This window comes from Pipistrellus hanaki (genome assembly GCF_964339955.1).
Source record: "Pipistrellus hanaki genome assembly, chromosome: 17".
Lineage (NCBI taxonomy): Eukaryota > Metazoa > Chordata > Mammalia > Chiroptera > Vespertilionidae > Pipistrellus > Pipistrellus hanaki.
This window is the reverse complement of record NC_140519.1, coordinates 39,102,466-39,174,554: the sequence shown is the minus strand read 5'-3', so window position 1 is coordinate 39,174,554 and position 72,089 is coordinate 39,102,466. Positions and strand designations below refer to the sequence as shown.

At 42.9% G+C, this 72,089-nt stretch overlaps 1 protein-coding gene across 2 annotated transcripts; it reads left to right on the top strand.

Moving 5' to 3' along the window:
* Nucleotides 1-41,441: 41,441 nt before the first annotated feature.
* On the top strand, nucleotides 41,442-65,080 carry YWHAZ (tyrosine 3-monooxygenase/tryptophan 5-monooxygenase activation protein zeta). 2 transcript variants are annotated; one of them, XM_084864598.1, is made up of 6 exons: nucleotides 41,442-41,908; nucleotides 44,394-44,698; nucleotides 60,634-60,757; nucleotides 61,677-61,840; nucleotides 61,919-62,014; nucleotides 63,046-65,080. In XM_084864598.1, the coding sequence occupies exons 2-6, from the start codon at nucleotides 44,405-44,407 to the stop codon at nucleotides 63,103-63,105; spliced, it is 738 nt and encodes a 245-aa protein (XP_084720724.1). In that variant the 5' UTR covers nucleotides 41,442-41,908; nucleotides 44,394-44,404; the 3' UTR covers nucleotides 63,106-65,080. The 2 variants fall into 2 exon arrangements, with proteins under 2 accessions (XP_084720724.1, XP_084720725.1); XM_084864599.1 differs by lacking the exon at nucleotides 41,442-41,908 and adding an exon at nucleotides 42,226-42,362.
* Nucleotides 65,081-72,089: the final 7,009 nt, after the last annotated feature.

The following is a 72,089-nucleotide window of genomic DNA, read 5'->3' as shown; positions in this document are numbered from 1 at the left end:
AAAAGAATGTGTAATGGCATCAAGATTATATTAATTTTTTTTATTTTTAATTCTCATTTCTTTTCAGAGTTCCTGAGCTTTCTCTGCAGACTCCCAGGATGGCACAGACCACTGGTTCTCCGTCTCAGGTATGCACCATAATCAGCCAGGAAACCCTAACCCACCAATGGGCACTTGAATCAGCCGACAAGCATGTCAGCGAGTGCTCGTGCCACCTGCGAGGGCTCCCGTCTTTGTACGGTTTTCCCGTGGACGCACGCTCCTCCCAGGGACTCACATCTCAAAATGATATTCCCATGATAAGTGCCAGAATGGGGGCTGCTTGACAGTTTTTAAATATTTTATACCCCCAGGCCCGTTCTCTCGCCACCAAACCTACACAGCCTCAATTTACATAGAAGCAGCTGTGCCTCGCTGTTCAGGGCATTGCTTTCTTACAAAGTTGGGGGCACAGTGAGTCTTTATAAAGCAAGTCATATTTTACATGTGCTAGATGACCTTGCAATTACCATAGTTCTTTATTACTGCTTAACAAATTATCCCCCAAACAGCGGATAATACCATAATAAATACTTACTATCTTTGCCGTAGCCGGCTTGGCTCAGTGGATAGAGCGTCAGTCTGCGGACTAAAGGGTCCCAGGTTCGATTCCGGCCAAGGCCACATGCCTGGGTTGTGGACTCAATCCCCAGTGTGTGTGTGTGTGTGTGGGGGGGGGGGGGGGGGGGGGGGGGAGGGAGGGGTGTGCAGGAGGCAGTCGATCAATGATTCTCTCTCATCATTGATGTTTCTATCTCGCTCTCCTTCTCCCTCTCTGAAATCAATAAAGAAATATATTTTGAAAAAAATATTTATTATCCTCTCAATAGCTACAGTTAGGGATTTGGATCCACCTTAGCTGAGTTCTGGATTGGCATCTCTCATGGCGTTACAGTCACAGTGGCAGGGAGGGCTGCCATCGCCTGGAGGGCCTGCTTCCAAGATGCTCCTCACACGGCTAGCGGGTGGGTGCTGTCGGTGGTAGAGGCCTCCCTTCCTCCCACATGGGCGTCCTGGGCCAAGTGAATGTCCTCACAGTAAGGCCGCCGAGTTCCCCAGAGCGACTGACCCCGAGAGAGCCCGGGGAAAGCTGTTCTTTTCATCAAAGGCACATTCCGTTTAGTGGGAGGGCACCAGTCACCCTGGGGAGGCAATCAGCTCCACTTCTGAAGGGAACAGCCTCGCAGAATCAGTGAGTCTGTGTGAAAACTATCACAGACATTTAAGGGTGGGGATGCTCATTCACTTAACAAATATTTATTGAGGACCTACAGTGTGCCCACGGTGTTTTAATTCTTGTTGTTGTTAATCCTCACCTGAGGGTATTTTGTCCATTGCTTTTCAGAGAGAGAGTTGAAGGGAAGGGGGAGAGAGAGAGATAGAGACATCGACTGGTTACCTCCCGCAGGGGCAGGGAGTGAACCTGCAACCCAGGAATATGCCCTTGACCAGGAATCGAACCTATGATCCTCCAATGAGTAGGCCAACATTCTAACCACGGAGGAACACCAGACAGGGAAGGATCCACACTGTTTCAGATCCTGGACAAAACAGACCAGAATCCCTGCCTATCCTTGTTGAGTTAAATTCTGGTGGAGAGAGACAAAAAATAACAATAAGCATAATAAGTACATTTTGTAGTAGGCTACAGGGTTAAGGGCAGGGCGGGGGGAGGGGTGGAGAGAAGGGGTACAGGGAAACAGCATTTGGGGAAGAGGGCTCCAGAATCCTGGTGTCAGGTTACATATTAATGGGGTCCTAGACCTGACCTCCCCGAGAAGGTGGAGTGGGGCAGGCCATGGCTCAGCGAAGCCAGCATGTGACCACGGAGCCCAGTCCCCTGTGAGCCCTGGCTGTTCTGTCCATGCTCCTTCCTGGGTGCAGATGGGAAGAGAAGTTTCTCTGCAGCCATGAGAGCTGCCAGGACCCCCACCCCTCGACTTCCCTGTGGTCCTCCGGCTGGACGTGACCTCCGGGACTGCCTGGAGGGGTGTGCTGCCCCGGAAACGCTGCAGGCAGCCTGTGTGAACAACACAGAGTGCCCAAGGGGAGGACGGTGAGTCATTCCGTCCTGAAGACATCGCATCTGAGGGAGCAGCACTTTTGCAAAGCCCAGTGTGTAATCTCAGTGTTCAAATTCAATTGTGGTGTTTCTACCACTGGAGGCAAACTCCAGACCACACCCAGCCCAGGGAACAGGAGAATTTGGGAGCTTTCTGAATCATGAAGGGAGGGAGCTGGAAGGCATTCCAGGCTTGGGTGTAGCTACAAAGGGGTCAGCACACTGCTGGCCATGTAGACCCTGGCTGACCGGCTGCCTGGGGCTGGAGGAGCGAGGGCAGGTGCCGGAGGATTTGGTGGGGCACCCAGCTCTAATACAGCTGTCAGGCAGGCTGGAGGGGCCACAAGGCAGGTGGAGGGACAGGGATGTTTGCACTGAGATGTATGAACCTCATTCAAGGGCCAGTTCCTGACCAGAGAGCATAGCGATGAACATTCCTGGGGCGTAGGCCGCCCCTTGACCTCCCATGCAGCATATCCAAAGGAGGGGTCCCACCCCAGGGGAAGGGAGGAGAGGTGGACAAGGGGGCCCAAGCATTGGTCCAGGGCCTGAGGGAGGCCTGTGCATGTAGCAAGAGATGGTTCCCTGAGAGGGCTGTTCAGCACAGCCCAGAGGACCTTGCCCAAAGATGGCTGTGAGGAGAGAACGAATGAGAAAGCTTTGCCCCTGGAGATGCTTTCGACACAGGGTGCTCCCCAGGAGAGCAGGGAAGAGGCACCAGGATGAAGGAAGGAGACAAGTAGGAGCCCCCGGGTGTATCAGAGCAATCCTCTACAGCCAGGACAGGGGCACAGAAGCTGAGTTACACCAAGAACATTTATTTGTTTATGTATTTATGTATGTGTTTATGTGTGTATGTATGTATGTATACAGTTTATTGATTTTTAGAGAGTGGAAAGAAGAGAGAAACATCTATATGAGAGCACATCTATTGGCTGCCTCCTGCATGCCCCCCACCAGGGATGAGCTTGCAACAGGCATGTGCCCTGATCAGAAATCGAACCAGCAACCTTTTGGTGCACTGGACGCCCAACCAACTGAGCCACACCAGCCAGAGCCAAGAACACTTCTTTTTACCCGCAGGGCAGTATGCCTGGATAAGGCAGAGGCTGGGTGGGTTAGACACATCCAGGTTCATATCCTGGTTATGCAATTGACTCGCAGTGTCAGAAGCCTCTTAGCCTGTCTTCAACCTCAGTTTCCTCACCTCTCCATCTCACACAGTGGGTGAGAGGTAAATAAGATACCACACTTAGCATGGTTCCTGGCCTATACAAGTCCTCCATAAACAGCAGCGATTTTTGATGTTCTTATTTATACAAATTGTCGTGGACAGCCACAGGGTGGGAAGGGGGCGGGGCTTCGCTTGGTTCCATTGTATGGCATCTCTTCCACTCCCCACTTGACCCACTTGGTCCTGGCGTCCGGCTAATCCTAGGGCTTGGATCTCTGCTGACAGGGGGTGTGCACGTGACTAAGTAGGACCAATCACATTTTCGAGAATCCCAAATGCCGTCATGCAGGAAGACAGAGTTGAGTCATCCTGTGACAGGAAATTTGTTGCTATCATCCCTCCCAGGGTCTGGCATCCAGTTCACCCTGACAGTGTCCTAGATTTGTTCACTCATGTTAGTAAAATTCATGCCCTTGTAGGTTCTTAAGAAAGCGTACATAGAAAAAAAAAATTGAGACCCTGCTTGTCTAAACATGTCTTCATTACACATTCACACTAGGTGTAAGTTTGGCTGCATACACAGTTCAGGAAGATATTTTCCCCAATGTTCCATTTCCTTTCAGCATTGAGTGTTGCTGTTGAAAAGTCAGATGCCATCCTATCTCTATGTATGGCTTGCTCTCTCAGGAAAACTCTCTGGAATATTCTCTTGATTCCTGGGGTTCTGAAATGTCATAATAATGTGTCTTGATGTGAGGTCTATTTTATGGATCTTATTTATTGTTTGCTCACTTCAAGGGATTTCTTGTATTGTGTCTTTGATCATTTTTCTTTCCTCCGTTTTCTCTTCTCTCTTTCTGAATATGCTGTAAGTTGAATGTGAAACTCCAGAATCAATCCTCTCAACTTCATGCTGTTTCTCTCCTACTTTCCAAATTTGTATCTCTTATTTCCTACTTTCTGTGCTATTTCATCAGTTTCATCTTCTAACTTTCCTAGTGGGTGTTATTTCATTGTTGCACTTTTAATTTCTAAGAGTTCTTTCTTGTTCTCAGGGTTTTCCAGGATCCTATTTTTATTTCATACGATAGTGGGGGGGGTTTGGTGTGGGTTGTTTTTTATTTTCCTGCTCCCTGACTTTTTCCCTGCTTCTTCCAAGTTTCCTTTTTTTTTTTTTCAGTTTCTGGTGGGTTTTTTTGTTTGTTTGTTTTTTGTTTTTTACAGTCAATCTCTCACATTAAATGCAAGTCTCTAGCCATTCTTTTTTCCCCCTAGCCATTCTTAAATGTTGGAGTCTTCCAACTTGTAAATCCAGTATTTTTCAGACTGTTGACTTTTAAAAAATAACTATGTAAGTAACACGTAAATGTATTCCCATCATTGCCAAAAATTCAAACAATACACAAGTACACTGAGAAAAATGTAAAAGTCCCCACATCCCCCCACTCCCGTTCCCAAAGGTAACTACTGACAACAGTCTGGTGTGCCAAGGTGTCTGCCACCACACAGTCTAGTTCCTTCTGAGTTCATGCAGGCATTGTAAAACGGGCTTCATAGAGGATCCAGACCGTGTCTGTTCGTTTGTGTGTATTTGTGTGTATGTGTTGCTTGCTCTATGAGAGCTATTTAATTTTTAAATTTATTACCTAATATTTGAAAATTAGGAGATCACATAAACATTCAGATTCCCAAACGCTCTCTAAGAAATTGAGAAGTCTGGCAACCCTGGACTCATACACCCGGGTCCTTTTTTTCCTATAGTTCTCCTGTCTCCCACTTGACCTGTGCTCACTCGTCATACGTGCCTGCCTCCTGTAAGCACTGACGTTGGTGACACCTAAGATAAGATACTGGTGTGAGCTCTGAAAGTTGTAACACACCCATCACTAACGAACAGATTCATCTCCCAGACAACAGGAAGGTCTGCCATACAGGAAACCATAGAGGGGAAAGGCCTCCTATTAGAATGGCATGGAAAAGGGTGGGCAGGAGCGGACTCCACCTGGGCCAGTGGGACTGGTGGGTCTAGAAGGTAGGATGGCTCATTAACTGCTGATCCCTGAGAAGTCTTTCTTCCACTGATCTTCAATACAGTATCCATGGCAACAAAACACACTTCCTGACTTCTAAATAGAAGAATGGGTACAGGCAGATGGACAAATGAGGCAGGAAGCAGCAGAGATAGTGACTTACTAAAAGGAGAGGACGTGTAGTATGAGCTTTCTGTCACCGTGGCCACCACCAGTCACAGATGGCAGCCACTCACCCTCACACAGCTGATTACCAAGGCGGACTCCTCACACTTTCTCCAGTTGTGGGGAGGGGACCCACTGTGCCACTTCCTCCTACACATCATCGCCGTACATCAAATGCAAGTGGGCTTTTGGTGTAGCTCTACTCTCACTACACAATCCTCCTACCTTATTGAGCCCAGTAAGTACTCACATACCCACTCATCCAAGGCACACCACGATTGAATCCCAGAGAAATGCTTTACATAATACAGGTTTTATGAATCCTTTTATATTACAACTAGAGGCCAGTGCACAAATTCGTACCCGGGGAGGGGGTGGAGAATGTCCCTTGGCCTGGACTCTCTCACTATCCGGGACTGCTGGCTCCTAACCATTCGCCTGCCTGCCTGATTGCTCCTAACCATTCACCTGCCTGCCTTATTGACCCTAACTGCTCGCCTGCCTGCCTAATCGCCCCTAACCGCCTCTGCCTCTGCCCCACCACCCCAGCTTTGTCCCGAAGGACTTCCGGAAGGTCTCTTGGCTGTCCGGTCTAATTAGCATATTGCACTTCTATTATTGTAGAAGGGTTAGGGAGAACCTAGTAAAATCATTTCTGTGGGGAGGTACTTAGCTCTAAAAATATATTATATATTTGTCAGCAGGAGAGTACAGTCCTGGCCCTTTTTAATGCTTGGCTATATGGATACATTTCCGTGTTTCTTTTTTAATTGCACAGGTGTAAGAGATGGCTGGGGTGGGAGGGGGAGAGGGGGAGGGAAGGGTGGCCAGACTTCATCATGTGTCTACAAAACACATAGCAAAGGGCCTTGACTTCTGCCAGTCTCCAGTTGAGTAAAGGTCCCATGGGACATTTTTCACAGAAGGGCAGTGTGACCCCTGTTTTGGCCACCGCCATCTCCTTACCCCACCTCCAACCTTTCTCCCCCATTCCCACCAGCCTCACTCCCCAGGGTGCTGTCAGCGTCCCCCGTGGGCCCTCAGCTCCGAAGCCTGTACAGAGATCATAGAAATAGCACAACAGCCACTGTTGCTGTTTATTTTCTTGTTCCCAGTGAGATGCCAGCCTTTCCTCTACTAAATTGCTTCACTCTATTGTTGTTGAGAAATGAAAGGGTCGCCTTTGGTCAAATGTTCATCTTGAGCAAAAATAAGGAGTCCCTGAGCGGAGAATGTAGGTGGGAGGACCCAGGCTTCCTCCGAAGAGAGTATGTCGGAGTATGGCCAAGGAGAAAAGAAAGAGATGGGAGTGAAGAGACACATTATATGATATTTCTCTTTCTTCTATCTATCCCAAATTAGGTTTACTCCCGCCTTTGCTTTTACCTAATACCGCTGTTATACCTCCTCCTGGCTGCTCCCCATGGGAAAAGTGGACTCTGTGCCTAGCAGAGGTGGAAACACAGCAGGTGAGCAGGAAGACCTCCTCGCTCCCCTTCCTGATCGCTCCTCCTGTCCACTGGTCCCTCATCCCAGTCGCTGCCAGGCAGTGCTTCCCACAGCTCTGATCGAATCTGAACACTAAAATCACCGAGCTAGACTACTCCTGGGACAGACAGCAAAATATAATAAGTTTCTCAAAATGTGACCTAATTATAACTGTCCTTTTAAGTTTTCTTTCCCACTGGGACTCAATGTCTGCAGTTAAAAATAATTCTTGACACAGGTCCATGTTGCCACAAAACTTTTCAGAGTCACTTAAATGTTATCCGTATCCCCAATTTGTTTTTCTCCTGGGCTCCCGTGATAAAGGCCAGGCAGGCCAGGAGAGGCGGGAGGCCAGGCCCCGTATCAGGCCAAGGCCAGGCCAGGCCGGGCCAGGATTCTCACTGCTGAATCTTTCCCATGTGCCCGGACGGGGGGGCCGGGCGACCCCTGGCTCACAGACACCCGGGCCTCAGGGACCCCCTATCGTTCCTGCTGTCAGCTCCCAGGTGAGCCTTGGATGCCCTCAGTGAGAACGCCTCCCCCCTCTTCCCAGGCCCCCGTGAGTCCTAGGCTCTGGTGCTGAAACTTCATTCTCCTTTGTTGCCCCGATTGGCCTTTGGTCCTCCTGCGTGTCCGTGGTCCACACTGCTCACTCTCTCCTCACGTCTACATCCAGAAAGCTCCTTTCAGAGACGGACCCGTCTTTCTGAACAGATGCCCCCTCTCTGCTGGCCAGCAGCCCTTGCTTTTCTTGCACGGACTCGAATAGACCTGGCTCCTAGCAGTGGGGTTTTCTAAGGACATTTTCAGAAGCTGTTGTTATTTTTTTCAACTTCTCCATTTTACTCTGTCTGAAAAGGAGCAGAGAAGGCCATGTGACCTGAGGATTCAACACACGTTTTCTGAAGTTAGACAGACCTTAGCTTGAATCCTAGACGGACCGCCCGTGTGGCTCCAGGAGTGTGCTTGAACTCCCTAAGTCTCAGTTTCCTCTTCTGTGACATGGGGATGATAAAGGAGTGACATCATATGTGTGTTGTGAGGATTGAAATGGACCAAGAGTGCCAAGCAGTCAGCACGGGGCCCAGCGTGTCGGTAGATGTGAGCTATTATTATTAGAGTTTTGGGAAAGAAAAAAAAAAATCACTTCTTTCAGCTAAGATAGTGCATTAGTGCAGATACAGGAGGCTATTTCTGCTGGTCAGAGGCTGCCAGAGGGACTTCAGCCAGAGGTGGCCAGCAACGAAATTGCCTTAGTCATCTGGATGCTCCTCTCTCCTGATTGCAGCTCACAGGAGAAGTAAACAGCCGAGAAAAGAGAGGCCACGGCCAGGACCGTACCCACGGGCCCCGGGTGAGAGCCCACAGGCCAAGACGTGCCATTTCCAAGACATTCCCCCACGTCAGAAGGGGAAGCTGAGCTTTAAAATGCTGCCAGCTGCTCTGCGTGGGGGCAGCGGCATTTTAATGTTTAATCTCAGGTATGCACATTAACTCTGTGCTACGTGGAACCCTGGCGATCCTCGTTGCCAGTGGAGGGGACCGGAGTTTGAAGCCGAATGTAAAACGCCAAATCTGATATCGGTGCTTTATAAAGAGATAGGCACCGTCCCCGAGAGCTCCGCACCCAGTTTTGGCAAAAAGCACTGCAGGCTTTTACCCAGAGAGGCCAGAAGAGAAGAAATAAGGAAAAAACATGACCGGCTGGGAGCAAAACAGAACAGACAGACGAGAAATGAGAGCTGTGGGAAGGTGTGATGATGTATGGTGGGGACCAGGGGGCAGGAGGAGCGATCAGGAGGGGTGTGAGAAACCTCACAGAAGGCTTTATTGCTCCGTGCTGTGTGTCCATGCTAGGCAAGGTGCTGGGTGAAGAGTCAGCCCCACCCCAAGCAGCTGGTAGCAGTTCCAGCATGTACGGGACACGGAGGTGGTGGATGTAATGCATGACTATAGAGCTCACAGGTAAGACAAACGTAACGGAAACATGAGACCCTTTCGTTAAATATTAATAAGCAGGAGTTACCCTCAACAGGTAAGGAGTGGGCTTGTGGATAGCCAAGCCTCTCACCCCTTCGTCACGCTCTCTCAGAAGGCCCCCAGGGTAGAAAGGCACTCCTTTACAGCCCCTTCATGGCTTGCCTTCCTCCTGAGTCTCGTTTCCCCATTCCTGTACCAAGGATCACCTGGTGGATGTGTTTCCTAGGCTGCCGTTTGACACACATTATTACAAATTCGGTGGCTGAAAAGGATAGAAATTTATTTCCCCCAGTTCTAGAGACCAGACATCCACAATCGAGGTGGCGGCAGGATTGCCCTAACTCTGAATGAGGATGCTAGCAGAGGATCTCCCCTGCCTCTTCTGGCTGCTGGAGCTCCCGATGTGCCTGGTCTGTGGCTGCCTCACTCTACTCTCTGTCCTCATCTCCACAAGGCCTTCTCTTCCCCTGTATCTGCATCTTCCCTCTGTCTCTTCTCAGGGCGCTGTCTTTGGGTTTAGGACTAACAAAGGAAATCCAGAATGATTTCACATCGTTAACTATCACATTGGCAAAGTCTCTTTTTTTTTCCAAATAAAGTCCCAGGCACAACATGTGAGCGTCCGGACATGAACGTATTTTTTTTAAGGCCACCATTCAACCTCCTCTACCTGCCAAGCAAGCAACGTCCACTGGTCTCAGGCTTTGCTTTTAGTGGAGTCCAAGCAAGGCAAGCAGCAAAAGAAAAACAGGCTATCTAATCCGTACCTCTACCGCTGGGCATGCCTCCTACTAAACGCTCCAAACAAATCGCTCCTACATCTTTTCAACCCTCAATACTCATTTGATGCAACACTGTATCCCCAGGGCTTAGCACATGGTGCCTGGCACATAGTAGGACTCAAAAATTTTTTTATTGAATGAATAAAGCCTTACCATCAGATCCCCAGGTAGACAAATGAATTTCTTAGCTTTTTTTTTTTTTTTCAGCAGCTTTATTGAGGCATCATTTACCTACCACAAAATACACCTATTGTGAATATACAATGCGATATTTTTAATAAATGTATAGAGCTATGCAACTTAATTATCACCACAAACCAGTTTTAGAACATTTCCATCACCCCAAAAAGTACTCTCATGTTTGTTTGTAATCAACGCCCACTCTCCTCCTCCCCCGCCCCAGGCAACCACTGACCTGCCTTCTGTCTATAGATCTTTTCCTTTCTGGATGGTTCCCATGAATACAATTATGTAATATGTGGTTTTATGCTTCTAGCTTTTTTCACACAGCATAATGTTTTTGAGATTGGTTCACATTTTAGCATCTATCAGTAGTTCGTTCCTTATTGCTGAGTTGTATTCGGTTGCATGGATATGCCATCGTTTATCCATTAGTAATTGATGGACATTCGGATTGGTTCCAGTTTGGGGCTACTATGAATAATGTTGCTATAAACATTCACATACAGGTCTTTGTACAGTCATATATTTCTAGTTCTCTCTTTTTAAAATATGTTTTTATTTATTTCAGAAAGAGGAAGAGAGAAAGGGAGAAACATCAATGATAAGAGAGAATCATTGATCAACTGACTCCTGTGTGCCCTCCATTCAATAGAAAGTTGCAGACATCATGACAGATTACCCCAAATACTTCACCTCTTTTTTTTTTTAATTGATTTTTTTTACAGAGAGGAAGGGAGAAAGTTAGAAACATCGATAAGAGAGAAACATTGATCAGTGGCCTCCTGCACACCCCCTACTGGGGATATGCCTGCAACCAAGGTACATGCCCTTGACCAGAATCGAACCTGGGACCCTTCAGTCCACAGGCCAATGCTCTATCCACTGAGCCAAACTGGTTAGGGCATCATCTCTTAATAATAAGACCATTCTCCTACATAACCACAATACCATTATTATAATAAAGACTTATTTTTCCAATTTTATTTTGAAATTTTTAAAACTACAGAAACATTGAGAGAATAACATACTGGAGCAAACCTTGACTTTGCCACCATTTCCCGTATTGCTATTTTGATTTCAAATCTTTGAGCCATTCTTGGTGCCCAGCCATGGAATATTCCTGACTTGTCACACTCTTACTCCTTCGTGATTTATTCCCCGAAGTTTTCAGGGCTGATTTCACAAGACCAAGGTGCCTCTAGTGTCTTGTCCTGAGGGACATTGCGAAATTCTCAAAATGTCCCTGACCCCCTTAAAAGCGTGGCTCAGATGTGACCTTTTCAATGATACCTACCCTCGCCAGACTATTAAAAATGTCAACCCATCTCCCCCTTCTACCAGTACTCCCCAACTTATCTTACTCTGCTGTATTTTTCCCCAAAGCAAGTATCGGCTACTGATGTGATGTATGATATATGTGTTTGTTATGTTTACAATTGCCTCCCCCAACTAGAACATAAGCTCTGGGAGGGCTGTATCCCCAGGCCCCATTTTAGTCCCTGGCATGTTGAGAAAACAATCACTACGCCTAGAAGGGTTGAATGGATGGTGTGTACATGGATATGTGGGGGTGTGCATCCTTGGAAAACCATTAAAAACTGCTAAATGAACAACCCCACCCCGACCTTCAGTAGAACAGACTGGAGCTTTCCGAATAGGAAGTCTTCTCATATTTTCCTGAAGAAAGATAGTTTTTGCCTCAGAGAGCATCCCAGAGCAAGTGGCTCTCCAAGGACCTCAAAGGCCTAGAGCTCTGCCACTCTGGACTTCCTGCTGGAGACAAATACCACACCGACATATCCTTAAAGGCCCCCGGGAACACAATGCCACAGCTGCCCCGGGCGAGGTTGGACCACGTGGCCCATCATCCACCCTAGTCCTGGACACAGCTGACCTGAGGGGGGAAAGCTGGGTGATCTGCTCTGACTAACGAGGGAAGCCAGTTTGACTCTTGCTCTTGGGAGCCTGAGGTAGGAACTAGAGGGGGTCCCACCATCAGCAGGGACACTGAAGGAAGCAGCACAGAGGCCTGGGTCAGGTGGTGCTGGAAGGGCTGTGAGCCAGCGGAAGCTCTGAGGAAGCACTGGGTAGTAAAAGCTATGAGACGGAGGAAAGCTCTTTGAAAAATAGCAAGAGGGTGAAGCATTCCCCAGATCCTTGCCCCAAAGGTCCCTGAAGCTGCCCTGGATCCAGGACCTTATCTGGCTCCACTCTGCAAGGCCTGTCTAGTCCACAGATCCTTTTTTTCCAGAAGCTTCCATCACCCTGACTGCTTTGCAGCTTCTTCACCACAAACCTCTTCACTAAGAACTGCACTGAGTGACCATTTATTTCTTGCAACCCAAGGAAGCGAAGTAAAAATAGAAACACAGGAGCATTTGCTGTGCTCCAGAGACTGCAGGGGAAGACAACATTCCTGGAGACAGTGCCTATGCGGAGGAGCTCTCTGCTTCCACCTGTGCTTCTCTCCACGGCAACAGTCCTTGGATTTGCTCGATGTAGGTGGGCATGGCTGGCGGTGCTCTACAGCCTTTCTGCCCCAGGGCGGTCCCAAACCCACCTGCATCCCCAACCCACCTGCATGGACATCGCCTAGGGCAGTGGTCGGCAAACTCATTAGTCAACAGAGCCAAATATCAACAGTACAACAATTGAAATTTCTTTTAAGAGCCAAATTTTTTAAACGTAAACTATATAGGTAGGTACATTGCTATTAACTTAAATAGGGTACTCCTAAACTGGCCTAAGAGCTACAGTCAAGGGGCCAAAGAGCTGCATATGGCTCGTCAGCCGCAGTTTGCCGACCATGGACCTAGGAGATCCTTGAAAAGGCAGAATCTGGCCTCAGCCCGGACCTGCTCAGCCCCAAGCACACTGTAAAAACATTGAAGTCTGAGGAGCACTGACTGTGTCCCCCCAGCCAATACTCTCAAAGCCATTGTCCTAATCACCTTGTCACTGCTGGGCTTCCATCTGCTGAGTGGATAGCCAACATCAACAATTCTATGGAAGCTAAAGCTCTTGGCAAAAGCTTCCAGTCTGTAAAATGCAGGCTTCTTGAAGCTGTTCCTTGGCCTGTACCCTTCAGATGTCTTTCATTAGATTCGGTTTGCAATGGTATTGTAAGTGCTTATTTTTTTTCAGAGGTTCACCGCATTTTGGTACAATCCTGTTGAGTAAATCCAAGGACTGAGAAAATCTGTTCGTCTCCCCTGTTCGTTACTGTAGATGAATCTCTGATGAGCGTTTTAACTACATTCTTTCAGCATGCTGTCATCCTGGAGAAGCATCTACCGTTTCAGGTTATAGCTTGTTCTCAGCTCAAGGCACCGGAGAAGGAGAAACCTCATCAAGAGGCGAATCGACAAGAAATAAAATGAGGTCATTTTTCTAGGAAAGACCCCTGTTTCTGGTTTCTAAACCAGAAGCCCTCACGTGTCTCCTTCACAGGTCAGTGGCTGGGCTGGGGGTCCCATGCCTTCCGGGCCAGCCATGCCCACCTACATCTGCAAGCCTGCCAGCAGGTCCTCAGAAAGGGGATCTGGAGCTGGATGAAGCTCTGTGTGCACCCACCTCTGATTTTTCTTTTTCTTCCTGCCATCCCTCCAGCTCTCTTTTCTCTTTCGTGCCCTTCATTCCTCTTTCCTTCCTCCCAAGGAAGGATGTATTGATGGTCCACACACTGGTGTAGGCACTGGACAAGTAGCCATAAATCAGACTAACTGACCCAGGCCCACTTCCTGGAGTTTTCCAACAGGGAAGCCTGGGAACTTAGTCATCAATTACATCAGTTCAATTATGAGTGCTTGTGTAGGAGAATTTTGGGGTGATAAGAGAATGTATAAGAGGGGACGTGACCCTGGTCTGGGGGCTGCCTTAAGGAAATGATGTCTGACCCTAACCAGTTTGACTCAGTGGATAGAGCATCGGCCTGCGGACTAAAGGGTCCCGGGTTTGATTCTAGTCAAGGGCATGTACCTTGGTTGCGGGCACATCCCCAGTGGGAAGTGTGCAGGAGGCAGCTGATTGATGTTTCTCTCTTATCGATGTTTCTGGCTCTCTATCCCTCTTCCTTCCTCTCTGAAAAATTCAATAAAAATATATTTTACCAAAAAAAAAATTACATTAAAAAAGAAAACGATGTCTGAGCTGAAGCACGAGCGATGAGTAGTGGGGAGCCAGGCAAAAGAAGAAGAGGGGTCTCCTGGCCTCCTGGTTGGCCTCTTTGCCCACCCCTCCCACGAGGAACCCCTGCTCCCACTTGGCTTCCCTGGCTGTTGACTCCACACTGACCTTGCCTAACGCCCTGAGCTGCTGACAGCTCCCCAGCCCAGGCCTGGACACTTGCCTTCGTCCTTGTCTGTGTCTGACCTTGGCCTGGGCCATTTTCTGCCCACTTCGCCCACATGGGTGCTGACAGCTCACAGGATCACCACCCGGCCGGGAGCAAGATACGTGACGGCATCACTTTCCTCTTAGTTTATTAGAAAGCACTTTTCCCCCCCAAACAGAGTTATTTTTCGCTCGCAGGACAATCGCTGGCTCCATGCAGGGTTTGTGTTTGTGGTGCGGAAGGCGGTTGTGCAGGAAACCACGTCTAACACAGCTGCATCTTCTTGGTGCCAAGGGCCCTTGAGGGCCGGGTTGGGGTGGTGAGCAGGAGAGCCGTGCTTGCCGGGTCAAGTCACGTTGCATCTTGCCGATGCCCTCCTCCAGGCTGATGGCCACGGGCGTGAGTGATGTTTCCCACATGTTCCCTTCCCACAAGCAGCTGCCGGATTCCTCTCTCGCCCTGGATGAATTCCGTTGTTCTGCTAACTGGACCACGGCTTCTTTTTTCAGAACGTCCCAGGCATATCTGGGGGGCTGGGGGACAGGTGCTGCAGGAAGCACGATGCATTTGTTTATGAGGAGGTGACCCTGTGTTTTGAAAAAACCGTTTGGAAAGGGCAAACGGCCCTCGCCGAGGCCTTTTGCTTTCCTCATCGGGCCCGCCACTGTAAACTGCTGTTACCTTTGGTTTACAGAGTCCCCATCTGGTTAGGTACTTTGATTGATGCTGGCTGGGATCCAGAACAGCTGATTTGGTTTATTTTAAGAAGGTTTATTTTAAGAAACTTTTGACATTTAAGGATTTAATTGGAACAATCTGTACCCAGAAATGTTTTAACGCAGTCTAGGATGAAAAGATGTTCTCCAGCCTGTGTAGGGTTTAGGAAGAAAGCAGGGCTTCCCGCACCTGGCTAAGTCCCTGTCCTTCAGGAGTCCATTCAAGGTGTGGTGGCAGAATCCTCAGGTTGGGACTTCCTGATGAGAAGGGACAGAATGGCTACTTCTAAAAAAAATAATTAGTTAATTAATTTAAAAAAAAATTTTTTAAATGACTATTCTGACCCTCAAACACATTCCTTAAGAGGCTTACCGAGCTCTTTGGGGGGTTGGGCTGTCAATCCTTGGCATAGATAAAACAACTGAATTTATTCCGAGAGAGAGAGGAATCCAGCTCCTGGGAGTTGAAGGGCATTCAATCCATTCTCATGAGGTAGTCATGCCTAACCTGGGATGGACTCAGGAAAGCTGCCTCATTCTGTTGACCCAAGGTCAAGTTTTCCTGTTTCTGAGAGGCAGAAAGACCAGGCTGTTTCCGAGTTCCTCCACCCTGAGAAGTAAAGGAGCAACTGCAAGTTCAAGGGCCTGGCAGGGTTTGATACTACCAAGAAGCATCTCACCTTCCAGACTCTGGCCTGACTGTCCAGGAACATCAGGTACAGTCTCCAGAATGCTTAGTACTTTGGTGCACTGCCGCCAGTCCTCGATCTCTGTTCATGGAAGCAGAGCTTCCTAACTCCAAGAGTGGACAAGAGATGGAGAAACCAGGGCCCTTCGAGCCCTGTGGATCCTATGAAATGGGAGAGAGTATCATGTTCGCCGTTACCCAGGGAGCAACTTGCAAACCAAACCTTTCTCTAGCCCCTGCTTCTCTTCCAGCGTCCACCTTTGCTGCCAGGGATTGCCACACGTGTGCACAACCAGCACTCAGACTCCACAGGTTTTCCCTAATCCTTCCACTTCCTTGTTTCTCCAGGTGGCACCTCCGTTACCCATTGTCCCAGCCACCAACTTAGAGTCATTATGCAACTCACTTTACGGCCATAAGACTCAATAATAAACTGTATATTCCTGGTTTCTTAATTTCTCTGAGCTCCAGTGTCATCAGCTATGTTTTAAAAATGCCTACCTATAAGAGAGCCTCAGGTGCCAAGTTTGAACTTTATTTGAGAAACAAAGGTTGGGGGGTGGAGAGGGGAAGGGTGTTAACTTTTCTAAGCACTATGTGTCACATTGAAGCTTTAGACTTAATTAAAATATCCCTCCCTCAGCTTTCCCTCCTAATTGCTATTATTCTCCTACTTGTATGTTACTCCGGGCCAACTAGACTTTATTCTTTCTTCCTTGAGCAAGCTTGAAGGTGCTCCTATTTTTTACTTTTTAATTAATTTATTTTTCTGTCTTTGATCATACTCTTCTCTCTACCTGGCATATGCCACCTCTCCAGGGTGAAATCTTACCATCTTTTAAGATTTATCAGGGGTGTCCTTGTTTGTATTGAACAACCAGCTCTACAGATAGAAAGAGTCCTGATCTGTAAAGTTTGCCAGTCTTCAAAGTGTAAATACTCTCACTGTTGCCCATTTCAAGCTACCAACCTGATATCAACGGTCTTGGGAAATGTCTGAACATTGAGCTCTTAGAGACCAGAGTGAGCCGGCTCTCGCACCACTGAGTCTACAGTTTCGCCTTTCTTGACAACCCCAGTCTGTAGAATGCTTTTCTTCCTCTGAACTTGGCTAGTAATTTTTACTTCCTCGTGAAAAGTCGTCTCCATTACATTATGGTTATAATGAATTCCTATTAGCATTTTCATTAACTTTTTAAGAACATGAGCTGTGTGTGGCTCGGCTATGAATTATTCACAGTGGTGCCTAGAACAATAATGATGTTCGATAAATACGTGCTGCATTAGACCAATGCTGAAGATGCTCACTACCTCTTGACACCGTTGTGGGAGAGGGTAACAATGAGATCCAGTGTGTAAAGCACTTACAGAGAGCTTGGCCCAGGGAGGGCTCCATTAGCGATAGCGGATTTTACTATCAGCTGTGGCTTCTGGAATTAAGGGAGCACACATGTCAGGTCCCAACAAGAGGTCTCCAACCACTTCCCCCACCACAACACACACTCATTACACTCAACTAGGGAACTTTTAAACCCTCATGCCCAGGCCAATTAACAGGACACCTGTATTTTGTCATTTCCCCTCCTGGTTCTGTTGTGCACCAAATTTGAGAATCACTATCCTATAGGCTTCCAATTCTCTCCTTCACTGGATGAGTCAGGAGTGTCAAAAAGGAAATAGAACCAGCTAGTCCTTTAAGAAAGAAAGAAAAAAAAAATCCTCCTGTTCACTCAACAGTTCCAGTAAATAGGAGGAAAACTCACTTGCAGGGCCGCTGTATTTGGTCATGTTGGGTGGAGTCACCTGGGAGTGGAAAGGCTGGGAATGAGTAATCAGCCTTCTGCAGGGGCAGAAGAGACATGAAATACCTCTTTGTCAGCACGCTCCTGTAACTGAAGTTTTTCAAGCTGGAGAATGTTCTAAGCATCTCATTTAAACTAGATGTACTACAGGGTAAACATAAGTGGATGTTATTTTATTTTAAGCATCAGTATAACGTTCCCAATTCTTTTGTTCCAATGGGGTTTTGTTGTGTTGAAATAACTGAACTATTAAGGCTCAGAACGACTTTATTCTCTCCTATTTATGGTGATGAGGATGGAGTTCAAGTGAAGACAATAATGCATTTGTATTTGTATCTTCTGGAAGCAGGCATGGCTTTCCCCTTAAAGTTGGTGAAACCGAAACAAAGTGGAATCTGATTGGCCCAAAGCAACACAAGGGGTGGCCAAGCAGGAAGTAAAAGATGCCTGTCCTGATCACGTGACACACTTCATCTTTTGTAGATATTTGGTTGCGGTGGTTTTATCATCTCTCTCATATTAAAGGTATTCACCAAAAAAAAAAAAAAAAATCCTTTTAAAGGATTTGATCTGAACAATAAAACAATTCTTCTTTAAGAGGTTACTCCCTTGGCTTTTCTTATGAGAATGATGTAGTCTGGCAGTTCACTTTAAAGAAGGGGATTGCAGAGAAGAAAAGAGGGGTGTGTGTGTGTGTGTGTGTGTGTGTGTGTGTTACAAAGTTAAGTCTTAGAGGTCTCATATGCTAACTTTATTTGCTGTCACCTTATGAATGTCTTTAAAAGTACTTTTTACATTGATTTTTGAGACCCCGAATAAATGTACATGGAAGTGTGAGATGGCTAATGGAAATTAGCACTGCTGGCTCTGTTGGACCACACCAGATGCTTTTCCAAAAACCATGCTTATTCTACTCTTAGTCCAATTTGGAACTTACTTATAAAACTCTAGATTGCCTTTGAAATAAGCATTTTAGCCCAATGTCATTCAATGGGTTATAATTTTTTTCCTCCTATGATATGTGTACATTGTTAAAATATGTGGATTATTTTAACTTAAAAGAACTCTTAGTAGATTTTATGTCAAGGCTGTATAATGCCATAAATCCTTCAAATTTACAGCATGATCAGTGCTCTGGCTGCCATGTGACTCGTAGATTCAAAACCATGACTTGACTTTTTATTACATTTTCTCTGTTCTGACATTATAAATGGATGGACATGTATATATGATACCAACTTCCTGTATGTCAAATTTATTTCAAAGTACCACCAACAGGGACCACTAAATACCAAACTAGGAATCAAGAAGTCTGATATTGTCCTAAATATTAAAGTGCTTTTGAGTCACCAGATAAAGTTACAGGTCTGGCTATCGAATCAGACTGACTAAAATATTTAGCAGATTTTACCTATTGCTGTAAGTCTAAAAAAAAAGACAGTAGCAATAGAAATTGGAAAATTCCACCTTCAGGTGTCATACATCAGTCTTTGTTCTTTGCACAGGACTCTGTGATCATCTCTCTGCCGGGATGATTGCATAACTATGCAGGGAGCATATCTGAGTGCCTAAGGACCCTTTGGAAGGCTCATTAATTATAACTAGAAAGGAAGGAAGCACTTCCTACACTAAAAAAGCTATATGCTTGCAAATATACCCCATTTTATTTATTTATTTTTTAATATATTTTATTGATTTTTTTTTTTTTTTTTTTTTTTTTTTTTTTTTTTACAGAGAGGAAGAGAGAGAGGGATAGAGAGTTAGAAACATCGATGAGAGAGAAACATCGATCAGCTACCTCCTGCACAGCCCCTACTGGGGATGTGCCCACAACCAAGGTATTATACATGCCCTTGACCAGAATTGAACCTGGGACCTTTCAGTCCGCAGGCCGATGCTCTATCCACTGAGCCAAACCAGTTTCGGCAATATACCCCATTTTAACCCTGTGGATAGCTAGACAGAAGCTGGCTCCCGTTTGGGGGTGTTCACCTATTCTGAAAGGTGTTAAGAAGCAGAAACTCTAACTTCAGAAGGTCCCTGGCACCCTTACAATCTCTTGCTGTCAAATAAAAGAAACATGATAAAAAAGAACACTGAGAAGAGTTCTACTTTGTACTTAAAATATTATGCAAGCTGGAGAATTCAGAAGGCAACGCATGACTCTCTGCGACCTTCAGAAATATTAACAATCTGTACTGACAAACAGGGGCATCTAATTTTCTCTTTTATGCCACCAGATTGACGTGAGAGCTAGGGAAGGAATGTTCTGGTTGAACTGAATAGAAAGAACATTGTACATGAGTAACAGGATAATTAAGGCATGAAGGCTTCTTCATCTTGAGATAATGGCAACGCTGTGTGTGGTTTTAACTAATTAAATGGTTAAGAACAATTTGCCTCGGTGACTATCTTACATTTGAACGTGAAGCTGCTAGCAACCGAGAATAGAATGATCACGGAGCTTGTAAAACAAATAGCTTCTGGCCCCCAAAGGTGTAATTACGAGTCAGAGAACCCAATGTGAATTAGTCCTACAGAGACAATTTTCCTCTCTGACACTATAGAATTCCTCGAGATTCATAGAGAGAGGGCATAGCTCCCTTCAACTCCAGCACGTCCTCTTCCCAACCTTCTGCCAAGTGTCATTACATGTTGGATTCAACATGTTCTTAACTCAAAACAGTACCCCACAGCTTAAAAAAATCACATACTTCTTCCTCAGCCCTGACCCCTGACAACTTTTGGCAGTTTCTAAATATCAAACCCACCCTGGAAGCAGGAGGATTTTTCAATCTGATAATGTTCAAAAGAAAAAGCCATAGAGTCAGAAATTAAAGCCACAGGAAGAATTCCAGGAACGTTGTGCACTAAGTGAGCAGTGTTTAAACTGATGTGTGGTGGTATGAGGTCATTGCCTCCCAACTTACTTTGAAGGGGATTTGTTCCCAGGGGTCTTCAAACTACGGCCCGCGGGCCACATGCAGCCCCCAGGGGAGTCTGATCCTGCCCGCCAGGTTTTTTGGGCAGTGAGCGCAGCCAAAGTGTTACAGTAGGAATTAGTAGTTCATATAGTCCGGCCCTCCAGCTCTCTGAGGGACCGTGATCTGGCCCCCACTTTAAAAAGTTTGAGGACCCCTGCAGACCACTGGTCGGCAAACTCATTTGTCAACAGAGCCGAATATCAACAGTACAACGATTGAAGTTTCTTTTGAGAGCCAAATTTTTTTTAACTTAAACTTCTTCTAATGCCACTTCTTCAAAATAGACTTGCCAAGGCCGTGGTATTTTGTGGAAGAGCCACACTCAAGGAGCCAAAGAGCTGCATGTGGCTCGCCAGCCGCGGTTTGCCGACCACGGCTTTAGATGCTTCAGTTCTGAGTGATTTGCTATAAATCAGCATCATTGCTTTTATAGTCAAACCTTTACAGACTTATTGCTGGGGAAATCCAATCTTCCGGGCTGCAAGAATGATGACAAGAAACAAATTCAAGAACTATCTTGAAATTGATTTTCAAATTAGTTACTTTTCCAATTGAATCCTAATTATGTGTAAAAAGAATGCATAAGAACAAAAATGGAAGATTTACCAGAATCTTAAGATGAATCAGATTAAAGACAATTTTATCCTCTATTCCTATAAAATTTACTTCTTGCATTTTCCCACAATGATTAGGTAATACTTTGGTAATCAAGAGCAAAGGGAAAAGTTTAAAATTGAAAAAAAATTCTCTATTTGTGTGTGTGTGTGTGTGTGTGTGTGTGTGTGTGTGTGTGTGTATATATATATATATATATATATATATATATATATATATATTTCCCTCCCCCACTGTGTGGTGCAATCTAATCCTAGACATTTTTGAGCTTGTCCAAGTTCCATTTTATTATTCTCAACAACAATTTCCTAGGTAGACTAGGAAACAACATGAGAAATAAAAAACAAAATGCAAATTACCTTTTGTAACATAGATTTCCCACCCCCTCTACTGCAAAGCTATCTTAATACACCTTTACTCCCAACTCTCTTAAAGGCAAAGGGAGCCGGTTGTCCTCTTTTGTGTCTTCCCTAAGAGGTAAAAAGTAGGTGAGAGTCCATTGTCCCTTCAGCAACCTCTGCTCCCCTCTCCCTCTCCTCACAAGTCCTTAAGCCTTCAGATACTGAGAATTTAGAACTGTAAATGGGCATTTCTGCATGTTTTAACCGGTCCTGCCAGCCAGTCACGATAACAACCTTTGTAGATGTTGGCCCCAGATTCTTCCTCCGGGTGGGACAGGACAGAAGGAAGGACGGGCTGGTTGGCCCTCCCTCTGGGCCTCAGACCAATCCCTGGAGAAGTCTTCTACACTTGGGGGAGAGGGGGCGGGCAAAGTGGGGTGACTGCTATCCAGCCATCCTTTGGTTTCCTACACTCAAAGAGGAGGAACATGACTCCTCTGCCAGGTCAAAGGGTACCTGTGTTTTCATCAAGATGCACCCAACTTTCCTCCGAGGTCTGCTGTGGAAAAGATTCCCAGATCTCTTTTTCCTCCAAGCTCAGTAGACCCCGTGGTGAGATGTGACCGTGAGAAGTTTCTGTTTGTTGCTGGAGAGGGAGTTGAACTCAATGACCCCAACACCTCAACAGGGCTGTCATTCCAACTCCAGTGTAGACGGATCTGCTTCCGGGTAAGTGAGGACACGTGGGAGAGCCTGCTCTCTGTGCTTCTCTGAGAATCGTGGATCTTGTCCCAGTTCCGACCTCTTGCTCGGAGACTTAGCCACACATTCCCAGCGTCTTTGTTGCAAGGACCTAGGGCATTAGGGCATGTATTTGGCACTAACCTCACTCTGGTTCCCGATTTACTTTACTACCTTTGTTTTCCTTTTTGTCATTTTTCTTGTTTTATTTTTGTTTTTGTTTTTATGAGGGTTTTTTTTGTAGTATTGTTCTTATCCATTTTATATTGTGTGTCTATTTTAAAGCTTCTTAATATCTTTTTTGGAACAAAGTAAAATATAATAGTAAATAAAGTAAATCAATTAAAAAAATATGTATGATGGTGTGTTTCTTTTTCTGCTTATCACAGTTTCCCCCTGCATCCAAAAGGGGATGCCAACTCCACCAATCTGATCTCACACAATATCTTCAATTACGAATACTTGATGTCATTTGATTATACATTTTCAGCGAGCAGGGATCAGGTCTGACCAGGGATCAGGTCTGACTGGCAAAGTGCTGGGTGGTGGGAGGTAGGAGCTGGCGAAAGTGTAACTTGTAGTTCCACCTCCCCACCGTTAGGTGTTTGACCTTGGGCAGGGCCCTTCTTTCCGCATCTCCATTTCCTTGTTTATAAAATGAGGAGGTTTGACCGGGTCACCTTTAAAAAGCCTTCCAGCTCTGAAATTCATTGACTCCCTCACCCATTGTGGGTGCTTAATAAATAACCAGCACACGGCCCCAAAACCTCAAGAATAACTTGGGTTTGGACACTTAGGTCAACAAATACTGAGTTGGCGTCCACTCAGCTCGTGGCTGCTGTGGGGGACAAATCAGAGCCAGGCCCCTGTCACTCCTGTGGAGGCTTCAGTCCTAAAGGGGGGACTTAGACACTTGTTGGTCCCCACTGCCTATGGATTCCAAGTTTTCCCAAGACCACTAGAAACTGAAACTCCTTGCTGTGATAAAGAACCAAAGGCACAGGAGAAAAAAAGTGGCATTCATGAGAAAAAGAGTTCATCTACTTTTAGAAAAATAAAATTGTGTTAGGCCTTTAGAGTAGAGGGGGAGAGAGATTTTTTAAATTAAGTTTTCATTATAATACTCTACAGGTCAAAAGGAACATACTTAAGAATATGAAAGGTATTATATGTGATTTAGTTTAGCCACAAAATGATTGTGCTTGGTACACTTTCTCTTTAAAATTAATCATCGTTCATTATAAATGCTGATGGATATTTGTTCTAAATTGTTTGCACTTTTTAACACACAGAGAGTCCAAGTTACTAATAGCATCTTTTAAGGATTAGGAGGAATGGAGCCAGGTTAAGAATAAGCCATCATCAACACTATAAAAAGGCTGTGTGTCCATTAAGTGTTCATGAATGCAAGCGGTGCGCCCGCCCCTCCCCTCCCCCCCATTATCAGAAAAAGCCCGAGGAAGAAGGAGGGAAGAACCTAGCCAAATACTATTGGTCACATAAACAACTTTCTCCTGCTCCTCATCTTTCTAAACTGTTCCAGGAAGTCTTCATACCATTACTTCATCTTAATCATTACAGAAGATGATTTCTCTCGAGATATATCTTTGCCCTTCTAAAGGACAAACTGTTGTGTCTTTCCCCTTAAGTATCAACAGACAGGGCCAAATTCCTGCCCTTGTGTGAGGGTAGATGTGAGAGGTGTCAGCGGAGGAGCTGGGCAAAGGACCTCTCACCCCAGGGTGGGAGGGACGTGGTCCCCAGAATCCCGGACCAAACATCTGGGCAAAACGCCTGAAAATCTTTGTGTCCTGCAAAACACAAAACCATATCTCCAACATCAGTGGCCAAGTGTGCTTTGTAATTCTAACAAGTTCAGGAACACTGTAATTTATGCCTTCTAATTCAAGGGCTTTTCAGCATGCTGACAACTTCCTGCGTCTTAACAAGCATTTTCATTTGCTTCCTTCCATCCTTCCAAGTGGAAATGAACTTGAAGTCTGTGTGTGTGTGTGTGTGTGTGTGTGTGTGTGTGTGTGTGTTTATGGCCTGAAGGATAGCTAGCAAAGGGGCACTTGGTTTTAGACAAGACCTCTGGGAGGTTAAAAAAGACTGTAGTCACTGCCATCCTTTGAAGCTCCGATCTAATTTTCTTTCATTGGAGACTATTCAAAATAGGGTGAACATATGTAGAATTTTTAAAAAATGATTAGTTTTAATAAGTCAAAAATCTTCTTCTTTTTTTTTTTTAATCCTCACCCGAGGATATTTTTCCATTGATTTTTAGAGAAAGTATAAGAAAGAGGGAAAGAGAGAGAGTACATAAGAGAGACACATCGATTGGTTGCTTCCTGCATGAGCCCCGACCAGGGCTTCGGCCAGGAAGAAGTCTGCAACCAAGATATGTGCCCTCTACCAGAATCAAACCTGGGACCCTATAGTTCACAGGCAGAAGTTCTATCCACTGAGCCAAATCAGCTAGGGCAATCATTTGAAAACTCTTACTATGTACACACATACAAAATGCAATGCAATATTATAATAATATAATAATTAATGATAAATAATAACAATGCAACAAAATAAAACTAAATAATTGCAGGATTTATTAAAATATCAATTCATAACACACAATTATTGGTGTGGCTTATTATGGGACTCAGTCAAGTTACTCTATGAGGGTCGTTTTATTGCAATCCCATCGGGCATTTTGGGACTATATATTTAATTGAATCTGAAGATAAAGGCGAAGCTCTTAAATGAACTTGAGACCCAAACCCAATCCGCCCCTCTCTCCCAACCTTGGGTTGTGTCATGAAACTGGCCTTAAAATCCTCAGAGCCGCCCACTGACAACCTCCTCAGCTACAGTGATCCTTAAAACTAAGGCACGAAAAGTGGTTAATTTCTTTTTTAAATAGCCTCTTTATTTTTTAGAAAACCCTAGCTAGTGGTACCGGCCACACCTTTTCTATCATTCTTCTGGGATTTTAAATGACATTGTTTCATCCTGCGCATTCTTTTTTTTTTTTTTTTTTTTTTTTAAGACAGCAGCTCTCCTAGGAATAGTGTTTTATATTCTCTATCCCTTTCTTGGATCTCCTGTAGCTCTCTGGAAAGCACCCAACTGTTGATGTCACAAAGAAGCAAGTTTGGGCCACGAACACAGCATCCCATTGTGGTCATCTGCAAGTCCGCCCAGCTCTCCCCCACTGTGTCCTTGTTTCCTGCGGAGTCAGCAAGCCAGAGTCACCTCCATGGTCTGGGGGGCCTCCCACGTGGATAACGTATCTGCACTCTGTTCCTTGTCTTCTACTCTCCATGAAACAAACTAACCAAAAAGTCCTTGGGGTGCTGGCATCACATAGGCCCGTTACCCCTCTATCCATTAACCTGTAAACATTTTGAAAGATAATGCTCGACTGATTGCTGCTTCAGCAGACTCCCTTCCTGGGTCATATTCTCAGAGCCTGTCTTCAGGGCAAACACTGCGCTGATCTTAATAATTGAAGCACTTCCTGCCAGGATGCACTTTCTGCTGAAGATTGTAAGTGTTCCAGAAAACATAGATTGGTCTAGTCATTACCCCACCCCCGCCCCTGGATCGGCCATGAAGCCAGGAACATTTCTAAGTGGATAGCTCCAAATATTTGATTTCTCGAGATTAATAATTAGATGCTCCTTGCAATGATGCTTTAAAAAACAAAAAACAAAGAAGCAGCAGTGGGCATGTTAGATCAAGTACACATGGAAGAAATCAATGGACAGATGTAGAATAATATTCACTGTAAGAATCTTATAACCACGTTCAAAATTTTATGTTGATGAAGACACAGTTTAAAAGCTTTATGAATATCTCATCTTAAATTGTATTTATGATTTGGTAAATATGCCAACACAAATGTGTTTTGTTTGTTTTTCAAATTTGGGGAGGAAGTCTTCAGACATGTATGGGGTAAACAACCCTACCCCTCTCAGTTACACCAGGGCCTCACCTTCTTGGTGCTCTGCAGTGACCCCAGGTGAGACCACTGAGCAGCCAGGTGTACTGAGAAGTAAGTGTACAAACAACAAGTCAGAGTGGGGTTCTAATTCCGACTCCAGCAATTACTAGCAGCGAGACCCAGAGGAAGTTACTTGAGTACGTTGGGACTCCATTGACTCCCAGAGCTTGTGTGAAGAGGAAAAAATACCTGGTTTTACCAGAATAAGTTTATAGTCCTCAATGCTAATCCCCTTCCCTTTGAGGTGGTGAAAGTAAGGTCTCAGGTTGATGGAATAGCTTCAGGAGAGGAGCACTCCCATAAGAAGGAACCCTTGGCATTTTGTGTGAGCAATGTGGAGAGCCCTGGCCAAGTGCCCTCCCATACTCATCTTCTCGTCCTTCAACCTGACTGCCAGCTGCCACTTGCTTGCAGCCACCTGAGTGGCCGTCACTTGACATGCTCACCTCCTCCCCCTCTCCCCAGGATGATGGGGGTCCGAAGACAGGTGTGGCTGGTGCCCCTCTCTAGAAATAGGCAAGAGCCCTCCCCCTGTGGGAGGCACTAGATACACTCAAATGATCATGAAATGGTCTTTAAAAGCAACCTCACCCTTGCCTTTGACTATTTTTGAGAAGTATTTTCATAGGGAATGAGCGAAGTTTTCCTTACAGACCTAGTAAAATTTCACATTTGCCTATTTATGCTTTCCACGGCTGTCGTTCACAAGAGAAAACTTGTTTTGGCTTTATCCAGCACCCACTGGGCTACACCCACCCCCACCCCCACCCCCACCCCCACAGTGCTTCCTGACCCATCTGCTATATGAAAGGCTTGTCCATGAGGCTCTTCTTTCCAAAGCCCATCTTTCTGATGCGAAGGCCTGTGAAGATTAATAAGGATAGTTGTGCTAGGGGGAGGAGATATAAGTTTTTACTAGACGTTCAGAGATAGTCACAATCAGTCAAAAAGTAGAAATGAATTCGGGTTCTCTGCCTTAGGTTCAGTACTGGATGCTTCCCCTTCTCCCTGCTCCACCATCTTCCTTCTAGTTTCCCGTGCTTCATCAGAGTTATGGTTTCTGGGTTTCTCCTGCCATGGCTTTGGCTTTTACTACCAATCCATTCTCTTTTACATTTTTCTGTTGTTGTTTCTTTGTAATTTCCTTTCATTGCTTTTAACTTGTCTCCTTTCCTGACACTGGCACTGTGTCTTGTCTTCTCATTTCTCATCTCTTCCATAAAAGGAATAAGCTTCATTGTCCCTGACCAAGTCTGTCTATTTTTTGTTCTCTGTGGGCTCATGCTGAAGCTCTGTTGAAAACTGCCAGTGTACCCTGGGCCCTGATAAAACCATAGAAAGTGGAGAACCCACCCCAAAAATAAACAGTCACTTCCTTCTTGGAAGGGCCATTAGTGGTACAACCAATGCTTCTTTCATGAAAAGCTATGAAAGGCAAACTATTTTCATACCAGTCGAGTACCATGAAGCTGGCCTCCTATGTTCCATCCACAAGCATTTCTTGAGTCTTACAAGGCCAGGAAGTATGCAAAGTGAGGAGTTCAAGACATCAACTGGCTTGGTGTCTATTCTTGAGAAGACACATGAGTAAACAAATAATGAAAAGACCCATCACTGACTCCCTTTCTCCCACTCTTCCCACCCTCTTTCCTGCATCATTTGTACCCATATCACTTATCACCATATGACATGCCCTATATTTTACCACGTCATTGTCAGTTTTCCCCCAACTAGAATGCAAGCTCCATGGCAAAGAGATTTTCATTTCTTGACTTCTGGCTGAATTCCTAGTACTGAACATTGCCTAGCTTATGAAGGGTTCAAACATATCGGCTGAGTGAAGGACATGCAATATGATGGGTACAAGATCAGAAATGTAGATACAATGCTAAGGAATTACAGGAATCCACAAAAACTGTGTATGTGTGTGTGTGTGTGTGTGTGTGTGTGTGTGTGTGTGTAGATCAGATTCAAAGAGAAATTTGATGCTTTTGGAGTGATGTAAGTAAACTACCAAAGAGTTCAGAAGAGGCTTGGTCATCTGGTGCTGGGTTGGATATCTGAAAAGGAGGGGAAGATGTGACAATTCCACCCTTAATGCTTATTAGAGTGCCTATTCCTTTATTGAGTTGTATCAGAAATGCTTACACTTCATTTGGAAGAAGAGGGATTGAGGAGCACGCTCAGCGCTTCCTTAAACACAAAAGGAAATCCAGGTCACAGCAGTCAGAGAGGCAGGCAGGAGGGGCTTAGCATTCATTCAGGTGTGGAAGGTTCAGGTTTCTCTCCAGTCTCTGCAGTGTGACTTTGAGCATGTTACCTGGCCTCTCTGAGCCCTGCTTCCCCGGAATATAATAATACAGACCTCATAGGGTTGCCTTAAGAATTAAATAAGAGCTTGACCGGTGTGGCTAGGTGATTGAGCATCCACCCATGAACCAGGAGGTCAGGGTTCCATTTCCGGTCAGGGCACATGCCCTGGTTTCCGGCTCAATCCCCAGTAGGGGATGTGCAGGAGGCAGCCGATCAAAATGATTCCCTTTCATCACTGATGTTCCTATTTTTCTCTCTCCCTCTCCCTTCCTCTCTGAACTCAATAAAAATTTTATTAAAAAGTAATTTTTAAAAATGATGTTTTTAAAGATTGAAATAAGAAAATGAATGCAGAATGTTGAACACAGTGCCTGCCTGTTAAGTCCACAATAAAAAGGTAGCGAATCTCATAGTAAGGTCACAGGAGCGAAAGACAAAGCTCCTGCATGTTGCTAAAAAGTGGGGAAGCCGCATTGCAAAGGGTATGCGTGTAATTGAAGGTAAGGTCTAAACTAATTCCCTCAGCCTTTTGTTCCTATACAAAGTGGCACTGAACACAATTGGCGCCAATCAATATTAATACCCGCTCCTGTTCCCAACCTTTCCCAAACCTAAGAAGCTGGAAAAAAGAGAGATCATCATCTCTTTTTTCTCCTCCTACTGAGGAGCCTTGATAATTTTCTTGCCCTCGGCGATGGTTACCTGGGTGACTAAGTCATTATAATGTTCCTCCCTCCTCTTCACACACACTCTTTTCTTACCTCCCATTACTTCTGCTAAAAAGCTTTTAGTAGAAAAAGTTAATCTACAATTTTACAAGCTGCCATTTGAACATTAGTCTCTTTCCTGAATGCATGAGAACATATTTTTTAACATATTGCAGAAAACACCTTTTCTCTAGGGGAGAGGAAGGGAATAAGAAGAAACACAGGAAAGAGAAAGAAGCAAGGGGCTAGGACCGTGGTCGGCAAACCGCAGCTCGCGAGCCACATGCGGCTCTTTGGCCCCTTGAGCATGGCTCTTCCACAAAGTACCACGGCCTGGGTGAGTCTATTTTGAAGAAGTGGCGTTAGAAGTTTAAGTTTAAAATTTTTGGCTCTCAAAAGAAATTTCAATCGTTGTCCTGTTGATATTTGGCTCTGTTGACCAATGAGTTTGCTGACCACTGGGCTAGGAAGTAGGAAAGCCAATGGGATCCTCTGGGTCTACCTGGACTTCCTGCAGGGTGTGTGTGTGTGTGTGTGTGTGTGTGTGTGTGTGTGTGCACCTGCGTTGATGAACCCCTGAAAGAAATGGGGTCCCCTGGCCAGGCTTGGCATCTGGGTCCCTAGCTTCCCTGCTTGGTCAACTTGAGCACTAGATGGAACTTTGGACCCACAAGATAAACCTGAGGGCTCTCACTAGGTTCCTTTGCCTATTTCGTGTGAGTCTTTGCTGTTACCACATGCTAAAATGAACCTGGTTGTTGGTGATTTTAAGCAAACAAACACATAATGGGAAGAACAAGATGGTAGGACTGCTTTATGGCAAAGCAAAATAGTTCACTGCACAGGTCACTCCATCTTTTGGGACTCATTGCGAGGGAGCAAAAGGAGGCAGAAGACACTCACTATAGGCGACTTTGGGTAGCCCCTAGCTTTATGGAATGTCATGGAAGTGCGGCAGACAGATCAGCCTGCGGGGTGTGACAGCTCCTGCTGTGGGAAAATGAAGCTGAATGCGTTCAAGGCTGACCACAGTTGCCCACACCAGGAACTAAGGGGCAGGTCTTCTGGGTTCAGGGTCCATCCTTATCTTCTTACCCTCTTTTAGAAAGAAGATATAACCATCAGCATTGTCCTTGTGACATTCAAAGGATGGGCTCTTTGAGGAATGAACGTGGCTAGACCATCATTGATGACTGGATTTCCTGCACGGATATTGGGTAGCAAAGAACATATTGCCTCTGGAGGCAAGCACAGGGCCTCTGGGTCCCACTGCTCTCTGGATAGCTCAGTGCAGCCGGAGAGAAGCACAACAATAGCTCAGTGTCCTTTGGGACACAGCCTGAGCAGGCTTCAACCTCTCCTGTATAGTTAACTCTTGAGACTTTCAGAGTTGGTTTACCGAGTTTGTTTGTCCCCAACCAAAATGGTACAGTTTACATCAGCCACCTGCGCCTTAGGCTGTGGTCATCCCCTGGCTGGCCTTATTGGTGACAGCTAAGGAGCGTGGTTGGTCACTCAACAAAACAGGCACAAGCCATTGGCAACTTATGCAGAAAGCCATTCGCCTCATACAGTGGTAAGCAAACTCATCAGTCAACAGAGCCAAATATCAACAGAGCCAAGTACAATGATTGAAATTTCTTTTGAGAGCCAAACTTTTTAAACTTAAACTTCTTTTAATGCCACTTCTTCAAAATAGACTCGCCCAGGCTGTGGTATTTTTGTGGAAGAGCCACACACAAGGGGCCAAAGAGCCGTATGTGGCTCGCAAGCCGCGGTTTGCCGACTCCTGGCCTAGTAGAAGGCAGCTGTGGGTTTGGTGGAAAGAGATTGTATCCCAACCAAACGATGTCTATGGATGGCAGTGCTATCCTAGTCATCAGAGTTATCTCTAAACTCTCATCTTCATACTTGACCAGTTACTAAGACTTGTCAAGACTTCTCTGCAATGTTGGCCAGATTCCTCCATTCTCCCCTTCTGGGGGCAGACACGCATGTGTTACTCAGAGCCCTCTTCAAGAAATGGCTCTCTGGCCAGCTGTGGGAAATGTTCAGGGGCCTCCAGCTGTCAGCTCTTTCAGGATCTGCCTCAGCTTTTCACGCCAAGGTCACCCTCATCTTGGGGACTGAACCAAGTGGCATGCAGGAGGCAGCTGATCAATGGTTCTTTCTCACCATTGATGTTATTATCTCTCTTTCCCTCTCCCCCTTCCTCTCTGAGATCAATAAAATTCATATTTTAAAAGTTACATTTAATTATTTAAAGAGAAAGAAAGAAAGAAAGAAAGAAAGAAAGAAAGAAAGAAAGAAAGAAAGAAAGAAAGAAAGGAGATATATTAGAGAAAACTTGCAGACTCTTCTGCAGGCCACATTTGTGGTCCAGCAGTGTCTTTTTTGTTTCCTTCTTTCTGCTCTCAGCACCTGTTACATCTGGTATATAAATAGCTATTCCCTAGACATCTGTTCAAGAATGAATGAGGGGGAAGGGGGCAAAGAAGAAGGGATATATATAATAATGTCAACAATTAAAAAAAAAAAGAATGAATGAATGAATGAAAGAATAAATGTGGTCTTTCCAGAACCCAGATCCATTGATGGTGTTCTGTTTTCCCAAAGACAATGAACACAGTACATGGTGATGTTGAACTTTTCACTGACATTCTGGAACCCCCTGGTCCTGATGGTATTTATTTTCCTTTCTAGAAAGGCCCTTGAGATGTTTCAGCGAAGAGCAGTAGGCGATCATAACCAAGTTCATTCCATGTCCCTGCAGCAGACACTAGATGCTTTCCCCCCATTTTGTGTCCTCTTCACTCTTGGTCAAGTGCAACACCCACTGACCTCTGATTCTCAACATACTCTAGTGAAACAACCGTTAGGCCTTGTTTGTTAGCAGCACAGGGTTAGTTGTTCCTTCTAAAGCTCGACCTTCGTACTGCTTCTAATCCCCACTCTCTACTATCTACAGATGCTGCATAGCTGATATATTTTAACGTATTTACGCCACTTGCGTGCATAAGCTATGGTTAGCTGCGCTGCTGTGATAGGAAAGTCACAAAAGGAAAGTGACCTCATCTTATAAGTTGCTTAGAAAGATCTTTTGACAAATGGTGGTTTAGAGAAACAGTTCAGCACATGTGTCCTTTACTTCTATTGGCCACGTGCCAATTGAAAATGTTCCTACAGTTGTTATTTATTCCTTTTTTTAATTGTCCAAGCTTGAAGACTATAGTAGCCTGCCTGAAAAATCAATGTTTAACAAAGAAGTAAGGCATTAACTGTCTGAAAGTTAATCATATCAAAAAAACACATATCTGACTTGCCCAGAATAACCATTTCATGTCCTATGGAGTGAGTGGGTTTGGTTCAAATATCTTATCAAGATTCTGAAATACTGAAATATTTCAGGGATTTCTGAGGGTTTCAGAACTAAGAAAGTGTGTGAATTTTTCCTACAAAATAATTTCAAGTCTAGAGCAGTTGCCCCCGAGGAAGGACCAGGGAAGCTAGAGTACAGAAATTCTGCTCGTCCATCTAGGAAAAATTTTATATCCAGCCCCAGGAAAACTGCCAGAAATTCACATTGCCCTTGATTCCTTTTCCAGATACTTGTTTTGCTAGAGGGGGGGATTTTTTTTTAATGTCTTCTGATACATATGCATTCTTATTATATTTTAAACACAATGAATTCCAAATGTTCTTTTTGCTTATTCGTGAGTACTCAAGACTGAAACGCAGGGCAGAAAGGGACATATTCTTCCTCTGACCTTTCCACTCCCACTGCCACTGGTCACTCCTGAACTGGAAATGATGTACTTGTGAAACTGCGAGCTCCAAGCTGCCTTTACCTGCCTCAAGCCATCATCACATGGCTTGCAAGCTCCGCAGGATGAGCAGACACGGTGGTACCTTGCCCCTTTTCTCGTTTTTCTTTGTATGTATGAATATTTCTCATATGAAATTATTCCTGAGTTCAAACAAAATTCCTGCTATTAGAAACCAGCATTTTCAAGTCTGTGTCACTAATCTCAAGGTTAACTTCTGTTGACCTTCAACAAATAGTAACATATTTTTCTAGCAAAATGAGTTTGTTTGGAAACAACAAAGAATTGCAATTTGGGACACGTGGGTCTAATGGCAAATCACCAGCAAATCGGGAGAAACAAAGGGGGGAAATGCTCTTTTATGCACTTGGGAGGGGCTCTTGGAAAAGAGGAGTTCATTGGAGGAAACTGAAAGTTGGAAGCAGGGTGACTTTCCCTGGCTGAGTTGGGGCCGGCTCCCGTAGACTAAGCTGGCGCTGAGCAAGGAAGAATCTTTCCTTCCTCCCGCTGAGACGGTAATGTAGTATCACTTCCTGTGGGAGATGCAAGGTACATCTCTTCCTGTTTGGGTCAGTTGTGTGTGTGTTCAGTGACACATGCTTCAGAGTTCTCTCTTTTAGCCTCCCAAATCAGTGAATTAGGTTTCTGCTTATTAATTTTCACACTTCCAAAAGCTATTCCAATGCTTACCAGCAAATTAAAGTCTTTGCTTGCAAAATGTAAAGATACAGTACATTAAAAAAATAATTGATCAAGAGAATGATGAGACAGATCACAGACTGGGAGAAAATATTTGTGAAAGACATTTCTGAGAAAGGACTAGTATCCAAAAATGTAAAAAAAAAAAAAAAAAAAAAAAAAAAAAAAAAAAAAAATTCTTAAAACTCAACAATGGGGAAACAAACAACCAGATTTTAAAAAATGGGTCAAAGACCCTAACTGACACTTCACCAGAGAAGACACACAAATGGCAAATAAACACATGAAAAGATGCTTCACATCATTGTCATCAAGGAAATGGAAATTCAAACAACAAAGAAACACCCGTACACGCCTATTAGAATGGCCCGAATCCAGAACTCTGACACCAAATGCTGGAGAGGATGTGGAGCAATAGGAAGTCTTAGAGCAAAACGATACAGCCACTGTGGAAGACAGTTTGGCAGTTTCTTACAAAACTAAACATTCTCTTAACATAAAATCCACCAATCATGCTCCTTGGTGTTTACCCAAAGGAGTTGAAAATTTAACTTTCACAAAAACTTTCACACCAGTGTTTATTCATTATTGCCCAAACTGGGACACAACCAGTATGTCCTTCAGTAGGTCAATGGATAAATAAACTGTAATATATCGAGACAATGAAATACAGTTCAGCACTAAAAAGAAATGAAGGAAAACCATGAAAAACATGGAGAAACCTTAAAACACACGTTACTAAGTCAAAGAAGCCTATGTGAGAAGGCCATATACTAAATGATCATAACTATGTGACTTTCTGGAAAAGGCAACATTATGGAGTCAGTCAAAAGACAAGTAGATGCAGAAACAAATAGTGGATCAGAGGAATTTTAGAACAGTGAAACGATTCTGTATGATACTATAATGATGGATCTTTGTCATTACATAATTGTTTAAACCCATAGAGGGTGCAACATCAAGAGTGAACCCTAATGTAAACTTTTACTTAGGAGGATATAATGATTTGCGAATGTATTTTGATAAAATATACCAGTCAATTTTAACAAATCAATTTTATCAGTTTTAACATATATATCACTCTGGTAGTAGATATTAAAAATAGCAGAGGCTATGCATGAGTGGGGACAAGGGGTAGATAGAAATCTTTGGATCTTCCCCTCAATTATACTATGAACCTAAAACTGCTCTAAAAAATAAATTTTACATATGTATGTATGTACACTGGTGCTTAAGGGTTAAGATATTAAAATGGTACCAAACTAAGATTCTTGTTACAACCTTTCTCATCTTCCCATTATCATGAGTTTTTGAAAATTAAAAATCTACCATTTGTGAGAGAAATTATCACTGACCACAGAGCAGAGGAGGCTACACCAAGAAATTTTATCACAAATACTACTTGATCCTCTGAAAAAGAAGAGCAAAGTTGGTAGGAAGAAATGGATCCCTCAAAGTGTTGTTCAATCAAAACCTACAAATCCCAGGAGAAGGCACTGGAGTACAGAGGGCCAGGGAGGCAGAGGTGGCTGGTTACAACATGGGGTGGCCAAATCCGTGGGCTAAGGAGCTGCAGATAGCGCAGCGTGCGGAAGCGTGCTCACCAGCCCAGCGCGGTCAGGTTTGTAGTTTCTCCATTTCCCACAGCCTGTGATTCTTGACCACGTTCATTCTCTTCATGGCAGACAACTGCACCATGGGTCAGGGGAAGATCGTGTCATGGCGGCTGCTCAACAGGTGATAAATGTAAATGTCTGCCGGATGCCAGAATTTAGGCAAGGGGGCGTGCATTTTCATTCTCCTGGAACTTGAGACCTATCCTTTCTCAAGAGGATGACAGGAAAGCAGAGGAAGTTTCATCTGTCAGTTAGCTGACTCTGAGACTGGAAGGAACTTCCCTCATTGACATGTATTAGGAAAAGGAACACTACCATAATATGAGACCTAACCAAAATTCTAAGTACGAGGAAACAATGCTATTCGAAGACTCCAGGGACAAGCACAGACTTAAAGATGCTTTACTATAGGAAAAGAAGACTTTAGAAAATGGCTGTGTCCTTAAAAAAAAAAAAAAAAAAAAAAAAAAAAAAAAAAAAAAAAAGGCATGTGAGGCGATATAGTTGACTCCCCGTTACCCCCCGCAAAAAGAATAAAAAGAGAGCCAGAAGTTAAGAATGTAAAGAAACTAAAAAAAATTCACTTTGGAATTAGAAATACTTTTGGATGCAAGATAGCAAAATTGACTCATTGATAATCAAATCGTTTATAGGATGAATGAGTTTTTTCAGAGAATCTCCCCCGCCTCTCCATGGACAGGGCTCACAGCTCAGATTTCCAAAAACACAATTTTCTCACCTTGATTAGTTCTTACTTCACTGTGCTGCCCTGAAATTGCATTTGATGTCTTTCTCTGTCCCTAGACTTTCGGGCTCCTTCAGGGAGGGACCATGATCTTTGCACTTTTGTCCCATAATCTAATCATTAAGTGCTTGATGGGTGTATGGAATAAGAGTTCAGTCAGTTTGGCTTTCTTACTGGTTTACATTGTTGTTTTTGTTTTTTCAATCAGCATGCAGAAACCCAGACGGTCACCAAATTATCATAGAACATAGGCTAAGGTCTGGAGTGAGGGAATAGAGTTTAAAGGTATGGAATGAAAACAAAACAAAATTTTTTTTTTTAAATATGGCTCAAGTAGTAAACAAAGAAATGAAGATGGCATAAAGTAAATAGTAAATTTTAAAAGTAAACTAATTGTAGAATAAGGAAAAATTACTTTCCTAAGGTAATTCTACAATAGAAGCTAACAGATTAGCTAAGAATACTTAAATTGCCTTTTATCATAAGATCGGATTACCTTAACTTCTTTTATTTATTTTTTTCTTTCTGTCCCATTTTCTTAAAAAAAAAAAAAAAAATCTTTACCATGTGTTGGACTTGCCAATGACATCTATGGAAATCACAGTGCTAGGTATCATAACAGATAAACCCTAAATCTCAGTGGCTTAAAAATGAAAGTTAGCCTTAGCTGGTTTGGCTCAGTGGATAGAGCATCTGCCTTTGGACTAAAGGGTCTCAGGTTTGATTCCCATCAAAGGGCAGGTACCTCGGTTACAGGCTCAATCCCCAGCCCTGGTCCAACTCAGGTGGGGGGGCAACAAATCGATGTCTCTCTCACATCAGTTTCTCTGTCTCTCCCTCTCCCTTCTACTCTCTCTGAAAATCAATGGAAAAAATATCCTCGGGTGAGGATTTAAAAGGATGTTATTCCTCAATAAAGTCTAAAATGATTGGGACTGGCTTTCATAGACTTTCAGAAGCCTGGGCTCCTTTAATTTTATGGTCCTACCCTCCTATAAAATCTTGGGGTCAGGGCACATACCCAGGTTTTGGGTTAGATCCCCTGATTGAGCTGGTATTGAAGGCAACCGATGGATGTTTCTCTCTCTAGAATCAGTGGGGGGGGTGGGGGTGGGGTGAGGGGGGACATATCCTTGGGTAAACATTAAAAAAATAAATTTTCACAAAGTTCAAGTTCATAGATTCTATTTATTCTCTGTTTTGCATTATCCTTTGTTTTGCAGTTGGCAGACAGGGTTCATCCAGGGACCCCAAAGAGGTACAGAGAGATTTTTGTGGACCAGGGCCACAAGTGGAGCACATTGCTTTGATTATATCCTAGTAGTTAGCTCAGCCACACAACCTCACCTAATTGCAAGGAAGCTGAGGCTCTGATAGGGAAAAATGGGTTTGGTGAATAACTAGTCTGCCCTACACAAACTCCAAATTATTCCAACAATAGATCGTCATGATCTAGAGCACTATGAGTAGCCCTCTCCTTACTTTCTCATTTACCCCTGCAATGATCTGATGGATTTGGATGTTGATATACAATAGTATATCCAATTTAGTAACCTAAGGCAGTGGTCGGCAAACTCATTAGTCAACAGAGCCAAATATCAACAGTACGATTGAAATTTCTTTTGAGAGCCAAATTTTTTAAACTTAAACTTCTTCTAATGCCACTTATTCAAAATAGACTCACCCAGGCCGTGGTATTTTGTGGAAGAGCTACACTCAAGGGGCCAAAAAGCCGCATGTGGCTCACGAGCCACAGTTTGCCAACCACGGACCTAAGGTCATGTAGCTCTGAATAACAATGCAGGATTTGTTATTATGCAAAATAACAAATTTTTTTTGTTATTTTGCATAATAACAAAAGCCCATTGTATTATGGTGTATTTCTTCAATTAAATCATGCTTAAGTGAGATTATAACCTGACTGAATTGTGATTAAACTGAAAAGATCACACACACCAGTAGTGTCCATCCTTTGTGATGTTTTTCCAGTTGGAATGGTGGATTTATGCTAATTCACCTAAACTCTTTCCCATTCTACAGTATAGCACAGATCTGAAGGGATCACTGCAGCCCGTGGTATAGGACAGGAGTGATACACATTGTCTCATCATTTACGTTTCATTAGTGCTAACAGACCGCCACCAATTTGCATTTCCAGAGTGAACATAGGTATACCTCACACTTTAAAAATACATTTTCTATGTAGTTGCATTTTATTTTCACAACCCTTTGAAAAATAGACATCCAATAAATCCACTTACAAATGAGTAATATTAGCTGTTCCTTTGTGTAAGCATTACATATATATCTATACATTATATATAGATACATACATATATAGATATAAATGATAAATATATAACTTCATTTAATTCTCAATTTCATTTAATGAGTGAAGTGTTTTTATTAACAGTATTTTATTGATATGGAAAACAAAGAACAGGTTAAGCAATTTCACTGAGTCATCAGAGGTGAACAGTAAAGAAAATAAATCAGGGCAGCCTACTAGTGAAAGTTGCCTGTAATTTTCTCAAAGTTGGCCTGGCTGGTATTGCATGTGCAGTGGTTAGAGCATATCCCATGCACCTTGGGGTCGGGGCACATACCCAGGTTTTGGGTTAGATCCCGATAGAGCGGGTATAAGAGGCAACCGATTGATGTTTCTCTCTCTAGAATCAGTGGGAGGGAAAACATATCCTTGGGTAAGCATTAAAAAAAATAAATTTTCACAAAGTTCAAGTTTAGAGGTTCTATTTATTCTTTGTTTTGCATTATCCTTGTCATGTATTATTCCTCTTCCTCAAAATACATATCACTTTGGGCTCTTATGACATTCTCTATTTTTTTAAAAATATATTTTATTGATTGTTTACAGAGAGGAAGGGAGAAGGATAGAGAGTTAGAAACATCGATGAGAGAGAAACATCGATCAGCCGCCTCCTGAACATCCCCTACTGGGATGTGCCCACAACCAAGCTACATGCCCTTGACTGGAATTGAACCTGGGACCCTTCAGTCCACAGGCCAACGCTCTAGCCACTGAGCCAAACCGGTTAGGGCCACATTCTCTATTTTTGCTACTTGGCAACTTCATTCATTACACCTTTATTCCATGAACATGTTGATTTGAGTATGTAAAACCTAACAGCTCGTACTATTTCACTAAAAAATGCCTTGCTATTGAAAGCATGAAGCAAAAACAAAACAAAACAAAAAAAACAAAAAAAAACCACACCTGTTTCCTAAGGTAAATCCACAACTTATGGAGAAGAATCCTTCACTTCCTCTTAAAAAACAAAAAGGCATACATGCCATACATTCACATATTTGAGATATTAAAGGCACATCAATTTCTGTTCTAAGAAAGATTGAACTTAATATCTTGTCAAATTTTTGATGCCTAACACAAAACTGGAGACAACTATAAAAAATAAGAAAAAGAAAGCTCTTGAAATATTAATCATTTTAAGTGACTCATTCTCTAAAAGAAATTATTTGGGGGAGAGGGTGTCAAAGAAAGGTGACTTTACTATCTCAGAAATTAAACCCTGATCAATTTGTCCATCCATTCAGTCTACTATGAACGGGGTGAGGTGGAAACTTGGGGGGAAAATAAAATAATAATAATAATAATAATAATAATAATAATAAAATAAAAAAAACACTGAAATTGAACTGGTCACTGGAAACGCTCCTCCTGGTTTATACTTGACTATCTAAACGCCAGCTGGAACTTAAGGCAAAATGTAATTGGTACAAGTCTGGCGGCACAGTGCATCCATCAAACAACAAAGCGCTGGAAGAGGGAGGAACCATTTCGCGTCTGCCCCTGACAGATGCAATCCTCTGCAGAGCGTGAGGCTGCATCTTTTGAGGCTCCTTCGTCCCATTCGCCTAAAGTGGACCCCTCATAGGTGTTCAGTAAAGATTAGGAAGACTAACGAGGCCCAGACAGGATGCACTCAGGGTGGGAGGAGAGTTTTGGGTTCTCCCACTTCCAACTACAAACTCTCAATGGCTCCTGCGACTGGTTTCGCAGGCCATCCAAGCGCTCCTCTTCTCTGAGCTCTAGCACCGTCCGCGGGAGAAGGGGCAGAGCCATGTCACCCTGTGAATGCAGCGCTCTGGACTTCCCCAAGCAGCCTGGGTGGAGGCACTACCGGTTTAGGTTGGCAGGTTTGCACCTGCAATTTCCGCCCTTCTCTTTCCCCTCCTTCCTGGTTCTGGGTCCGGTCCTAGCCCGGCCAGAGGCCACCCACCCCACCCCACCCCTCCCCGACGGCTGGATAGGCCGGGGCCCTGGGAACGACACGTGCCCCCAACCTTGCACCCAGGGCGGGAAATAGGTGATGATCTGTGCGTTTTAAATCCCTGGACATGAGGTCTTCAAGTGAAAGTTCTATTTGGGTATTCAAACCTAACCGGCGAGAAATGAGTCAGTCCCCGGTGATCATCACCCCAAACCCTCCATCAAGAAAGCGGTCCTGCCAAAACCGGTTTGACTCAGTGGATAGAGCGTCGGCCTGTGGACTGAAGGGTCCCAGGTTCGATTCCGGTGAGGGGCATGTGCCTTGGTTTCGGGCACATCCCCAGTGCGGGGTGTGCAGGAGGCAGCTGATGGATGATTCTTTCTCATTGATGTTTCTAACTCTCCCTCTCCCTTCCTCTCTGTGGGAAATCAATAAAATATATTTTTTTAAAAAAGAAAGAAAGCGGTCCGTTCCGCTCGCCTGGAGAAGGCTTTCGGAAAGGGGCGGTGTCTCCTCCTCCCCGGCGCACCCCCGCCCCCTCCGCTCCCCGGATCCCTCAGTCTCACCCCCACTGCGCGCCCACCCATTGTCCCCTCGCAGCTGTCACTGCGCGCAGATCCCGAGCTCCCCGATTGGAAAACCGTCCCGTCACTCAGCCCACACGCCGCCGGGCCGGACGCCCCACTCCCCACTCCCAGCCTTAAATGGTCTAAGGCCGGTTCCGGGAGCCGCAGGTAGGGCCGCGCGGCGGGCGGGAGGGAGGGAGGAAGGGCGGGGCCGCGCGCCCAGATCTGTCCTCCCGGAGCGGGGAGGGGCGCGGGCAGGGATGGGGGGTGGGGGGTGGGGAGCTTGCCACATGGCCCCTCCCTCCCTCCCTGGACAGGACCGCACCCTGGCGCCCCCCCTCCCCCCTCCCCAAGTCCCGATCATAATGCCCAGCTGCGGGCGTCCTGGGGGGTCAGTCACCGCCGCGAAGCACCGAGGGCGGGCTGGGCGGGGCGGGCCGGGCCGGGCCGCGGGGAGGGGGGCGGGGTGGGGGCTGTGAAAGGTCCCGGATGTTGCCGAACCAGAGCCCCTACTAGAGGGAGTGACTGCCCGGCGCAGGCGCGGGCGCAGGCCGGCCCGGGAAGCTGGGGTGGGGGCGGGGAGACGTTTCCTCTCTCGCAGGTCGAGACTAAGTGAGGCCGGCGGAGGCTGCCGGGGCTCGAGGGGGAAGACGAATTCGGGGGGACGTGGTGGGGCTAGGGGAGAAGGCGTTCCCTGCCCCGGCGCCCTTGTGGGGCCGGAGAGCTCGGAGGCTGAGCGGGGCGGCAGGAGGGCCGGGAGCGGGCGAGGGAGGACCCGCGCTCCTCCGTGCTCGCCCTCTAGCGCGGGGAGCGGCGGTTGCGCTGGGCCCCCGGGCCTGTGGGCACCAATCAACGGTTGCCATAGCAGCGTTTGACGTCATCGTGCGTGTGGTGCCCCTGCTGCCGGGGCTGGTGATTGGAGGAAACCCCGTGTCTGCGGAGCGGCTGTAGCCTGTGAGCAGCGAGATCTGGGGACAGAGTCTCAGCCTCGCCGCGCTGCCGCCAGAGACTGCTGAGTCCCCGTCCGCCCGCCGCCGCCGCCGCCACCCACTCCGGCCGCAGGTAAGGCGCCGGCCGCCGCGCCCTCGCCCCCACTCCTCCTGTCCCGGACCCGCTCCCGAGAGCGCGGGGCCGCCCCGCTCCCCATCCCCTCGGCCCCGCTCGCCCGGAGGCAGCGGGAGGCGCCGGGCTGAGGCGGAGTCTCCAGGCGGAGACGGGCGGCGGCTTTCCTTCCGCTGGACCCGGGCGGGCGGGCGGGCGGGCGGCTAGCGGCGGCCTCGGGCTACCCGCTTCCGGATCGGCGCCTCGGCCCCGATCGGCGGCCCGTTCCTGGGTCCCTTCCGGGGGGAGGGGGGTAGGCTAGGCGCCTACACGCGAGGTCCCCGGGGACCTGCCCGGACGCACCACCGCGGCCGCGATCCGTTCCTCCCGCCGCCGCCCGGGGCCTCCGGAGCCCCTTCCCCCTCGCGCCCGCTCCCCCTGCGGCCCGGAGGCGCGGCGCGGGGCCGTGGCGCAGGTGAGGCCGCCCCCTCCCCGGCCCCCCGCCCGCCCGCCCGCTCCTCGGCGCAGCCTCGGCGCCCCGCCCTCCCCCATCCATCCGGGCGGCGGCCGGGCCGGGCCTGGGGACCTGGTCCCGAGCCGAGGCCGCCCGGGGCGCCCGCCAGGTGGACGGTGAGGCCGCGCTCCGGCTGGGGCTCGCCCGGCACCCAGAGCCGAATTTCCTGGGTTCCGATCGGGGGCGGGGGCCCCCCTCGAATATTCGGGGTGGGGGATGGGAGCGGCCCTTTCTTCGGGCGGATGGGGGCTCGGGGCCAGGTAGGGGGGGAGAGGATGGGCTGGACGGCGGGCGGCCCCCTCGCTCGCCCGCGGGGCCTCGGGCCGGACCCGGAGGGTCCCGGCGCCGCGGGGCGGGGAAGCGGAGCGTAACAGCCGGGGCGCCGGCGGCCTGGGTGTGGCGCCGCCCCCTCCCCCACCGGCCGCAGCTGTCGGCCCCGCCGCCCGGAGCCCCGCGGTGTCGGGTGGCGCGGGCGACGCCGGCGGGAGAGCGGGGTGTGTCCGGGGCCGGGGGCCGGGGGCCGGCGGCTGCGGGCGGCCTCTGCCCCGGGGTGGGCGGCGGCTCCCGGGTGCCAGGGCGCGGGCGCCGCTCCTCCCTCCGGCGCCGGCGGGAGGCTGGGCGCCCTGACACGGATCCGCCATGACAAAGGGAGAGCGGGGGACGCGTGCGGAGGCACCGGCTTGGGCGGAGCCAGGAGGGGCGGCTGCGCCGGGAGCCGCGGCGGCCGCCGGTTTTCCGTTCGCCCGGCCGGACGTGCCGCGGCGGTTAAGGGTTAAATGGGTGCGGCGGGGCGGGGGCCCGGCGGCTCTGGGAGGAGCCCGGCCACTTCCCCTTGGGCCCGGGCGGCGGCCGAGAGGCACCTTTAGGCGGGTTTGGGGTACGATTTCGTTAGAAGCAGCATTCATCGGGGAGCCTTTCTGAGTTCCTAAGGGGAAAATGGGTGATTTTGAGAAACGTGGGTAGGGGTTTGAAGGAGGTTGTGCGATCACAGATTTTAAATAGCTTTTCAAACGGAACCACTCTACCTTGCATCCAAGCTGATTGCTTGTATGAATACTGGGGACCTGTTCCCGATTTTATTTAGTTTTTAAGTATTGTAGGATTTTCCCGGGAAGGTAAAAAAATACGATGTTGGAAAGTCAGTTCCCATAGTGAGTGATAAAATCGTTTCTTCTATGGGATCACTATGTTTTTATTACCTTTTTGTGTTGTTTTGGCACTTTTCAAAAGGACTTCTTTAAGGAAAAGTATAACGAGTGTAGATTGAAAAGTCTAGGGAGCTTTAAGATGAGAAAGAATTAGATAGGAAGTCATGGTAAGGACAGCTAAAGTGATAATTAATTTTAACTATTAAAACAGAATGAAGTAATTCTATATTTAAACTGGAACAATAACATCAGAACCCTGGTCACCCTGGAAGCACTTAATATGTAAATCTTAGTGTTCACAGTAAAACATCCTGAAAAGAAATTAGTATCATGAAAGTAAAAAAACATGAATTACACATTAAACTGATAAGTAGGAGAAATGTATTGTTCTTCATGGGCAGTGTTTTCACTAAAGAAAAGCTGCTTAATTTTTGATTACTTAGTGATATTGGAGACTGGAGTTGAAATTTTGGCCAAGATAAGGGTTGATTTTTAAGATGGCCTCTGTGCTTTGACCTTATGTGAAATTAGGATCTGAACAAAAATACAGTAATTTTAATTTTGCTGAACTGATGTTAATGGCTTTAAATTTCCCTCTGTGTGCCATTTTTTGTTTTTCTATTCTGATCAGTATGTGTGATGTGGGTGTCTGCATTAAATTGCTCCAGTGAAAAATCTTCCATAGGCAATCTAACATAGTCAGTTAAATTTGAGGTGTTAAGTACAGATTATTTTTTTAAAACAAAAGGTATAATTTTGAGTCTGTTAATTTTGATGGAAAAAATATCTAAATGCTTCTCTCTCTCTCTCTCTCTCTCTCTTTTTTTTCTTCTTTTTTCTGCAGAACATCCAGTCATGGATAAAAATGAGCTGGTGCAGAAGGCCAAACTGGCCGAGCAGGCTGAGCGATATGATGACATGGCAGCCTGCATGAAATCTGTAACTGAGCAAGGAGCTGAATTATCCAATGAGGAGAGGAATCTTCTCTCAGTTGCTTATAAAAATGTTGTAGGAGCCCGTAGGTCATCTTGGAGGGTCGTCTCAAGTATTGAGCAAAAGACAGAAGGTGCTGAGAAAAAACAGCAGATGGCTCGAGAATACAGAGAAAAAATTGAGACCGAGCTAAGAGATATCTGCAATGATGTCCTGGTGAGAATCAAACATTCACTCTAGCCTCACTATACTATAGGGTTCCTATTAATTATGATACTGTTAATTTTTTTTTTCTTTTAAAAATTGAGTGTTCTAAATTTGAAGTCTTTATAGTGACACACTAAAAGATGTTAAAAAAAAAAAAAAAACAAGTGTAGTTAAGTTTGCATGAAATAAATGCAATAATTTCAGTTACTCCAAAGAGACTATAAAATAGACTGTGGTAGTTTTTTTTTGTTGTTGTTTTTTTTTTTTCTTCACTAATTGAAAAGTTTGCTACTATTACCATTTCAGTTATGGTTGGAATATTGTAGTTCTAGAGCTGATTTTTTTAAAAACGTACATGTGGCTATAATAGCTTTACATATGTTGGTGTTTTTTTAATTCTCACCAGAGGATTTTTTTTATTATTATTTTTATTTTAGAGAGGGGGGAACATGTATGTGATAGAGAAACATGAATTGGTTGCCTCCTATACATGCCCCGACTGGGGATTGAACTCCATACCTAGGTATGTGCCCTGACCAGAAATTGAACCCACAACCTTTGGCTGTACTGGGGACAATGCTCTAAACAACAGAGCCGCTTGGCCAGGGCTACATATCTTGCTTTTATATAAAAGTAATAATAGACTCAGTGTAGATATATTACCTACCTTCCCTGGGTTGGCCACCATAATGTTAATATGAGTCAGCCATGCAGAAAGCACTAGCTTCAGTTGCTTTTGCCTCTTGCTGAATTTGTGTTGGAATTCAACTTTGAACACTGACAACCACAATAAAAGGTTAAAGTGGTTTTGCTAAATGATTACCCTTATATAATTAATAGGACTTTAGGTTACACATTGGGTCTCAGTATGGTATGTGTTTCTCGGGACAGGTTACTGAATCGGGCTCAGTATGGAAATCAGATGCAGTACTTACTATTTGTATCTTATTCATGGAAGAACTACTATAATGAACACTATAAGCTTTTGCTAAAGTTGTGATGATGATATGATTTTACACTAGTCTTTAGTTGCTAGTGGAATAGTTTCACTTCCTAAATTATGAGTACTTTTCTCAAATGGTCTTTTTAAAGAACAATATTTTTTATCTTAATTAACATGGGCTCGTGTATCTGCCTTGGGTACATTTTTTTATGCTTTTATTTGAAATCTTTACATTGATAGCTGTCATTTCTGAGATGAGAAAATTCCATGAATTATCAAGGCTAAATGACAGTGCCTTTCTTATGATTGATTTATCTTATTGCAAAGGTAATGTTTAAAATTTAATAATAATCATGGTTTTCTACAATAAAAAATGTGTTGGGCATTTTCTCCCTTGCTCTCTTTACTATTAACTAGTTAGTATCTGTGTACATGTTACTGAATTTTATTTATTCTGGGGTTTTCCTCCAATTACTACATCTGCTAGATCAAGTCATTTTTATTTTGGTTTCAAAGGGTTTGTTACAAGTAGGATTAAAGGGGGATGTAACATTTACCTTCTAACAAGCTTATTGCTATTCCATTTACATAGGCATTTGCATATTTTCCACACTGAAAGTATAATAGCTCTTGTCGAGGTGAGGATTTTCCTAGGAAAAGCCTGTAGCAGTTTTAATATATTTTATTGATTTTGTACAGAGAGAAAGGGAGAGAGATAGAGAGTTAGAAACATCGATGAGAGAAAGTCATCGATCAGCTGCCTCCTGCACACCCCCTACTGGGGATGTGCCCGCAACCAAGGTACATGCCCTTGACCGGAATCGAACCCGGGTCCCTTCAGTCCCCAAGCTGACGCTCTATCCATTGAGCCAAACCGGTTTTGGCACCTGTAGCCGTTTTAATTATGTTATCAAGAAAAGTATTGCATAGGATCAGTGGGTGAGAATAAGACAATTTCTAAATAGCTCTTTGTTGATAAGATTATTAAGAGGGTTTGGTACTGGTCACTACCCTTATTCTTCAGAATAGCACAGACTTCGCCCCAAGTTTGACTGAAATTTGCGCTTTGAAAGTTTAGATAAAGGAAAGTTTAATGCCTTTACCATACAAAAGGCTCTGAAAATGATAAACGAGCTTTTGCTTCCAGCCCTGGTCTTTTCATGAGAAAAACTCTTGAAGAGCTCTTTGTATAGCTCATGCCTCCTCACCTATAGTAGAGACACTCAAGCTTTTAAGTAAATGAGCAAAGGGTTTCTTTTGGAAAAGAGCTACTATTTTTAACTTGGAAAATTTTATATTTACAGATAATGTGGGTTTTTACAAGCAGATTTCTTGACAGGTAACGTTGACTCTGGAAACATCTTACATAAAATTCTTGCTCCTTTCTAATAAAATAGAATAATAAAATATAGCAAAACCGATATTTCTCCCAGAAAAAAACCATCTTTGAGCTGATGAACTTGATGTTTGGTTAAAATGTGCTTTAATTATACACTGCATGCCCCCTTCCTGGGGATGGAGCCCAAAACCCCAGCATGTGCCCTAACCAGGAATACAGTTGGCAACCTTTTGGTGCACAGAACAGTGCTCAACCAACTGAGCCACACCAGCCAGGGCTGCTTTAATTATATTTTAAAATCTTAATATAATAAATTATTATTGTATTACGTTTTCTGAACTTATTTATGTATGAGAAAAATAAGCAGGTAAATGCTCTTTCAGAATTAGTGTTATTCGCTGATGGTGTCATTGATGAACCAGTTCATTGTACTGTTGAGCACCTAGCTAAGAAAATACCCTCTTTCTTCCCATAAAAATCTTCCCATAAAAAAGTTTTTCTGAAATGAAAAGCTCTTTAGTCCATTATTAATTGTTACTACCATTCTGTTCATGTGCATTTATCAAGTGTTTAATATACTAAGCAGACAAAGTAGGAACTATGTTACTTTGTACAAGAGTTGAAGAACATTACTGGGAGAAATGGTCACTGGCATATTCTTCCAACATGGACTTCTCTTTATGTAAAAGAACTTGGGGCTCTTCTCTTGCATTGTTAATTTGAAGTTGCATTATGTGAACTAATGCAATCTGCCTTTCCTGCCAGATCATAGACCAATTAGGGGAGGTCTTGGTAGTAGGGGAGGAATTTAACACTAGTAGTCCCTAATAGCTTTTCTGCATAAATCCACAAAAAGAAGCCAAAGTTTAGGTAGTTTAGTCTTGACCGATGAGATGAAAAACAAAATTACAAAAGACATATTAGGAAACCTGATTCACCAAGAAGAGGTTAGTGGTGTAAAAAGAGTTCCATATTTTGAGTCAGACCAACTTTTTACCATGTAATAGCTTATTGGCCTAAGTAAATCCCTCAGTCCTCTGAGAAAACTGAACTCAATTAAATGCAACTAATATCAATCCCCAACCCCAAAAGGATTGTTGTGGAGAATAATAATCAGGTAAAGAAAGCCCTTGACTACCTTCTTGGCCCTGTTTATCTCAGATTGGGGATTTTGTTTAAAAGTAGTGACAGCAATATGAGCCTGCCTATAATAGTATAGGGGTCTCTTAACTCAAATCCAAGCATGCAATATAAAAAATCGAAGAAGCCTTAAAAACTTTAAGGCAAAGAATGGTTTCCGGAAATCTCCTTTCTAGGAGGTGAAGCAGTAAAATAGTCTAATATTTTAATATTCAGCAACAATAGTTGAGTAATAGTAATGGTGATTCCCATTTTATCTTGCTTCTCTGCGTTTTTATTTGCCCAGGGCCGTTTTAAGATGATGCTGGACACTTGTTTTTACCTCCCGCCCACAGAACTACCATTTAGCAGGAGCATGCTAGGGAACCAGGCACCTTTTGGGTCCTTCCTAGTCTGTGTATATTAAAATGTATCTTGAACTTTAAAAACTACTGTATGGAGTTGTAAACCAAAAATCATTAGGCAGTTCATTTGTTAGATTAAGGGCTTCTCAAAAGAATGCTATAGTGTTAGACTTATCTTTATGACTAAAGCATTTTCACAGTAATTACTAAGTATTCCACTGGTGTGTTTTGTACAGTTGAGAAGTCTGGGGTATAGGAAGTGGAAATGAAGGAATGAGAATGAAAAAATAGATGTTTGCTATTGGTGGGAAGGGGAAAAAGAACCAACAAGTTGGTTATCTTTTTTTTTTTTTCAGTATAACAATATATAATAATAAAGGCATAATATGCTAATTAGTATAACAATTTGTAATATAAAGACATAATATGCTAATTAGACCAGCCAACCTTCCAGCTGCGAGGGAAGCCTAGGTCCCAGGTGTCAGTTCTAGTAAGAGGTGCAGATGACCTGGAGATGTTTGGTGATTATTAGATGAGCTATGAAGATAATTAAAAGTGAACTAGGAGGAAGAGTTTAAGGATTAGAAATTGGAATTAAGAGTGAAAAACTTGACTAATGACTCAAGTATATAAAGAACAAGGACACTTTTGAAATAATGATTCAACTTTTAATCTACCCAAAAAAAGAGAAAGACATTGTAAGCCCATTTTTAAAGACCAGTTCTTTGAATATGTATAGATACAAAGTTTGGAAATACTTTGCTAAGCCACCCCTTAAGTATGTCTTTGGTAAAATTTTCTAAAAAGCCATTTGAGTTTGCATAGTGGAGTGAGAACTTGTATACTTAAGTAGTTCAGAATCCTAGAAATATGTAGTTTATTCTAATCCTTTAGTTGTTTGTCCAACCCAAGTGATTTGTGTGTGATTCTCCTTTTTAAAAATGTATTTTTTGTAAAACATTCAACATACAGCATTTAAGTAACAGCATTTTATGTTGTTATAGCCTGTATAATGGCATAGTTTTGGAAACAAATCATCAGACTCTTAAATGAGGATGTTACCATTAATAGAAGCTGGAGGGGTTATAGAGAGTAGCTGGAAAATCTATTCTCAAGCCCTTAGCCCAAGTAATGGTCATCAGTGTTTTCCTAGGAATGAAGAAACTAGTGTAAGCCAGGCTCTCACATGAAATTTTGTTATTTCAACAAATTAAGTGAAGGTTTTATAAAAGATTTACTGCATTTTGTTGTTACTTGGAATTTGGATTTTAACCTATGAGAGACTTAAGGGTTTTTTTTGTTGTTGTTTTTTTAACCCATGAATATAATACCGATTTTCAAATCTGGTAAGTAGTCCTAGCACATAAAGTGGGCAGGAGCCCCGTGTAGGAGGTAGTTCTGCATTTATAATATGGAACTAATGGTTATTGGGGCACTGACATACACTTGATCACATGTTTTTTATTTCAAAATAGTTGTTCTTTAGCACATTTAATATTGAAGGTGTGTGTGTGTGTGTGTGTGTGTGTGTGTGTGTGTGTGAAATAAGTGTTTTCTGATCAGTACGTTAAGAAACTTGTCCATTAAAATTTTAATGTCTTAGAATGTTGTTTTCTGTTCTTTGCTTTGCTTTGTTTTTCTAGAATTCCTGAGATCCTTATTGTGGTTTCATATTGGTTCCCATTATACCGGTTTTCCATTGCGAATAAACACTGCTCTTTAGAGGATTTAGAATTGCTGTCAATTTCAGTATGCTGAAAACCTGGGTTCATCTTTTGAAAATACCTGTCCTTTCTAACTACCTAATTTTAGCACATTTTCTAGACTTAATTAAAATGACATCTTGGACTCAACTTGGACTTCATTTTTTTATTATAAGTTATTGCTGTGTTAATTATACAATATCATTGGTCCTCAACTTTTTACATTCATGTTGATAACTCATGTATGATAGACTCCCATGGGCAGCACCAGGATTATTTGTCATTCCCATTATAGTAGGAGTAGTTTTACAACCCTTACTTTCCCACTCAAAAGCATATTGGCAAGAAAGTAATATTGTCAGAATAAATATAATCAAATTTATTGGACAAAAGCTACATTGTAAATCTTTTACTGCTTCTGGTTGCTTATTCACTCAGACTTGATATGCTCTATGCTGCATTCAGCTCTTAATTCTTATCTTTCACTAAATAACTGCTTTCCCATCTGCTCAGTCTTCTCCCAAATTCCCTACAGACAAAGCCTTTGGCTGTAGTTTGGTGTTCTCACTGTCCACACAAGCCATTGCTAATTCCCATCTTTATGGCATGGGGGTTCCTGCTTTTTTTACTCTTAGAACTTGAATCTTGATGTCTTAAGTTTTCAACTGTAGAGGGTGGTTTCATTCCTTCGTTCTCCTTGAAAACAGGATCTTTAACAGTTGATATTGAATTTGTAAAGTTCACTGAAGGAATAGGATATGCTTAATATTTTTTAGGTAATACAAATTTGAATTAGGCTTGGGAGGAATAGTGTGTTTAGCCATCACATCTCAATAGTTCCCATTGTACTAGGTACATTTCTGTGCAACGGTCAATTTCCATTTGTTCTTTGGTGAATAATTCCCTGAAATGATGAACAGCTGATACCTTTGTGAAAAGTGCTGTACAGTAGCAGTTGTCATTTGTCATTTACTTATTAGACTTGCATTTTTCTGTTAAGGTATAATGTGCATAAGTTATAACATGCTATAAAAAGTCATCTTGGCAGAGTCCACTAATTTCTTGCTATTGACGTTCTTTTGCTATAGTGTGGATTTTGGAGGCAGCAAAGCATATCTGAGAATATGATCCTATATGGCATGGGCAATGTTTGTTTATAATGCACTAGTACGCATATAAGCATTTGTGAGTTTCTTTGACAGAATTTGTTGTAAGCTTCCCTCCTTTCCCAAATAAAAGTATATTTAATAGTGGCATTAGCATAGGTAGGATGGAAAGGTAATTAAGTACATTCACTCAGTGTGCTCAATTTTTGCTATTTACTTACATATTAATTGACTTGGACATTAGAAAAGTCAGAAACATTTTATAGTTGAGGTTAATTTCCATATTGCAAACAAGTTTTGGGATTTAGGAGTTTTTTAAATTAGCAATATTACCAAGGAGAACCCAGTGATGAGTTGAATGTATCTCATCTCAGCGATTACTAATTTTTCTGAGAAAGACCTATTTCTCTTATTGATCCAAGATTTATGAACTGTCAGCTCAAATTTTTGCCAAAGGTATAGAAGGGACCTACTTGGAACACATTCATCCTGGGGACACTTATATTTATTTATTTATTTATTATTTTTTAAAAACATGTTTTATTGATTTTTTTTTTTTTTAGAGAGGAAGGGGGAGAGATGGAAACATCAATGAGAAAGAAACATCATTTGGCAGCCTTTTGCACGCCCCCTACTGGGAATCCAGCCTGCATCCTGGGCATGTGCCTTGACTGGGAATCAAACCAGTAAGACCTCTTGGTTCATGGGTCAACACTTAACCACTGAGCACACCAGCTGGGCCAAAACACATTACTTTTTAAAGTTGACAGTTGAGGACAGTATTATATATGAAGGATGTAATAGAACAGGCAAGTTCTCAATTCAGTAAATTATTGAATATTTTACTACCATGTTTGGAAATATAACATCCCAAAGTGATCATGCTTTTTGTTAAGAGTAGTGCCTTTTCCTCCAGTTTCACTTTTGGTGGTTTTCATCTGATTAAAAGGGGATTATCATCAGACTGTTAATTGTGACACAGGAATACGACTAACTAAAACTAGACTGTGTAGTGCTGCTTTAAAGGGTGATAAAACCTATCACAGGCTATGGAGACATTTTGGGTTTGAAATTTTAATTCATTTTTGTGACTTTGGACAAGTTATTGCATCTTCCACTTCACAGTGCAAGTGGTTTAGGATGTTTTGAGCATTATTGAGTTAACACACTCCTGGTGATATTAAGTAGTAAATATTCTTTCCTTTTATACCTTTGCAATATCACTTCAGTGTAACTTATTAATTTTGATATTTAAGAATTTTAATAAGCTGCTTAAATCTGTACTTTTAACATTTATTGATCACCTATTTTATGGGTCCTGTACATAAAATATTAAAACAAAACAAAACAAAAAAAACCTTTAAAAACATCTTCACAACCTAGAGAGGAAAATAGGCATGTACACAAATAATATCCTATATAATAAGGAGCTAGTATGCTAATTAGAGCTGATAGTGGAAAGACCCTCCTGAATGACCAGTGGGCAGGGCCAGTGAGCCTGTGCCACCAGACCAGCAATGTTGGTCCCAGCGCCCGCCCTTCTGCAGAGGTGGCGGGAGAGGCAGTAGTGCTGGTCTGGTCCTGGCACCACACCTTCTGCGGGGGAGTGGGCCTAAGTCGTGGTTGGACATCCCCCAAGTGCTCCTGGGTTGCCAGAGGGATGTCTGACTGCCAGCTTAGGCCCAATCCTTCCCCACCCCAGGGATCGAGCTCCCAAGGGGTCCAAGACTGCAAGAGGGCTCAGGCCGGAATGAGGAGACACCCCCCTCCCCCCAACCGAGTGCACAAATTTTCGTGCACCACGCCTCTAGTAACAGAATAAAGAGGAAAGGCACTACTACATGTTGGTCGAATATGGATGAGCTGCTCTTCAATCTTTTTTTTAAAAACGGCTGATAAAAATCTAGTCCCATTAGGGAGTTTATACATAATATGCCATGTGCAAGTTACAAACCTATCAAGAATGATGTTTTGAACAAACCACCACCCCCCTCTCCCCCCCAAAAAAATGCAAACACCAAAGAACAAATGAGAATTATAATGAAATTTTAGGCTGGCTTTAACAAATTCCTTAAACACCAGGGATAATATATCTTGGCTTTATCATATTTGTTTTTTTTGTGTGTGTTTTTTTTTTAAAGATCTGTTATTGGGAAATGCAGTAGTTAAGTGATTGGTCAGTCTTTTATGATTTCATCTCTAAAGTTAAGCAGCACAGTTTCTTCATATCTATATGATCTTATCACTCACAGAATACTTAAATACTTTACTGTCTTATGCAAACATTGTACAAGAAGGTGAGTTTGGAGTCAAAATGTCTGCTAATACCCACTAAATTAGTTCTTTACACCACCTGAGTTTCAGCAATTTTGATGGAGCATTTTTTTAATTGGTTGAAAGCGAAGGATGGTTACAGTTGAAGGAAAGGAAGCCATTGTAGCCACAAGGGGGAGTAAGAGATTAATTTCCAAATTGATGGGCCCCTATTGCAACAAAAATACTAGTTTGCATTTGTTTTAGAATTTTAAGAAATCTAAGAAAAATAAAAGGCCTCGTGGCTTTACAGAATAAAGTGAAAGTTCTAGGAAATTTCTCTTTGTGCACAAGGGAATTGTGCAATAGAATTGGAATTAAATTTCCTATTTAGGATATTATTAAAAATGCCATCTATGGGGCAGTTTTTGAGTTTACTTGGATAATAAAATAAATTGAGGGTTGAACTTTATAGAATCATTGAATTTTAGGTTTGAAAGAGCATCCAGCCTAGCTTTTTCATTTTTAAAGGTCAGGAAACTGAAGCTCAGAGGTTTCAGTGATTTCCATTAGGTCATGCTGTAAGCCTAATAATTTCTGTCCCTGTGGTTGTATTCACTTGGTTATAGGTTAAAACAAAGTATATACTCTGCTATGGTGTATGGGTTTTAGGAGTGATGGGTTGGGGGCTGTCAGAATAACTGGACTTTAATTAAAAGGCATGGCACAGTTTTAGACTATATTTTAGGGTTCTTGAATGAAAATAATAAGATTTACATTTGAGGCCCCTTGTGTTTCTTGCCAAATTTTAATCACCAGCATTTTTTATGCATAGTTTGTATGAAAGAGTATCGGTTTCTTACCTAATTACTCTGCATCTGTTGTGTTCATGGAAGAGGGCCATGGTAGTACAATCTGAGGCAGGAATGGGTTATGGAGGCCTTGGCCTTTCGACTCATTTTTGGTGAGGTCAAATTAAAGGAGACTGTTAACCTCAGCCGTAGTTTTAAATTGCATCCATAAATGTCTCATTAGTGGTTGATTGCTTTGATATTCCAGGGCTATTAACTATTGCTCATGACATTTTATGTATACTTTGTGAAAATTAAATTTAACACCACTATTCATTTTGAAATAATTTAAAAATTTTTAAATGGAGGTTAATTAGTTTATAAAATAAGCTATATAACCTATGGAATTTATTCACAAATTATGCCACTTTAATTATGGTTAAGAATTCAATCCAGAATCACACTTTGCATTTCATTGCCCTCCTTGCTCTCTCTTATTCTGGGTCAGTTTTTCAGTCTTTGCCATTCACGATTTTGATACTTTTTAAAACGGTACTGGCCAGTTATTTTGTAGAATGTCCCTAAATGTATGTCTGGCGATTCTTAATGATTAAATTCAGATGGTACATAGTGGGGAAGAATTCCTGGAAATGATATTGGGCCCTCCTTGGTGCATCATATTAGGAGACACATGATATTTTCTTGTTACTCAACCATTTAGATAGGACATTAGGTATCCCAACTCCGTAACTTGTCATTTTCTTTGAAATATATTTTTCATTAGTTGGTTTTTATGTATATTCTAATTGGCAAGCCCAAATGACAGCACACAGTCCAGTTATTTGAGTGCATGGCTGGAAGTGACCATTCTTTAAATAAATGTATGGACAGTCCCCAAACTTAACAATGGTTCTAGTTAATGATTTTTTAACTTGATGGTGGTGTAAAAGTGATACGCATTAAGTAGAAACCACACTTCGAATGTTGAATTTTGATCTTTTCCCAGGCTAGTGATGTGCAATACTCTGTAATAAGCTGGGCATCAGCAGCCAGCCACAGCTCCCAGTCAGGCACAAGAACACGAGAGTGAACAACCTCGTACTCTACAGGATGTACTATCGCCAACATTTTTTGGATATTGCGTTCTGATAGGCTAGGCTAAACTGATTTTTCGGTAGGTTAAATATATTAAGTGCATTTTGAACTTAACTATATCTTTCAACTTGTGTTGGTTTATTAGGATGTAACCCCATTGTGTTAGGGAGCATCTGTATGAACACTTTATAATATGTAGTTTCTTTGAGTTTAATCCAAGGACTCAGTCTATAAATTCTGATTCCTATTAAGAAAAAGTGACCTTAATTTTTATTTTTTAATTCTCATCTGGGAATATGTATTTTTATTGATTTTTAGGGACACACACACACTCCCCTGTTGCCTTCCATATGCGCCCCGACCTGGATCGAACCCACAGCCTTTTGGTGTATGGGATGACACTTCAGGGTGTGACCTTGAATTTAAAAAAAAAATCTAAGGGATGGGTTGGCAGATGTTGAGTGTATTAGAGAAGGTTTCCTGGAATAAAATTGGAAGGGGGATTTTGAAATTAGTGCTATAGTGAGAAGAAGATTGATGAGGTTGCAGGTTGTGATTTTGCTCCTACCACGCCTCTTGGTAATATATTTCCAAATTCCAGAGCTCCTGACTTGCAAATTTACTCTGTTTTGCTGCGTCAGACTACCCTCCCACCCTATTATCTCTGATGGATGTTTGTCTCCCTTAAGCTTCCTTCTCCAGGGTTATTACAGAGAAACCTGGAACCTTATCCAGTATTAGGATGTACCTAGCCTGCTCCTTGGCTGCTGTTTCTGAATATGTACTTTGAGCAGTTTCTTAAGTCTTCTGAGAAGCAGAATATTGAGTATTTTTTATTAACATACAGTATCAATTTCAGTAATCATTATCATGTTTTGTCTTAACTATTTCGAAGTTTGTTAAGATGATGAACACTTGATAGTCTTGAGCATGCTGACCTAAGATTTTCATCCTCTCTTAAGATCATTCTGAGTTTTCTGTTATATTTAAATGAAGCAGTTCAAATTATACATCTATTATAATTCAACCTTGGACTTAATATTTAAATGCCTAATATGTGCAAAATGTGTCTTTAAGGAGCCAGTAAATAGATTAAGAATGCATATGTATGTGAAAAGTTAAAGGTGCAAAATCATAATTTTATTTTAAGTTATACTTCATCTGAATAGTAAAACTAACATAGGATATAAAGTAAAAAATTAAAACTCTCTTGACATTTCACCACCTCAGAGGTAGTAATCTCTCTCAGGCCTTTTTGTATCCTGGAAATTTGCATTCTATCTTTGAAGAATGTACATGAGTAGGATCACAGACAGGCTATCCTGTCATGTTACTTTAAGGAAGAGAAATGGTATTTGTGATTAATGATAAGATTTAAGCTTTGAAACAAAAATACGAATTTTGGAAAACCTGATCTTGTCAGCTTTCTAGAAAAAATTTATGAGTATAATGTGATCTTAGGACCAAAAACTTTTAAACCATAAACATGGAGCATTTGTTGTTGTTACTAAGTTTTTTTTGCAGGAAAGTAAATAGTTGGTTCAGGAATTTGATTCAGATTGGACTGTTGATAGCACTTCTTGTTCTGTTCTAAATGCTTTTATATATTTACTCATTTAATCTTCACAATCACTTTATGAGTTGTATCTATGACTATTAATCTCCCTTTTATAGATGAGAACCCTTGGCCTTTCCGACTAGGTGGCCTATTCCAAGCTTGGACCATTCATACAAGTTTTTGAATATTGAGCAGATATCTTGCCTCTTGCTGAACTTTAGTCTTATCTTCTGGAGCCATTCATATAATAGTCTTTCCATCTTAATGATAGTTTCTAGTTCCTCATTATTCTTGCTTGCTTTCCTTAGAAACTCTTCAGTTTGAAAATGCCTGTCTTGATACATTATAAAAACAATATACTCTAGATTAGTTCTCATTAGCCCAGTGTGAAACTTAATCATTTTCCTTAACTTTCTAATTTTATTAATATCTTGGAGTCACACTAGCCTTTTTTGTAGGCACATCACCCTATTGAAACAGAAAATGTAACATGGTAGCACAGGTCAGGTTGCCTAGTTGGAATTGTATCTTCACAAGTTAGCTGTGGTTTTAAACACATTACATTGTCTTTTATAAGATGTGGATCGTTGCAGTTTGTACCTTATAGGTAAGGTTATGGAAGGATCAAATAATCCATATAAAATGTTTAATTGAGGTGTCAAAAATGTCATGTTTATTATTGAAATGATATGATTATTTTCTTCATTTGCTTATCGTATTAACAAACCAGTCAATGTTTTAGTGACTTAAAACAAGGATATGTTCTTGTGATTCTTTGGCTTGCCTGGACTCTTGGCCAGTTCTTTACATTGTATTGGCTGAGGTCACTTATTGCTCTGCATTCAGCCAGGGCGAAATAACTGAGTGGCTTCGTTTAACATCCTGACTGGAGCTGCCTTGGCCTGTCTCTCCCTCCAGAAGGGTACTTTTTGTATCTGGCCCAGGGCTCCAAGAGAGCCAAGGGGGAATTTGTCAGTCCTCAGGGGTAGGCCCAGAACTGGAACAGCAGTCATTTCCACCACGTTCTGTTGGTCTGAGCAAGTCAGCAAAGTAAGCCTAGACTCTGGGGGAAGGAGAGAAATGTTACCTCTTGACAGGTGAATGAGTGGCATACGTGAGCAGGTTGACAGGAGTTGGCTGAGGCCATCTTTGGAGACAGTAAACCACAATTTTGTTCTTTCATAACTAGTAGTTTTCTGAACCAACGTGTTAGTCCCTTTAAATTTAATCTTTAATCCAGTCTTTCTTGCTTTTTATTTTTTACATCTTTTTTAAAAAATATATTTTATTGATTTTTCACAGAGAGGAAGAGAGAGGGATAGAGAGTTAGAAACATCGATGAGACAGAATCATCGATTAGCCGCCTCCCTCACACCCCCTACCGGAGATGTGCCCGCAATCATGGTACATGCCCTTGACCGGAATGAACCCGGGACCCTTCAGTCCGCAGGCCGAAGCTCTATCCACTGAGCCAAACCAGTTTCAACTATTTTTTAAATCTTAATAGTTCTCTTAGCTTTATGTTTTCAGAAGATTTGATAGACAAAAGTATGCCATTTATCCTTTCTTGGCTTATTTTTTATCAGCTTTATTGAGATAACATAGATATATGAAGAATTGCACGTATTTTTTTTTTTTTTTTTAAGACTTTTTAAAATTGGTTTTGAGGTAGAGAGGAAGGGAAAGGGAGAGTGAGAAACAGCGATGTGAGAGTGAAACATCAGTTGGCTGCCTCCTGCATGCCCCCCCACTGGGGGATCAAGCCTGCAACTGAGGCATGTGCCTTGATTGGGAATCAAACCCACAACCATTTGATGCACAGGAAGTTGCCCAACCAGCTGAGCAACACTGGCTGGGACAGAACTGCACATATTTAATATTGCAATTTGATGTTTGCTTTCTTGATTTTTGTTTTTGTTTTTGTTTTCAGTTACAGTTTATACTTAATATTATTTTGTATTAGTTTCAGACAAAGTGGAGTCCTGTTTTCCCCTGGCCTACTCACCCATCTCCCTCCCCCCATCCCTGCCAATCCCTTCAACTTAGTGTAGTCAGCATTTCACTAGAAAATTTGCCACCATTGATACTTGGTCCTTTTGCTCTATCATTAGGCCAATAAGCAGCCTGACTATTGTTATATCATTTTCTTGTTACTTCTAGGTTCCAGTTAATAGCTTTAAAATTATTTTTTTTAAATATAATTTATTGATATTTCACAGAGAGGAAGGGAGAGGGATAGAGAGAAACATCAATGAGAAACATTGGTGAGATAGAAACATCGATCAGCTGCCTCTTGCACACCCCCTACTGGGGATGTGCCCGCAACCAAGGTACAAGCCCTTGACCGGAATCGAACCTGGGACCTTTCAGTCCGCAGGCCCACGCTCTATCAACTGAGCCAAACTGGTTTCGGCAGCTTTAAAGTTATTTTTGTTGTTACTGTTTTTATCAGATGTAATAACTAACTTAGTGTTCACCTGGAGAGAAGAGGTGCTTACCTACTATTTTTAAAATTCTCTGTATGAGTTTATCTTTGTGTAAAATAAAATTTTTTAGGGATACAGAAGTTACTAAAGAGGTGAATTACTAATTCTCATGACATTGATTGGCAATTTTTCTAATAACTTATAGTTTCTGATGTTTATGTTAAATTAACATTTACATCTTAAGTGATTTACCATTATCTAACTGCAGGATTGTGGCCTGCCTGTTTACATATGTCAAGTGGATTAAAGTAATTGAAAAGTGAAGGACATGACTAGGCAGTGTTATTCTTAGTTTCGGTTGTCTTTCCTGCTAGACCACTTATTCACAAACTAGAGACTGTCTTGCTTGCTCACCATTATATTCTCAGTGCCTAGCACAGTGTCATTTAAAATGTTTTTGGAGAAGAAGTGAATGTAAAATGTGAGATAGGAATGCCTAGGTAGAGGCATAATCGCAGAGGACTTAGGTTACCTTCATTCCTGTTTCTATAATACAGTAGCAGTTTAGTCTTATTGCCAACTTGGCCATTACCCACTTCATCTATCTTATTAGCTAAAAATCAAAGGTTTACTCTTCGGAACTGTAATTTTCATAATTCTACTGCTCTCTTTAGTTAGGAAAATTAAAACTTTTACTTTGAACATTTTTACCTGTTGTGTGAAGTATTACTTGAGTATATTCTTAGTAAATGAAGTTAATGTTCTGTTTCCTCTGTCATGAAGTCTGGTAGATTCTATTACATTATTAGTTTCTGCATAAATCATAATTCCTTCAGAGTCCCAAAACATTCATCTCATGTGTTTTGTTTTGTTTGTTTGTTTTCCATTCTATCATGACCACCTTGAAAATGGAAATTTTGCCAGCAATGTGGACTATCATTGAAACATGCAGTCTTTTTTGGCATGTAAATAGCACTGTGGGAGAGGTGGAAGGGTAGAAGGGTGGTTATTCAAATGTATAAACCTTAAATAATAAACGTACACTAACTTCAAATTTCAAGTGTTGCTTTCTAAAGCATTCAGCTTTTAAAGCCACAAATTCATGAGCCTACTGCATTCAACAATTGTATTATTGATGATGACTCTATTAAAGTTTTATAACTTAGGCTGTGTGTGCTCTTAAATGCAGGATTCTTCAGTTTTGTAAATGTTTTATTCTTATTATGACTTTCTTTTCTTCCCCAAGTCTCTCTTGGAAAAGTTCTTGATCCCCAATGCTTCACAAGCAGAGAGCAAAGTCTTCTATTTGAAAATGAAAGGCGACTACTACCGTTACTTGGCTGAGGTTGCTGCTGGGGATGACAAGAAAGGTATGCTTTATTTTTTAACCTGTATTTAAAAAAAAAATCTGGAAGTGGTCTTTTTCTAAAGTGCAAGCAGTTTTTTTGTTTTTTTAAATATATCTTCATTGGTTTCAGAGAGGAAGGTAGAGGGAAAGATAGAAACATCAATGATGAGAGAGAATCATTGATTGGCTGTCTCCTGCACATCCCCCAGTGGGGATCAAGCCATATGCCCTTGACCGGAATCAAACATGGGACCCTTCAGTCCACAGGCTGATGCTTTATCCACTGAACCAAACCAGCTAGGGCTGTTTTTATTTTTTTTAATTGCTTAGAGCAGTGGTTGGCTAACTGAGGCTCGTGAACCACGTGTGGCTCTTTGGCTCTTGAGTATTCTAATGCCACTTCAAAATAGACTCGCCCCGGCTGAAAACCGGCTTCTGCACATGGGCCACAAAGTTTCAGTTGCACTATACATGGTTTTTTGTGGAAGAGCCACACTCAAGGGGCCAAAGAGCCCCAAGTGGCTCATGAGCTGCAGTTTGCCGACCACTAGCTTAGAGCATTAAATGAAGGACAGTAATGCACTTTTTTCTTTTTTTTTTTTTTTAGTCCTGAGAATATAAACTGCCTAATACTGGTATTCTAAAATTGCTGCTGGCTGAAAAGCCAATTTTGTGCCTAGGAGTGTTTCCTCGGTTTTAAGAAATAGCGATCACAGCATAACTATAGAGCACTGTAAACTATAATAAAATATACTGAGATGATTAGAGTCTTGACATTGACTGATAGTTAGTGTGGTATCCCAGGAGCAGCTTATTTTTTAAAAAGAACCTCATTCAGTTAAGGTTACTACAAGTTGATATTTCATAGGATATTTCGTTGGATATTGAGGGATGAAGATGAAGTACAAGTTTTATTAATATATTTGTGTTTTATTACCCAGGGATTGTGGACCAGTCACAACAAGCATATCAAGAAGCTTTTGAAATTAGCAAAAAGGAAATGCAACCAACACATCCTATCCGATTGGGTCTGGCCCTTAACTTCTCTGTGTTCTATTATGAGATTCTGAACTCCCCGGAGAAAGCCTGCTCTCTTGCAAAGACGGTATGTATTTTACCTGTTATGTGGAAATATAGTGATCTTTAATATTTGAGCACTGAAATGTACTTTTTTAAATCATAGGCTTTTGATGAAGCCATTGCTGAACTTGATACATTAAGTGAAGAGTCATACAAAGACAGCACACTAATAATGCAGTTACTGAGAGACAACTTGACAGTAAGTACATAGTTAATAGTTAATGTGTTTGATGAGATTGTTGTTTTATATTGTAGATTACTATAAGGAATATTTCTATCCTTTTTTTAATATTAAAAGAAAAGGTCCTATCTGCTGTTAAAACTGAAATGTTACAAAGACTTAAAAATATTCAGTTTCTCCCTCACCCGTGTTTCTCAGTGGTTAAAGCATCAGCCTGTAGACCGAATTGTGGATTCAATTCCTAGTCTAGGGCGTGTTACCTGGGTTGCAGGTTCATTCCCTGACCCCAGTCGGGGTGTGTGCAGGGGGCAACCAACCAACCAACTAAGCTGCCCAGCTAGTGTGGCTCAGTGCTTGAGTGTCAACCTATGAACCAGGGTTTGATTTCTAGTTGCGTGTTCAATCCCCAGTTTAGGGCATGCAGGAGGCAGCTTGGTCAATAACTCTTCTAAAATTATAGCATAGTAATAAGACTTAAAAAAATTACTAATATTTCAAGCACCTGAAATAATTTTTTCATCTGCTAAAAAACTAACACTGATGAAAAAAATTAATAGAATCCATTATTCTTGCCACTATGGAACAACTCAGTTTTTCCTCTTAAAAGATTTGGTTCTGACCATGCTGGTTGGTGTTTAGCTATTTATTTTGAATTAAACAAATTTATAAAGGTATGTTTTTATAAGCTAAAAATACTAAAAAAGCTAAACTTGTATTTTTACTTTGTATCCTGGCTCTTGAATTTCATGGGGTGTGGGATTCTTTCGGAGTAGGAGTGTAAGTTTTAAAGGGGAAAGTGCCTGTGCATAAGCCCAGTTAGATATTCTCATTTAGTTGCACTAAATGTATCCATCCATCTGCCATTGGAGCTATTCGGACAATCTGATATTCTGATCATTATTGATGCTTAGTGTTTCTATGATTTCTTCTACTTTCTTTACTTTCTAGGAATAACCATGAATTTCTTACATTTGACTTTACTTGAAGACATATCTGTTAATACTTTTTTCAAACTGAAACATGCTAAAAATCTTTCTTTCTTTTACCAGTTGTGGACATCAGATACCCAAGGAGATGAAGCTGAAGCAGGAGAAGGAGGAGAAAATTAACCGGCCTTCAAACTTTTGTCTGCCTCATTCTAAAATTTACACAGTAGACCATTTGTCATCCATGCTGTCCCACAAATAGTTTTTTGTTTACGATTTATGACAGGTTTATGTTACTTCTATTTGAATTTCTATATTTCCCATGTGGTTTTTATGTTTAATATTAGGGGAGTAGAGCCAGTTAACATTTAGGGAGTTACGTTTTCATCTTGAGGTGGCCAATATGGGGATGTGGAATTTTTATACGAGTTATAAATGTTTGGTATAGTACTTTTGGTACATTGTGGCTTCACAGGGCCAGTGTTAAAATTGCTTCCATGTCTAAGCAAAGAAAACTGCCTACATATTGGTTTGTCCTGGTGGGGAATAAAAGGGATAATTGGTTCCAGTCACAGGTGTAGTAGTCGTGGGTACTTTAAGTTTTGGAGCACTTAGAGTGCTGTGTTAGAAGTGGATATCCATGGGTAGTCCATGTTGAACCACGTGTGTATCTGTGGAACACTCAGTCTCAGTGCGCACTCCTTCGACTACACTGCAGAGTGTTCCTTTAGTTGTGACCCAATTAACTCTGGATAAGGGCAGAAATGGTTCACATTCCATTATTTGTAAAGTTACCTGCTGTTTGCTTTCATTATTTTTGCTACACTCATTTTATTTGTATTTAAATGTTTTAGGCAACCTAAGAACAAATGTACAAGTAAAGATGCAGTAAAATGAATTGCTTGGTATCCATTACTTTATGTATATCAAGCATAGCAGTAAAACAAAAAACCCATGTATTTAACTTTTTTTAGGTTTTTTTTTTTTTTTTTTTTGCTTTTGTGATTTTTTTTTTTTTTTTTTTTTTTTTTTTTTTTTTTTGATACTTGCCTAACATGCATGTGCTGTAAAAATAGTTAACAGGGAAATAACTTGAGATGATGGCTAGCTTTGTTTAATGTCTTATGAAATTTTCATGAACAATCTAAGCATAATTGTTAAGAACACGTGTATTAAGTTCATGTAAGTGGAATAAAAGTTTTATGAATGGACTTTTCAACTACTTCTCTACAGCTTTTCATGTAAATTAGTCTTTTGGTTCTGAAATTTCTCTAAAGGAAATTGTACATTTTTGGAAATTTATTCTTTATTCCCTCTTGGCAGCTAATGGGCTTTTACCAAGTTTAAATACAAAGTTTATCATAAGAAAATACTACTAACAGAACTACTGTTCCCAACCACGTCCCATACTCCCCATCCTTCCCGCCCCCCAAACTCCCTGAGAAAAAGGTGTTGGGCTTGTTTGTTTTCAGAGGTTTGGGGACTGATTGGAAAAAATAATATGTTCCATTTAAAATTTTAGTATATGGCATTTTCTAACTTGGAAGCCACAATGTTCTCGGCCCATCATGACATTGGGTAGCATTAACTGTAAGTTTTGTGCTTCCAAATTGCTTTTGTTTGTAAGAATTTCTTGATACTCTTACAACCTGCCTTCACCTTTGATCCTTTATTCTTTCTATTTGTCAGGTGCACACAGGATTATCTTTTTCAGCCTTCTGTCTGTCACCAACCATTATTACTTGGTGGCCATGTACTTGGAAAAAAGGCCGCATGATCTTTCTGGCTCCACTCAATGTCTAAGGATACCCTGCTTCCTTTGCTTGCATCCCATAAACTATTTCCCTCATCCTATTTACTGCAGCAAATGTCTCCTTGTTTTATCTCCCTGTGAAACTCTACCTATCTGGAATGGTCTGTCATTGGCTGCCTTTCAAATCTTCCTCTCTTCTTTAAATAATGGGGCTAAGTTATACCCAAAGCTCGCCCTACAGACTATTTCCTAAGTACCTTGCAAACACCAAATAAAAATACCATTTTAAAAGAGGTGTATTTTTTCTTTTAGAATGTAAGCTCCTCAAGAGCAGGGACAATGTTTTCTTGTATGTTCTATTGTGCCTAGTACACTGTAAATGCTCAATAAATATTGATGATGGGAGGCAGTGAGTCTTGATGATAAGGGGGAGAAATCGAAATCCCAAATAGTGTTTTGTTGCTTGTTTTATTATGACCTCAGTTTAATCAGGAACTATCAGCCCTTTGGACAATTGTCCCAAATATTACATTCAAATAAAAGTGCAATGGAGCCCTTGGGGTCTTTCCAGGGAAAAAAGATTTAAAGAATTTGGAACAACAATGCATTTTCACTCAGCTCTTTTTAAATTTTTTCCTGACTTCCCAGGCCAAGGACATGAAATAACCATAGCTTAGAATTTAGCTAGACTGAGAAGATGGATCTCATTGAAGTATAAGTAAAATCTAAAGCTTGTCACATTTGCCTGTTTATATGTGTCAGTCATCTACTAAGCTAGTTTGATTCTGAAGTATACTGTGGTAATACTTTGCAATCTGGAATTTTTTTGCCTTGGATTTGAAAAATAAAACTTTTGTAATTATTTAATTGTTCCAAATCCAGGCTTCATGTCTGCTTTTGTCAATATGTAGTTCCAGGAACTTGGAGGATCTGGCATATGTTTTGTGTGGTATTGGAATTGCTGAGGAATACATGTTCACTTTAGAGTTGTGCTTTGAGAAAAGAGCAGCGGTGGGATCTGTTGGAAGTATGGACTTCTCTGCAGTTCTGGCCTATGGCCCTGGCTTTTTAAAATAGCTGTTACTTTGTGCTACAAGGATCATGGAAATGTATGTCAAGTGGCTTTAATTATAGGGGCTCAATTTTTTGCCCTTCCGGTCTTTCCTGAAAAATAATGCCACAGCCCAAGCATATTTTAAAATTAGTCAAGTCCAATTTGGAGCCTGCGATCTTAGATTATTTGTAGCCATATCTCAAGTAGAGAGTGTAACCTTGATTAAATAACTTGGAATTCGATCAGTGGTGAGATGTTTAAAACTCTTTGATAGACTGCAGATATGACTGGATTTCGATGTTTGAAAAACTTGCACAGACTGAATGCAGATACAAGGAGTTGGGAGACTTTCCAGCAGTGGCAGTAGCATTTAAATGGTTTATATCATCTTGAGGGGAGAATAGTACTTTATTTGGATGCAAATATATCAGTAGAGTCACTGCATGAGAGCCTGCAATATTGCAGATTTTCTAACTGATGCTGTATGCTCACTTTTACATGTCCCCTTTAAGGGAAAGGTGACATCTTACATAGCTTTATTATATTTTGTCATACCACATAGGAAATTACTATAGTGGAAGAACATCTAAAGTTGGCGGCTGAGCCTGGGGATTTGTAAAATGGCTAGATTGGGATCTTTTCTAAATGTGAAATTCCATCAGTGAAATACTTTCGTTGAGTGTATCTTACAGCAGTCATAATCTTGGTTAACTCTGGCTCTTTTGAAAGACTAATGACACAAAAATATTTCTGGGTCCGGATAAGTATATAAAGAAACTTCACAACAGTTCTCTAAAAAGGCTGGTACTTTTGGATGACAAAATAGTGCTCAATAACTCATCACAGTAGAAACTGACCTTAACATATTGCTTGTATACATCCAAATCTGCTCATGCTGTTCCCTTGGATCCTTTGAAGACACATGACTGTCAATCCCCACATATTTCAGAACTTGAAAGTTACTATAAGCCAACTATTTGGAAGACCTCTGCCTCTGCCCTGGACTACTACCATAACCAATTCATGAGAATGTTCAGCCATCATGTAGGACAAGCAAGTGTGTCTTTGGGAGCAGAAACCAAGTTAGGATATATTTAGGCAGAGCTAATGCCCTTGGTGATGGCAGAGACTCAGTTGATTACTTGAGTTCATTCCATAAAATTTCTGAAAGCCTACACTTGTCTAATGTTAAAGACTTGTCACCATGAAATCAGTTTCCAATTCCCAAACTTCAGAACCTACCAATATTTTCACTAGATGCTTACATTTTTTGTTATTGGGTGTTGGTTTGGGCCAGCACTGTTAAATTTAAGAAGACTTTCTCAGAAGATTTGTGTTGAGACAAGATTTGGCGAATGGATGGGATCCAGATGGTCACAGCATGTGCAAAGGCATCGAGAGAACTTAAAAGAGAACTTCCCTGAACGTGCAAGTGAGGGACTCGGTGTGGATAGGATAGGTTATGTTCTGCTGTCTGAACAACTATGGTGTTCACTTTAATGCTTTTGGTCATCTGAGGGGAACGTTTTAAATGCCTGTACCCAGCACCTGGTCTCAAGGATTATAATTTCTTAGGTTGGAACCCAGGAATAAGCATTTTTGGGAAATCCCCTGGGCTGTATGATTCGGTGTCTGCACTGCTGCAGTCTGCAGGGCTACCACCAGTGTGCATATACAATGCATGGGAAAACGGGTGTGCAAGACTATTTCAAGCCAAAAGCTATTTCTAAAACCACAGTTTGCAAAACAAAATTTGTGGATCTGCTCAGCAAATCTTGTATCCCAAGGTTAAAGGTTACCTATTACAACAGGCTTTTCACATTAATGACTCAGGTTTAGTTTGAGAGGAGGTACCGTATCTGGAAGTAAAAAGATAAGCAACTGAAACAAGATAACACATATAACAAGAAAAGGAGATAAAGAAGCTAATGATTTTGAACAGTCAGTTTCATAGAGCAAGTATGTGACCAATATACAAAGGGGCTTAACTAAGGAAATGCAAAAACCAAGACCACAATTTGATACCACAACTTTATCCTGTTGAAAATTCTCAGACCAAATAGCTATGATGTGGACTGAGATGTCTTGCATGTTGCTGATGGGAGTGTAAATACATCCCTCTGGAAAACAATTCGGCATTATCTTGTAAAGTTGAATATTTATATCTACATCTGAGCAATTCTTCCCTGGGTGTGTATCCTAGAATACTTGCATGAAATGAGTATTCACAGATGCACTGTTTGAATTGTTTTTAGCGGAAAATAAGATGGTTGAAATGCCCATTGAAAGAAAAATGGACATTTATAAGTGACAGTGAAAATGAATCGACGACAGCCCAATTGGTAACATGGGTGAATTTTAATAACAATATTGATTTTGCCTGGCTGGCATGGCTCAATGGTTGAGCATTGACCTGTGAACCAGTAGGTCATGGTTCAATTCCTGGTCAGGGCACAAGCCCTGGTTTCCGGCTCAATCAATCCCCAGTGTGGGGCGTGCAGGAGGCAGCTGACCAATGATTCTTATTTTTGATGTTACTATCTCCCTCTCCCTTTCTCTCTGAAATGAATAAAAATATTTTTTTAAATGTTGATTTTTATAAAGCCCCAGTAGACTACATAATACCATATATCCTTATAAAGTTCAACAATTAAATCTTTTGCGAGTTGTATACATGATAAAATTTCTTTTTCCTCTACCAAGAATCTGAATGACAAGTCAAAATTATAACAGGCTAGGCCCTAACTGGTTTGGCTCAGTGGATAAAGCATTGGTCTGTGGACCCAAGGGTCCCAGGTTTGATTCTGGGCAAGGGCTCATGCCTGGGTTGTGGACTTGGTCCAATGTGCAAAAGGCAACCGATCAATCATTCTCATTGATGTTTCTATCTCTCCCTCTCCCTCTCTGAAATAAAAATATATTAAAAATTATAACAGGCTAGGGCAGGAGGACAAAAGTCAATGTAAGATTGCTAATGTTACATCAGTTTGGAACTGAGGTGGTGGATTCACGAATACTCATTAGAAAGGGATAAAATGGAATTATAATCAGTTCTGGACTTTAGAGATCACAGAAAAAAAAAAGAAAAAAAAAGTATGGTGAGCCAATACATTCATTAGTCAAAGTCTTGCTTGAATGGTAAAAACAGGATTGGCAGATAAAATAAGGTCACCAAACAGCACTCAAAACTCAATGAAATTGAGTATTCAATTTTAAAATTGCTCTTCTGTTTAGTGCACCTTGCCATTGTCCCACTTCCTTTCCATTTAAATGAAGGAGCGGAGAGCAGGACCTGGAGGTTTAATCAAAGGACAGGCTGATCTGGACAGATCTGGGTGGGCTGGAGCACGAAATACTGAAACAAGTGAAAAGTACAGCTCTCTCAAACGAAGGAGCAGGTAAGTCTTCAAGAACTTTTGGTAGCAGACAGTGGTAGCACATATTTGTGAATAAACTTTTTAACCCCAACCTCGTGGCATCTTTGCTAACAAAAAGATGCCCCTTTTTGACTCTGCAAACACCTACTATCATGAGTTAGAATGGGTGCTCAAAAAATGTTGGGTCAGAGAGAATCTCTCTCACTTGTGATCATTTGCTCTCATTTCCAGAATAAATTTTGTATTTAACAACTGCTTGTTTTTTTAATATTACAAAAAGTATCAAGAAATATTGATAACAGCAGTGTCCCTTTGCGTTATCGGTTAATTTGGAAGGGACTTTGAAGGTAGATGTACCTAGCGTCTAAGGTTCTAGCCCATGGTCAGCATTATTGTGTGCCACGCCACCACAGCCAGGTATGGTGAGTCTGAGAGGAGGCGGTGAAGGATTAAGAAAAGACAGACAAGAGAAAAAAGCTGGGTCTGGGGGGGACGCTGTCCTCTGATGGAGAACTAGGGACAGCGCCACGGCCTGTAAGCCGAGTCTTTATTTTATAGCCAGTTTCCACCAGGCAAAGTAAGGGGGTGGTCAATATGTTCTCGGGGGTTTGAATGTACTCAATTACATGCACCTCATCAAGCTTTGTTTACTTGTTGCACCTGCAGCCCATATCACTCAGCCACGTGGGACCAGAGGCTCGGGCCATAGGTTCAAGCTTACACTATAGCCTTTGGGCATAACTGTGCTGGGACTTGCATGTGGCTCTGCCGCAAGAGGATCGTGCCCTCTCAGGTGTCCAGGCGCTGCAGCCGCTCTCCACATTCTTGTAGACGTCTGTCCTGAGGATTGGTGGGGCTGCTCTTGTTCGCACCTGTCAGCTCTGGATTATGGCCTCTTCTGCTCCCTGATCTCTACGAGATCTGTTCTGCTCTTTTTGAACCTACAATCAGAGTGTCCCATCTGCCTTTACTTAACAGAAAAAGGCCTGCTGCTTGCTCATGGTCCCATGGTCTTACGTCCTCTTTGGCAATGTAGAGCTGCTCATCTTTCCAGTATGATGCGGTCAGGCTGGGGCTGGGGTCACATTTGCCTGGTAACTTGCAGCAATGCATGTCAAACTTCCAGGGCCCTGGGGGTGGTGTGTGTGTGTGTGTGTGTGTGTGTGTGTGTGTGTATACATGTGTGTGATGGAGAAACAGAGACAGACCCACTACAAGTTTGCCAGCTCTGATTTGGAAAGAGCAGCTCTTGCACAGAACAACATCCAGCTGTTCCCACGCTGATAACGAGGCTGGAGAAAGAGCTCCAGAGCAGTGGCTCCTACACGTGGCTGCCTGTCAGAATCACCTGGGACTTGGAACTCCTCATACCCTGGCGACATGCAGGCCTCCGGTGTATCGCTGTCTGGCATCATTCCTTCAGGCTCCCCTGAGGACTCCAGTGTGCAGCCAAGGCTGAGAACCAGAGCTGACAGCAGGTCAGAGATTAGGAGCTGTAGGACTGCACAGTCCACACAGTAGCCACCGGCCACGGGCGCCTATGGCACTCTCAGGCTGAGCAGGGTTGTGCATTGATAAAATGCATGCGAATTATGAAGCCCTGGTTTAAGAAAACGAGTGTAAAAAAAAATCTTGACAATTTTGTTATTGGTTATATGTTGTAATGATAATGGTTGGGGTATATTGGGTTAAATAAAATAGATGATTAAAATTAATTTTACCTTTTTTAAATGTTGCTAGTAGGAAGTGTTAAATGACATATGTGGCTCATGTTATATTTCTATTCAACAATGCTGCTCCAGAAAATTAAATTATCAGTCCGACATATCACTCCTGCTGAATCCAAACGGGGACCGAGGAGCTAGAGCATCAGGACGCAGCCCTGCAGGTCTTTAGAATGATTCAACGGGACAATGTACAGAGCACAGTGTCGGGCACACAGGAAATGCTCCGGAGCAGTTCCTGCCCCCCCCCCCCCCCCCCCGCCTGCACCCTGCGGCCTAGGCCGGCTCCTCCCTCCAGGGACAGTCCCTCGGGTGACTCATCTCTACACACAGCACGGCAGTGACTTGCCCAGCCAGGCCCAAGTGTTGGCAGCTGAGAAACACTTCTCAGAAACTTCCCATGTTTTTAGTGCTTACTCATCTACAACTCTCCGCAGCCACCAGTGGGGCTCAAACACTCCTCCTCCTCCTCCTCAGAAAGGCTGGGAAAGGGAAGAGCGGCTTCTAACTAACCTCTCAGGCAGACCAAGTCTCCAACCTAGGCAGCACCAGAAGGGCCAAGCCCCACAAGCCAATACTTCCCCCCCCGAGTCTGAGACCAGTTCGTCCGGTGGCGGAAGTGACATCACAGAAGGCGAGTATGAGAGGGCCACACCCTTCAGTAGAAATGCACTCACACCAGGAGCTTTTATAAGAAAGGCCTCATGTTCAGGCATTTCTGCCAGTCTGGCTGTTCATGGTGGTGGCCTGTTCTGATTGGCTGGTGCCCGTGCCATCCCAGTTGAACGTGGTTACTTAAATAGTACCCGTGGGTGAAGGTGTGCTTTCATGAACCTCTCCAGGTCCCTCCATTGGAGCGCCATGATCTTTCCCATGTCCAGGCTGCCTGACCTCACCTCCTGCGCCTTCTCACCTGAGCCATGCCGTCCACCAATAAATAACGAACCACTTCTGGTTGACAAGATATTCAAGAGAGCCTTTGCACACGCTCCTCCCTGTCCGGGACTGTCCTTATTTTTCTAGTTGACAAATGCCTGTTGGTCCTTCCAGGCTTAGCGCTCTGTGAAGGCATCCCGATTCCCCCAGGTAGACGTAAGGACTCATTCCCGCGGTGCCCGTGGCAGCCTTGGCTGCTGGCCGGGGCCCCTGCCTTCCCAGTTTTGCATCCCTAGCACCGAGCAGCAGCACACCTGGCCCTCAGCCTGCAGAGCTGCTCCTGAAAGGAAGCTGCACCCTCCAGCCCACCCCTGCCAGGGGGC

Excerpts from the sequence above, each read along its gene's own strand:
- YWHAZ (XM_084864598.1), top strand. The coding sequence starts at position 44,405 with ATGGATAAAAATGAGCTGGTGCAGAAGGCCAAACTGGCCGAGCAGGCT. Across the intron at positions 61,841-61,918 it reads CCTGCTCTCTTGCAAAGACG|GCTTTTGATGAAGCCATTGC; the intron begins GTATGTATTTTA and ends TTTAAATCATAG. Across the intron at positions 62,015-63,045 it reads TACTGAGAGACAACTTGACA|TTGTGGACATCAGATACCCA; the intron begins GTAAGTACATAG and ends TTCTTTTACCAG.